Genomic DNA, 68,453 nt, shown 5'->3' on the forward strand with positions numbered 1-68,453 from the left:
ACTTTCTCCCAGCTCTGAGATAATTTCGCCGCTACAAAATTAAGTCATCCCTTTCTGTGAGGACGCTATTACGACGTTAGCCAATAAAAATAAAATTTAGCTCTTTCAACAATTTCCAAAAATTTGTTCGTTTAAAATCCGGCAAGTTCTCGTCATTATTCACAACTCGCAGAACTTTCGCTAGCGTGGCAATTCTTTGTTCATATAAAATTCATGTACTTTTCTTCTAATAGAATTTCTGTTACATTCGTCGACTCTTTGATTGCAGGTGATACAAGGTTTTTTTTTATTCGGAAATGTAAAATTGCCGATTTTCTCTCTAGCATTCTAACAAGGTCTTTTTTATGATAGATATGCCAAAACGCCTTCTCTTTGGATAATATTGCGTACACATCTTTTTTACAAATTTTAGGACTCTCTTCCTTCAAATCCTTATATATATAATAAATTCACAATGAGACGTTCACATTTATGAACAAGCTAATAAATTAAAAATCAAAATCAAAACAAGGAATGATAAGCTTAAGCATTTCTTAGATTAGATTTTTTTATTAATTGCTATATTATTTCAGAGATTATATAAAGTAATAGTTTTTGTTTGTACTTAATTACCTAGCCTTTTTTATTTTTTCTTTTTTTTGTAGGAGATAATGGTTTTATTTCCAAATCAGAACTTTTTTCCTTTGTAAACTACATCACTGCAAAACTTTCGCTAAATATAATATTGCTGCAAATAATAACATAAATTGCCAAATGTGTGAAAAATTATACGCGCGGGTCTTTTTTATTTATAGCCGCATCTGATCTCCAAGCTGTAAAATCAGTTTGGAGGCGTGGAAAAAACGAAATAGGTGGTCGCTCGGGCGGGATCTGACCGAACCAGACGAAAAGCGTGGTTATTCTTTCCATGAACACAGTATAAGATATATTATGAAAATAATAATCGATATTGTAGGTCAGATTGAAAGTGTAGGTAGGTAATTGATCGACAATACTTCGCGATCCCGCGCAATTTATGTGATCGTGTTTTGTTTTTATGTACAATTACTTGCATATTATAAAGGGATGAGATAAAGAGGGATAAAGAAGGATACCGTACACTTCACGTGCTACTGTATGATTTTTCTGAATATTGTTCGCGTGTGTTATATCATTTTTGTGACATCAAAATGAATTCTGATGCTGTTCCGTCTACAAGTGGTATAGAGAAAGAGAAGACAAAGATAAAATATTAAAGAAGGTAACAAAAGGGTAAAAAATATCAGACTTCTTGACTAGGAATTAAAAAGTTTAGGAATTTATTAACATTGCATCTGGACAATAGAAAAGCTTATTGTACCGCATGTTCAAAGTTCTCACACGCGATAAATCAGAATTATACAAACATGCAGCTGGGAACCGACATATTAAAAATATTCAGAAACGTAATAACAATTTGAAAAATTTATCTGCTTTATTACCTGCTACACATTATATTAAAAATATGGATCATATTAATAAAATTAAATCAGCCGAAAATAGATTAGCAGCATTTTTTTGCAGAACATAATATAGCTTTTTAGATAGTACAACATACGATTCCTTTAATAAAAAATATTTTTTCCAATCTGCAAATAGTAAATGATCTTACATTGTCCAGAATAAAATGCACGATAATTATAACAAATGTAATAGCTAAAAGAAAAAATAAAAAAACAATTTTAAATTAAAAATTTTAAATCTCAAAAATTCTTTATTTTGATTGACGTACGGATATCGCTAATTATAAATTACTTTGTGTTCTTATAAAATGTGTCACCTAATAATAAAAAATATATAATAAAACTATTAAAATTGATTCGATTAAGTGTTACAGATTGTTCTGCAGAAAAACTTTATTCTGCGTTTAAACATTGTTTTAGAAGTAAAGAAATACTCTTAAATAATATTATAGGAACGGCTTGTGATAATATGTTATTAATGATTGGAATCCGCGATTCTTTTCTTAGTAGATTAAAAAAAGAGATATCGTCTCTCAGTATTAAAATGTAAATGCCATTTCTCTGCATTTATCGCGAATAAAGCTTGTTCAAAATTATCAAGTTTATGTGAAAATTTGATACATAGTGTTACCACTCATATCTCTGGCAGTGCAAAAAAATCTGCTATATTGTGAATTTTAAGAATATTTTAATGTAGAGTCACGTAAAATTTTAAAATTGTCAGGTACAAGATGACGATTAATAAAGCAAATGAGACAAAATTTTCTTTTACCCGTAGCTTTGCAAGATATTTCTATAGATGTAACTAATCGCGCAACTTTTTATTTTTAAATGCAGTATATGTTGGTCCTGAATGCGAAATTATTCTTAATAAACAAGAAATTTGCACAAAAAATAAAAAATGTTTTTATTTATTGCGGAAAGTCCACGAGAATGTGTGTGTTGGATAGCATGCATGTGTCGTGCGTGATTCTGTGTGTGTGAACGAAAGTATAATTGATTTGAGCCCGTTTGAAAATCGGCGTTTCGGCAAGCGATCTCGTGCCTAACATGGCACGGGCCAATCCGCAGCGGCCGCACCGGCTGCTTCGTGCCGCGAACCTCAAGCGGAAAGCGGAAATTTTGAACGGGTAACCGCCCATACTGTTTATCACCAGAACAATAACAGTTTTGTCCTCCGAGTTTTCTAGAAGATCGCCGGGCTTTTTTGACTGAGATTCAAAATACACTAGTCACGGATCGAACCTTCTAGAAAATCGGAGAGCATAAAACTACTCGCTCGAGCCCGCTCCGCGCATTTCGCTGCTAGTCACTCGGATAATTGCACATTACGCTTGACACAGTCAGATCTTTTTTTTCTTCGGATCGCACAGTTCAGTGATAATCGATTTTCTTCCGCTGCAGCTGAATAATTGCCTGTGCCTTGCAGAAACTGTATAATTGATTGTTGTCTGCACAATATCTATAGAAAATATATGTTTTTTTGTCACGTACACTTCATGTTCACTACTTTATCTTTCACCTTCACTCTCGCTCCTAGCACCTCGCAATTGTGTATTCCTTATCGCGCAAAATTTTTATATTATAGCTGTAGATAAAATGGTAAAACGTTTATTTTTCAATGATGTTTTTTGCGGATTAAAATTTTTAGATCCTAAATTAGCTATATGATGAAGGAAGGAGCATAATTGTAGATCTTAGTAATATTGCTATTGTTACGTCCAGACCCTTAAGAGTCAGAGTCAGCGGGAGGGCGTAACCCACTTAACTCCGCTAGACAAACGCTAGACAACGAGTGTCTCGGAGTCGAACGAATTGACCTGGGCCTGTGACAGGTCAACGACCGGAAGGGTCGCTTTTACTCGGTCAGTAGGCCGTTCGTTCGATGGTCCCCTTTTCGGTAAAGGAACTAAATCCTTATTACCCGGGACGGGACCTTGTGCGATCTCGGGATATGAGAGAGGAAAAGGGATTAAGCAAAGAAAAAGAGTATTATTGTTTACATATCAAATTTTGCATTTATTGCATAATAAAAGAAAAATTAGAGCAAATAAGTGAGCAAAGAATGAGAACAAATTATTAAGTTTATCTTGTTAAACATTTAGTATATATATATATATATATATATCGCTTATTAACTATTATTTAATATTTATGTGTCTTTGTGTGTATATGTGTGTGTGTGTGTGTTACGAGATCTCCTCTAGGATACAGGGGAATTGTCTCCAGAGGACTTCTATGGGAACAGCGACAGGATAGTGAGACCCCGGGACGAACCACGGGATTACGGTGTCTGGTGGGGCCTTGGTCAGTGCAGTCAGGAATTCCTCGCGGTCCACCGGACCGGGCCCGATGCAAATGGCTCCGTCCGGAAGAGGGTCGTATATCGGGGGGAACTGGGCCAATGTCCGGAAGTAGAGGTAATCCTCAGAAAAGTTTGGCCAGTGGGATGACGGCTCTCGTTCGGACCGAGACGAGTCTTCGGTCTCTGTAGATACTATCTCTGGTTCGCTGTCAGTACCCCGTAGTTCGAGGGGGTCTTCTTGGTGAGGGGGCGATGAGGGGAAGAATAGGGGAGTCACCTAAAATAATGATCGGGGGGTGGGCGACTCCGATCTTGAATGGGTAGAGAGGGGTGGAGGAGAAGTAACGGGGGTTGGGGAGCGAGGAGTGTCGGTAGTGGCTATGTTTGTGTTGATATCAATGTTAACATTGCCTAAGGTACTAGTTTCCGCCTGAGCCCGAGCCAACCTCTTCCTAAGCCGTCTATTTCGACGGTTACGCGCACGCTTTACCGACGCACGGGAGGATCGTTTCCTATTTGCTCCTTCCACTGAAGGAGGATATAATAATAAATAAAAATAAAAAAAACGGTTTGAGGATATATATATATATATATATATATATATATATATATATACAAAAAAATAAATCCGCAATAATTCTTGGAGGTTTGCAACAAACTTGGTAGTTAATAGAAAGAGAGAGTGAGAGAGCAGAGAGTCACGGGTAGCTCCGCAAAACGCGGACGACCCAGAGTAACTGAATAGTGAGAGAGATATTATAAAAGAGTCACGGGTAGCTCCGCAAAACGCGGACGACCCTTGGTAACTAAATAATGAGAGAGAGATAATAAGAGAGTCACGGGTAGCTCCGCAAAACGCGGACGACCCAGAGTAACTGTATAAAAGAGAGTGAGAGAGGGAGAGAATCACGGGTAGCTCCGCAAAATGCGGACGACCCTTGGTGATGGATAAAGAGAGTGAGAGAGTCAGAGAGAGAAAGAGTGAGAGAATCACGGGTAGCTCCGCAAAACGCGGACGACCCTTGGTGACTGATAAAGAGAGTGAGAGAGTAAGAGAGAGAAAGAGTGAGAGAATCACGGGTAGCTCCGCAAAATGCGGACGACCCTAGGTGACTTATAAAGAGAGTGAGAAAGTAAGAGAATCACGGGTAGCTCCGCAAAACGCGGACGACCCTTAGTGATGGATAAAGAGAATGAGTGAGAGAGTAAGAGAATCACGGGTAACTCCGCAAAATGCGGACGACCCTTGGTGATGGATAAAGAGAGTGAGAGAGTCAGAGAGAGAAAGAGTGAGAGAATCACGGGTAGCTCCGCAAAACGCGGACGACCCTTGGTGACTGATAAAGAGTGAGAGAGTAAGAGAGAGAAAGAGTGAGAGAATCACGGGTAGCTCCGCAAAATGCGGACGACCCTAGGTGACTTATAAAGAGAGTGAGAAAGTAAGAGAATCACGGGTAGCTCCGCAAAACGCGGACGACCCTTAGTGATGGATAAAGAGAATGAGTGAGAGTAAGAGAATCACGGGTAGCTCCGCAAAATGCGGACGACCCTAGGTGACTTATAAAGAGAGTGAGAAAGTATGAGAATCACGGGTAGCTCCGCAAAACGCGGACGACCCTTAGTGATGGATAAAGAGAATGAGTGAGAGAGTAAGAGAATCACGGGTAGCTCCGCAAAATGCGGACGACCCTTGATGATTTATAAGGAGAATGAGTGAGAGAGTAAGAGAAAGTCAGAGAGAGAAGGAGTGAGAGAATCACGGGTAGCTCCGCAAAATGCGAACGACCCTTGGTGATTGATAAAGAATTTCGGAAGTATGGGAAGGAAATGTAATAATAATAATTTACTTTTAATAAATAATTCTAAATTGTTAATGGTCAATATAACAGGATTTTGAATAAGGTTTAGTCGGATGGTTAACCAAGAATTATTTGGATTAATTAGTTGAAGAATTTAAGCACTTACTACTTGTTGAGTGCGATGATAAAATAACGTGATCGACCCTGTAGATTTTGGCTCTCGAGCTCGTCGGGTGGAGGTTGACTGCCTCAGTGTTCACAATAAGGTTGATTGGTTCGGACAGTCTTTGTAACACTAAACGCACTATAAAATCTTAACGCGAATTTCACTGAGGGCAGGAATCGGTTCACGATAAAGTCTTGAGTGCTTAAGGTACGTCACAAAGTCTTTTTCGCGAGGACACGGCACTCTTGGCGCTATATTCTCGACCGAGTATAAGGAGACTGCCCGAAAGACTGAACTTTGGAACATTAGAGAGGGCGTCCCGTGGTCTTGTCCGACGTTTATTAAACCCTTTTGCTCCTCCTCTCCATTGGTTTGTTAATCTATTTTAACGAATAGTTGTTTCTAATCACGCCCTCCGATTTTTCCTAGGGCGTTGCTCTAGATTCTTAGATCATAGGTATTGGTTGAGTTTGACCAATGGAAAGTAGTTGCTATCGGGCGAGGGTGAGGCTTTCGTTTTACGGATTGAGTCATGCTCAGTTTGCAGTAATCACCTAAGTTGACATTTTACTTGGAATTTATGATAAACATATAACATGAGCGGGTGGTCTGGCGATCGAGCGCGCGGCGTCGAGTGTCGCGAGTCTCAACTCCGGATCATCAATGGATCATTATTTTTGTGCTCTGTTTATTATTTTTTTAGTTTAAAATTCTTAGGTCTGATATCCGAACTCGAGCTCGAGTATCTCGCTGTCTGTTTGTCATGGTTTAAAATTTCTAGTGCTTGACTATCTGTATTTTTTGTTTAAAAATTCCGAGCCTTTAGAGTGAGTTATAATGTTTAAATTTATGGATCTGTTTTTATATTTGACTTTCGACAACGAGATTACACAGTCTCGCTTTTCAGACTTCGCCTGTTTATTCTTTCTGTCGGACGTAGACCATTTCTTAGAACGTAATTTATGTCACTAACAAATCTTATGTCATTAACGAATTTTCGATGAAAGAAAACAATCATGCAGTCTCTTGGACGCAATAATTTATATATTAGTATATATAAAAAAAAAGGAACATTCGTGAAGTCTACCGGACGTAACACTATGCATTTTGAAATTTTTGATGTTATAACTTTAGCATTTGAATGGAGAGTATTACCATCTATGTTTAGTGACGCGGATAAAAACGTTTTGGCCAGTTTAGAGATAGACGAAATATGTAGGAAGATATTTGAAGTAAAAAATTTTGATAATAAACAAATGTTTCAAAATTTAGAGAAATTAGCAAATGCAATTTTCTTTCTTTCACATTCTAATGTTAAAGCTGAAAGAATATTTTGTATTGTCACGGATATGAAGAATAAGAAGAGGAATAAAATAAGTTGACAATCTGAACGCAATTTGTAAAATTTGTTCAGCTTTCAAGCTCGAAACATAAATTTGAAGTAGACTCAAGACACTGAAATTACATAATAATTCAAATTTACATGCTCCTAGTAGTAAAAATAAATAAAATTCTAATAGAATAATTTATGTAAAGTTGTTGGTTTTTTCAAAAATTTTATTATAGTTTCTAACCAAATTAAAATTTATGCATTTATTTAATTTTTTCTTTAAAATACATTTAGCATTTTTCAATTAAAATTTTTTTTTAAATATTTTTTATTAATTTGCTAGTATTGCTTTTGTTATACTTATATATTGTTCTTTCAGCACTATATATTTTTAAACAATCAATCTCTTCTTATTCAATGTCAACCTTTAATTTGATATTTCACATAATAAATTTCTTTTAAGTTAAAAGATTATAACTATAATAATATTTATTTTATTAAAAAAAATATATTTATTTTAAATTATTTATTTATATTTTTTATGTTATAAAAGTTAATTTTTTCATGCTTTTAGTAAAATTTTAAAGTGCAATATTTTGCTTTTGTAATAGTATTGTTATTTTTGTTTTTATCTGATTTAATATTTTTTAATTTTCTAATACTCTTTGTATGACAGCGTTTAAAATATCATCATGTATATCATTTTCTTTAATTTTAAAAATAATTATTTGTACTTAAATTAATTGTAAATCATTTTTTTTAATTTACATTATTTATTTTTGTTATAAAAAAATTTATATTATTTTTATGAAATTAAATTAACCTTTCCTGACGTCGCGGATTAGGATCGCCGATTCCAGGATTCGGAAGAAGGGGGAAACTCAAATTCGTTCTTTCAATATATATATATATATATATATATATATATATATATATATATATATATATATATTGAAAGAGCGAATTTGAGTTATCAATTTATTAAATACTTTTAAATAAAGCTGATACAATGAAGCCAAACGCTGTTTGCTATAAAGCTGGCGCGATGATAATGCGAGATAACGAACGTTAATAAGCGCGCACAGATAGAAAGCACCGCGAAATAGTGCAAGCTCGCTTGGTCATGCAGCGTAGCAAAATCTCACATTCTAAGTAGCGATATTATAACAGGTCAAGCGCGGTATGTACAAGAGCGGTCGGTCGGTGTAATACAATAATCCGGAGAAACACGTATTTACAAGAACCGGTAGAATAAACTAGATAAGCTCGTATTTACAAACGGTCAGTACAATAACCCGGAGAAGTACGTACTCACAAGGAGCGCGTATATTACGAAGGAATGGTCGGTCGGTATAATAGATAGACGCGGGGTACGAGATGTTATCTTATAGCTAGCGTCATCCCAGCAATTGGGAAGTTTGGCCTAACCATGGATAGCCCATGGCCTGGTTTAGCGTAAGTGCAGTGTGCGTCTGCTAGAAACCCGGAAGTCCGGTCTAACAACGGGTAACAACCGTTGTATGGTTTCACCGGAGTCGGTTTCGGATTTGGTGAGTTGTGCGAGACAGGACTCAGGATCAGGAACTGGTGCAGAAGTCGAAGCGCTTGCCGGGTTATTAAAATATGTCAGATTTAGATACAAAATAACTGACAAAATTCTTAATGAAAAAATACTTTATTATGGTGTTTTTAAAATCTCTCGAGATAAGCTACAAAATAATGCAATAAAAAATGAAGGTTTCCATTTAAGAAATTAAAGTCCTTGACTTGACCTTAACGATGCCATCTAAGGTCAAACCAATGACACCATCTTGTGATATATCTTCCCTCAAAACCATACAAAACTTTTTTCTTTAAAATACATAGTTTTTGAAAGAAAAGGAGTGTACGGGTGGTCTAGAACACCCTGTATATACAGGATGTCCGGCATCAATTGCATCACCGGTCGTGTGCAGATAGAGCAGGTAAAACTGAATACAAAAGCCCCTTACCATTTTGCTATTTTTGTAATAATTTTCGAGAAATTAATTAAAAAATATCGACTAATTCGCGTAAGTATAAGCGCGCAGTAAAAAGGCACAATCCATTGATGTGTGGTTGCTAAGACGCGAGAATCCATTGTTATGTATCGCTCGCATGTAATCGTTGTCATCTGTAGAGTGTTCCTCTCAAAATTTTGTCGCGCGCATAGCGACCACAAACTTTTGGGTTCTCTTTGGGTCGTCCTTTCTCGCCGCGCACTTATACTCACGCCAATTGGTCAATTTTTTAAAATTAATTTCTCGAAAATTATTACAAAAATAGCAAAGTGGTATAGGACTTTTCTCTTCAGTTTTACCTGCTCTACCTGCACACGACCGGTGATGCGATTGACGCTGGACACCCTGTATATATATATATATATATATATATATATATATATATATATATATATATATATATATGTATACATATATATAATACTTTGTGTAAAATTTTATATTTTACGACATATTGGTAAGGTTTTCTGTAGTTTCCCTTATTCTTGCAACAAATGTTAGTATTGAAAAATAAGTTAATGTTCATAAATATTAGTATTCATGATTGCGGCTGCGGTCGCAATAAATTAATAAATTTTTATCATTTAAATTGTATAGAAAAATGTGTATATTATTTTTTTCAACATTTCCTATACCTTTTCCGTAACGGGGTAAAACAATACAACGGGGTACAACCCTTTTTACAATATACATTATACGTTATTGAAGTTTGCTGACGTTCGCGCTACTGTACATGTGCGAAATTTTTCCCACGACAGAGCGGAGAGACTCTTTCCCACCCACATATGCACTATGTTTACATATATATATATATATATATATATATATATATATATATATATCAGCCAATTACTTTCTTTAGCACTGACAAACTTCTTTTATTTATAACTTTTTAAGAAACAATAATTGCCGATTAAGTTATAAGAAAAAGTTACTCAGGGTTATGTCCTTGACAATATATATCATGATCAAAGTCATCGAAGCTGACTTCTCTATATTAAATAATTACCATAGTTTTAAATGTAAGATATTTTTTAGGAAAATCGAAAAACCTATTTTGATTATTAATTGGAATTCTTTTACTTTTATTTTAATCATGCTGTTACGTCCAAACTCGAAGAAGGATGAGTCAATTGGAAGGACGCAATAACTGTCTTATATTATCCCGAAATGAATCACTTAGATGTTCGGAATCGGATCGAACTTGCAGGGCCGAAAACGGGTAAACAACTGGAATGTTATTATGCTTATTTGGAGGTTCGTTCGGTGCGTCCTTTTCAATATGAAAATTTACTCTCCTTTATGAGGGGATGAGACTAAGTGCGATCTTGGACTGGGAATGAATATAAATAAAAGTTAATTTAAATTAATACAAAAAAATATATTTTATTCGTATTAAAAAATTAAAAAAATTATAATATATGAGTTTTACAAACAAAATGTGTCCTGTTGAATGATCAGATATATATAAATATGTGTGAGTGTATGTATATATTTAGTTATTCGCGGATGGTATATAAATAGAGTATATAAATAGAGGACATCAATCAGAGTAAATAGGGAAGAGAATTTCTTAGCAACGATGATAGGCAGCTAACGCGGAGGGGGACCGAGGGATTCGCCGGCATAAGCGACCAACCAGATATTGTTAAAGGCACCCTCTATATCCAGAAAAGTCCCCACCGCATAGCCACCCTCCATGAGATCTCTCTCAATTTGGGAGACCAGAGAGTGGAGCGCCGTTTCGGTAGAGAAGCCCCTTCTTAAGCATGTTGGTTTCCATGTAGCAAATACCGCCCGAGAACAACATCTCACAGATAAATCTCAACCAGCTTCTCTAACGTTTTCAAAAGAAATGAGGTTAGTTTGATCGGACTGAAGTCCTTGGCAGAGGTGCAGCAGCTCCTGCCGACTTTGGGTATGAATACTACCTTCGCCAGCCTCCATGCCTTGGAGGTGTATCCCAAAGCAAGACAAGCTCTCAAAGTCCGCGTGAGCAGCCCGCTAATCTGCACGAGCCCCTCTTGTAGGAGCGTCAAAAAATTTCCATCTGGTCCAGCGGACTTGAATGGTTTGAAAGTTTTGATGATCCACTTTACCATCTCGGGTTTTACAATGCTGGCCGCCAGTTCCCAGTCACACCCGTGTGTCCTTAGTCTGGGCTCCACGGTCTAAGCGTCAGGATCGACATCAAGTTCCCTCCTGAAGCCCGAAAAATTGATCTCCAAAAGATGAACCAGACATCGTTCACCGGAAAGCACGTCCCCATCCGGGAGGCGTATCGCCTGCAGGTTTGAGTCCGGGTTTCTTGCCAGAATTCTGCAGAGCCTGGAGGCCTCCGGAACCTCCTCTATAGATTCATAGAACCTCCTCCAGCTTTTTCTCTTGGCGGCTACTACAGAGTCCCTATATGTTTTCTAGGCCCTCCGATAGAGGTCCCAGTCGAGTGTAGACAGGGAATATATATTCGCAATTTTGTGGAAAAGAGTGAATATCGGGCCAACTCAATCATTAATTATGCTCGATTTACCAGTCTTGTAATTAATATTTAATTAAGCGAGTTGCGAGGAGAACGAAATCATCGAATTTCGTGGAAAAGCGGCTGATTAGCATCGAGGCAGTAATCGGATACGAATAACAGAGTACGGACAAAGAAAACTACGCAGCAGTGTCGAATTACATCAAACCATCGGTCATCTTGCTGACGCATCACGAGCAAAAGGAAGCCGACACAGTGGCTTGGGTAATAAATTCCTTGTTCATTGATGGTCAAACGAACTGGCGATTAATTTAAGCAGGTAGGAGAACATATAACATGCATCATACGCGTCTTACCATTGCCTATCCGATCAACCTAACCTAACTTTTTACTTTGAGACTCATATTATAGTTAATTAATACTTATTTAAATAAAAATATAATTAATACTTATTTAAATATAAATATAATTATTATTTATTTGTTTCATTTTAAAGTCACATTTTATTATTCTTATATATTTTCTATTATATTATATTGCTTATTACCATAATATTCATATATTTACTTAGTGTTTGTAATTCTTTGCTGTTTGTAATTCTTTGCTTATAAATAGCTGAATTATCTACTTCCGTTCGATCTTTATATATTTTATTTTCATATTTATATTATCATATAAATATGAAAATCTTTCCACTAAACTTATTAATTATGTCTTTATTCATTATTTTAATATTTCTATAACAGACCGCTTCAAAAACGATACAATGCGCGGACAACGCAATCGAGGCCACGATCGCCGTGAAAGGTGAGACAGGATGATGATTGCAGTTCTTAATTAGTCCTTTATTTGCCTCTGCCGACAGTCAGTTTTACAGAAATGATATAATCCGCGGTGTTTGCAGAGCGCGGCGGATAGTCGTGCGCGTGAAAATAAATATAAGCGCTATGTGGTTCGTGTGCGCGAGTTGCGCTATAGCGCGGACAACGGAGCCGTGATTATAATTGAGCTCAAGAATCAATAATCAGTAAACAGCGGTGGTTTGACGTAAGATAGATTAAATGGGGGCGAGCATTCTCGCCGTACAAGAAATGTTTATAGATATAAAAGAAACAAGCAGCGGTTATTTAGCGCGTGCTGCGATAACATGAACGGCGGTGCCATATATGCAGCGGGTACAGGACATCGGTAGAAAGTGACGCGTCGCATATTTCCAGATGTTTGGTGAGAAACGTCTATGCGCGGAATTAGGACAGTCAGCGGAGTCAAGAATACTCGGTTAACTCGCTATCCCTTTGTCCAGCGGCTGGGATGATCGAATATTATGACCGTAATGCTCGAGAATTTTTTAGAAGAGCGGAGCGGCAAACTCTCCGCTTTCGTTCGATATGGCGGGATTACAAGAATTTGCAGTCAAAACGGATGTCGAGAATGTTTGACGGAGAGTCGAGCGGATGTCGAGAATGCTTGTTAACCTCCTTTTTCCTTCTTTTTTCCGTTCTATTTGAATGATAGGATCGATTCCTGTATTTATTCTCGTACGTACTGCTCGAGCGGAGTCAGATACTGTTCTGGTGCTGAGATGAAATCTATCAGCCTTTTTGTATCCAATAATTAATGGTATTCGTGTCATTTATTTTTCGGTGATGAGAGAACGGCGCGAGATTTCGGCGTGCAGCACTCGGCGCCGTTCAGATTTTGGCACGAGCTATATCGGTAATCATATAACGGCCGTAAGGTAAAAGTACCCATTGCCGGACATGTTCCTATATCCGGACATTTACATGAAAATTTATCATTATTAACTTCAAATGAATTTTTATTATAATATCAAAATTTTATCTCAAATTTTTAATTTAAAGATATTTATATAGTAAAACATTTATTAAATATTATAAAAATTGACGTCCAGTAAAAAGGTAAATTTGTTACGTAATTTGGCGAAAAACATATTTTGAGAATGTTTTTAAAATTTTTTTATGAAATTTATTTTACTTATTAAAACGATTTTTATTTTATTGTGTATTTTTATTTTATAAATAAAGTTTTATAAACATTATTTAAATTAAAAAGAGATGTAGAATAATTCTAAAAATGCTTTTAATGGATATAAACAATATTTTTTTGTAAATTTTGTGAATTTAGTTACTGGTGCAATAATTTACGTGACTGCCCAGTAACTGATTATATGCTTAGTTACCAGTACAATTCACTTCAACGATACGCAATTAGAAAGTACCAATAACTAAATCGGATTACTGAATCACTTTTAAGATTCATTCCGTGAGTACTTTTATAAATAATGTTATTTAATAGTATTATCAACATTAGTTTAATATCTATAAATATATATTTCAATAGTTAAAAAGATATATTTTAGTCGAGACAAGAATGCCATACATAACCTACCGTGTATAACCTGCATTGACATTAAATACGTAAATATTTTGTTCTTTAGAATCATAAACATGCCAAAGATAGTAAAAAAAAATATACGCAAGAAGATATAAATACTGCTTTGAAGCATATAAAAAATGGCATGTCGTTAAGAGAGGCAACAAAAATATATAATGTATCGAGAAGCACGCTCTATTGCAAAGCAAAAAATATCTATCCTGTCGAGTGTTCTAAAGGCCCACCAACTATTTTAACGAAAGAAAAAGAATTACAAATAACAGGATGGCTAATCTACTGCGAAAAATTTTCCAGTTAGTAAAAATCAATTGCTTGATAGTGTGCATTTATTAGTAGTTGAATTGGAGAGAAGAACGTTTTTCACAAATAACAGGCCTGGTAAATAAACATTGATATGAAAATTTCTGTAAACGTCATCCAGAATTATGCATCAAAGTGTCTCAAAATTTGACACGTATTCGTGATTCAGCTACAGAGAATATTTTAAGAAATTAGTTCGCTGAAGTGCATGCACATTTGCACACAAAAAAATGTTATTAACTGATTCACCCAAGGTATTTAATTGTGATGAGAATGCATTCTTTCTTTAGCCCTAAAGCTAATCAGGTTTTCAAAAAGAGGATCAAAATCAGTTTACAAAATTGTTGACGGAGACGAGAAAGAAAGTTTAACAACGCTTTTCATGAAGAATGCTAAGGGACAAATGGCACCACCAATGATTTTATATTGATACAAGCGAATACTATACAGTGTTACAAGTAAAATTATTTCTGGATAGAATGTTGGTTCAACGGAAAAAGGATGAATGACAGCAGAATCATTATGAATATATAACAAACATTTCATCTATGACTAGTAGCCAGGAAGATTCCAATGCCTGTAGTCTCATATATGGATGATCACTCATCTCACTTAACTATGCCATTAAGTGTCTTTTGTCGCAAGAATGGAATTGAACTTGTAGTATCATATCCCATATACTTTAATCTTTAAACGTATCGATATTTTACTCCCTAAAGCAATCCTGAAAGAAGGCAATAGATAAGTGAAGATTAAATAATGCTCCACATTCGCGTGTGCGAAAAGATAATTTTGCTCCATTATTAAAACAAGCAGTGGATTTTATTAACTTAACTGAAATAGTTCAAAATGATTTTAAGACTTGCGGTTTGTGGCCTTTTTCAACAGCTGTAAATTATAACATTTTTAATAAAAATAAAAAGCAAAAAGAAGTGCCTAAGCAACAAAATGAACATTCCATTAATAAGATAAACAGTTATGAAGAAGACTGCAAAAATCATTTATATTCTTTGAAAAACATATCAGCAATGATGTGTTACATAAATTCAAAAATACAGAGCTTCATGGCTCTACATTATTTATTGATATAAAAAATGAAGGATTATACGAGTATTGGAAAATGATAAAAGAGTTATCTGGTATATTTGATATCTAATTTTTTTTACATTTTTTTACATGAGTATTATAATAAAAGTTATAGAATTGTAAGTAATTAACTATAGTCAATAGATTATTTAATTATTTTTTTAAATGTTTTTTTGCGTTTGCGTTAATATAGGAGTAGAAGATAATATTCAAGAAACTAATTTAATTCTAAATATGGAAAATGATAATCAATATTCCAATCGAAATAATAGAAAATTCAGGAAATGAGAATATAGATTTTTAAATTATTGATTTGTTATAGCCCAAAATTAGCTATAACCATTATTATTTCATTAATCTTAAACATTATTAATTTAAAGTATTTTTTAATACGCTTTCCGACTAAAACGAGATATCGAAAGGCGAAAGGCGTATAATGTTATGAGCGCGAAGCGTTGACGAAGCGAGCCACGCGCTGCGAGCGCGAAGAAGATCGAACCTCCGGAAATGCAAGGAATTTCGATCGAACCATGTCTTAACTTATATTTTGGCCTAATCATTCGAGATGAGCGACAATCATATATGGTCATGTTGCTAAGGAATCCCCTCGAAAATACTAATCGAAAAGAAGGTAATAAAAGATTGTAAATAGCTACATAATGTATTTCTTGAGAGTTCGGATATATAAGAGTACATTTTAATATACACATATATGTGTTACGAGTAATTATATTAATAATTATATTATCGATGCGTCAATTGAAAGGAAAAGTATATATAAATGAAGAATCTTAAAGCAGTATTATTATAATAGAATTTTTTTCTTTTTTTTCTTTTTATAAGATAACGTATCTTTCTATAAAATTTAAAATTAATATAATATTGGTAATACAAAATATATGTACATAATATATAGGAATATATTACATAGATCTTTTTTATATATTTTTTTTTGTATGTGATTCCTATATGGTATTACCGAGTTATATGTATTTCCTATAATTTCAATATTTTCCATAAGGTAAAAATGTTACTCTATAAAAATATGTTTTTTTTTCTTTCTTATATATTTTCTTGTAATTACATAAGAAGGAATATATATATACTACTGAAATTTTAAAGCATATTAATATTATTAGTGTAACTATATTGGTATAATCTTTATAATATAATATTTCTTATATAGTTGTAAGATATCATCTTCCACATTTCCTTCTTTATCATTCTAATAAATGTTAGTAGGTAATGTAGTGGTAAAGATTAGTGGTTAATGATTATTATTTAGATTTATTAGTAACTAGCACTAGTAATTATAGTATGGTAGTATTCCGTTAAAGTATTAAGTAATTAGTTCAATATAGTTAGTAGAAGCTGTTAAATAATGATAAGCGGATGATATGCGATTAGAGCAGTGTGTTAGGGTATTGTTTCCTAAAAGTAATAATAAATCGAACGTATGAAATAAAGCATTTATCGCATCGTAAAATTGAGCGTGTATAATTATTTTACTCTCGCAATTTTGACAAAATTTATAAGTAACTACTGTATGACGTAATCCAGCTGAAATAAAATGATAAAACAAGCGAAAATAAAATAATTTATAGTAAATAGTTAATAATCGTAGTAAAATCGAGAAAGAATAGAGCTGTTATCCACCTTAAGATAACCCAGGACTTTAGCATAATAAGCAAAGCACAGATGATGATGTGCGGTTAAAGAGGAATGATGCTTTTGTCCTGAAATAATAATTCGTTGGCGATGCCAACGCATCTGTAACCAAAAATAATATTCACATTGTTTTATCCTGGCTCAACGTGAGCGAGTTTTAGTTTATTGATGTGTACAATTCGGGATTTATTCTTTATTAAAATTTTAACATTATATTGAGGTAAGATTTCTATAACTTCATGAGGGCCCTTTGATCAGAGAATTTCCCTCTTGAGGGTTCTTTTAATAAAAATACATATGATCCTACGCGAAAATTTTGCGGGTTAATTTTTCGATCATAATAATATTTATTTTTTTCTTTTGCTGCTATAAGATTTTTACGTGCTTCTTCCTGTATATCGTTAATTTTATTAAATAAATCTGTTAAATATTGTTGATAAGTTATCTCTAGATTCTCGTCTATTGGTGTGTGAGCGGAGGGTAATCGTGCTATACGACCAAAAATTAATTCAAATGGTGAAAATTTAGTACCTTCGTGAACGCTGGTATTATATGAGAACATTGTCATATTAATATAATTATCCCATTCCTTTTCTTTTTCGACTTGAGTTTTTAGATATTCAGTTAGTACGTGATGTGATCTCTCAATTGAACCGTTGGATTGTGGATGATAAGCAGTAGTTTTAAAATGTTGGATATTAAACTTTTTTGTTAAGTTACGCATTAAGGCGGAGAGGAAATTAGTTCCTTGATCAGTAAGAATAGCTTTGGGAGTGCCATAAATACAAATAAAATTTTTAGTAAGAGCATCGGCTATGGCTAAAGAAGTTGCTTCTCTTAATGGTACGGCTACTGAATATTTAGTTAATAAATCTTGCATAGTCAAAATATATTGGTTACCGGAATTTGTGATTGGAAGAGGGCCTACTATATCAAGAGAAACTTTATCAAATGCAGAACCAGGTGTGTCTGTAATCACCATGGGTTGTTTTGTTTTTATTCTTGTTAATTTCTTTAATTGACATTGACGACATCTTTGAATGAGATTTTGAATATCCTTTTTCATGTTTTTCCAGTAATAGTGAGGTCTTAATCGATTATATGTTTTAGTAATGCCTTTATGACCACCGTGAGCTGAAGAATGATTGGTCAATTATGATGATGAGGTCAATTATCTCTTCATATTGATTACTATCTTCATCTGAATTTGCAATTATTCTATCCATTTCGTCGTCATCGCTAAAATATTCTTCTATTGTTATGTTAGGTTGTTCAGATGCGGATTGATTATCTTCTAATTGTTGATTATACGGGGAAAAATCAATTGGTGAAGAGGACATTTCTCTGTCTGAGATAGGCTTTCTAGGTCTACGTTCAAAAGAGAATGTTGATTCGTTTGATGATTCGTCTACCGGATTAGCGGTAAATAAGGGTAGGATGCAGTTTATAGGTGGGTTTCGGGATAAGGCGTCTGCATTATTATTCAAACTTCCCTTCTTATATTGTATTTCATATTCGTATTCTGCTAATTTTGTTCTCCATTTCCATAATCTTGAAGAGGGGTCTTTAATTGAATGAAGCCAAACTAAAGGTTTATGGTCAGTTACAATTGTGAATTTTTTACCATACAGATAGGGTCGAAAGTGATTAATACAATAAATTATTGCTAAACATTCTTTCTCAATAGTGGAATAATTTTGTTCTGCGGTATTTAACACGCGAGATGTATAAGCGATAGGTAAATCTTTTCCGATTTGTCCCTGACTGAGTACTCCTCCAATAGCATATCCGGATGCATCAGTCGTTAAAACAAAGGGTTTAGTAAAATCAAGATATTGAAGTACCGGTTCAGAACATAATGCGTTTCTTAAAATATTAAATGCCTCTGTTTGACTTTGTTGCCAATTAAATGTATTGTTTTTCTTTAACAAATCGGTTAATGGCTTGGCAGTCTTAGAAAATTGTGGAATAAATCGTCTGTAATAACCTGCTAATCCCAAAAATTGTTTAATGGTTTTCTCATTTTTAGGTATAGGAAATTCGGATATTGATTTTATTTTATTAGGATCAGGTTTAACTCCGCCAGCTCCGATTATATGACCGAGATAGGCTACTTCATGGCGAAGAAATTCGCATTTATCCGGCTGTAGTTTTAAATTTGCTTTTCTTAATCTTTCCATTAATTTATTAAATTTAACTTCATATTCCTTTAAAGATCTAGCATAGATGACTATATCATCCATATAAACGAATAATTCGTTACCTTGCAGCCCGGAAAGGACATTATCCATTAATCGTTGAAAGGTTGCAGGAGCGTTTTTTAAACCAAATGGCATTCTTTTAAATTGATAATGACCATATGGAGTTGAAAATGCGGTTTTTGGAACGTCTTTAGATGCCATAGAAATTTGATGGAAACCAGAAGCTAAGTCGAGGACAGAAAAATATTTGGCAGATCCTAATTGATCGAGAATATCAGTTATATTTGGAAGAGGATAAGAGTCTCCTATAGTTTTTTCGTTAAGGCTGCGATAATCGATGACCATTCGCCATCGCTTATTACCTTGAGAATCATGTTTCTTTGGCACTATCCACACAGGAGAATTATAGGGAGAAGTAGAATATTTGATTAAGTCATTGAATAATAATTCATTAACTTGTTTATTAATTTCGTCTTTGTGGACAGGGGGAAATCGGTATTGTTTCGTATGGATAGGAATTTCGTCGGTTGTGAGTATAGAATGCTGCGTAGCATTAGTGGCTCCAAGACTGTCGTCTGGAAGATGAAATCTATCGGAATGATTAATAATCAACGATTTAACATTGTCTGACTCCTCGGAGTTCAAATGTTCCAATCGCAAAAGCTGCATGACAGCAGATGCGCGATCGCAAGGGGGGGCTTCCTTGTCGAGAAAATTAACAGGGGCTATATTATTATTATTTCCTTCATAATATAAAGGGTTATCAATAGAAGAGTTAAGATTATTATAGATCGCTAACGTCCCTAAGGCTGTGGCGATATAATTATTTTCAGGATTAAGTGAGTTTGTATTGATCACTGGATGCCCTAAGGTTGCAGTGATGTATTTAAAATTATTTTCCTTATTAATATCGAGAGTTGAGTTTTTGATAAGAGGATCGTTGGTCGTTTCATTCCCTCGGGCTTCAACGATACCCGGATCGTGGATCCTTCAAACGTATCCGCAAGATCAAAGTCTAGTAACTCGATAGAAGGAATTTTTATATCGTATTCACATTCAGTGGTATTAAAAATAGGTAAATAAGCTTTGCCTTTAATGTTCGTGACGATTGCTTCTCCGAAATAAACATTTTCGGCTGGTGTATAACGTGGTATATATCCATATTGTTTTTCAGGATTAGTAATATTGATATAAAATGGAGATACAGATCGTTTACCAATATGAATATAAATTGTTTCTGAAAAAGGAATACTAGAGTTATCGTAATGCAAGCATTTATTTTTATAATCTATACTAGCCATTCGTTCTTTTAGAAACATATTTCCTAAAATACCATCTTGAGGAAAACCAACTGTGTCGGGAACTACATGGAAATAAGTAGGTAGATTGAGTAAATGTATGATGACGGAACCTACAGTACAGATCGGTTCAGAAGATATGCCTTGAAGAATTAAGGTGTCATTTTTATCCAAGATTATATTTTCATTAATAAAGCGCTGTTTTATGAGATTAACTCCAGAGCCTGAGTCAATCATGAAAGAACATTTAATATTTAAATCTGGAGACGAAAGAATAACAGAGGGTAAACTACTAGACTTTATTTTATTTTCTACTCGTTCGATGCGGGTGACGGAATCAGAGTTTGGTTTTGAGGTAATGCCATAGTCACAGGCGCTTGTTGTGGAAGGGAAGGGCGCCCCGTCTGAATGTCGTTCCGGCGGACGCCGTTTATTACCGGAACGCTCTGTGCGTTTCCCGGATTATTATTATGGTTATTGGAATACGAAGAAGATGGATTATTTTCAGTAGATCGCCTATATGCGAGTTTGCGACATTCGTCTATAAGATGTCCGGGATTTTTGCAATAACGACATGTTTTTCCGACAGGATAATTAGGTCCAGGTATTCCGGGAATGAGTGGTTTTATAAAAGGAGTTGTATTATTTCGAGGATGTTGTGTTTCATTATATTGCGGTAAATTACTTGTTTGGGGAGGGCCCGATTTATTTAAGAAATCAGCACGAGGGGAAAAGTTAGGTTTAGAAAGCGGTACGGTCCGTTTACGCGCGTTTTCTGCTTCTAAAGTTTTTGAAAGTTGTATTGCCGATTCTAGAGCTCCGTCGAATGTATAAGATCCTTTTAATTTAACTCTGATTAAAAGATCGGAAGGGAGACCGTTAATAAAACTTGTAGTTACGCTACGCTCAATACTATCTTTTGTAATTTCGTCGATATATCCACCGGCATTAGTTGACCCATCAATTATAGCTGCGCGTAATTCCTTTACTCTTTCTATATAATCAAATATATTTTTGTTAGGTTTCATATAAATATTTGCTAATTCTCCGCGATATTGGTCTACGAATTTGTTAGGGCCAAAAATTTTTTTAATTTTCTTGTTAGTTCGAAAACAGTATGATATTCCGTACCTTCTATAGCAGCATAAGCATGTCCCTGTAATTTGTTAATTATTAATTGTACTAAATGATATTCATGATAACCAGGAATTAATGCGAGGGCTCGTTCACACATTTTGCTGAAATAAAAAACAGAAATTTTGTGTCCATCATATTTAGGAATAGAATCAACTACATCTTTAAGGCGAATCGGGGAGGCTGTATCTGCAGGGCTAGACCTGCGAGGAAAATTTTGAGCGGAATAGTAATCGGAATTATAATTTGGTTGTTGATTGTGAGGTGGATTAGAAAATTGATTGTCGTTAATATGTTGATTTAATTGTTCCATTTGTTCAGGCAATGAAACTAAAGCAGAGATTTGTTCATTTAGATTTTTTATTATTGACTTGTGTTGATTGTTATCGGAATTAGCATTTCTACTTTGTTCGATTTCGCGTTGTAAGTTTTTCAATTCATTCTGTTTTATTTGTAACATTTTGGCATGTTCTTTAAGCATCTTTTCTTTTTCATTTAATTTTTGATTGAGGATTTCTAAATCTGATTGTGTTAAAATTTCGTTAGTATCAGAAGGAGTGTTAGAACATTGGGATCGTGTATTAGGCATGATTAATTATTTAGGTTACTATAATGGATGTATGTATATGTTTTGATTCAAAGAATATGATTCAAGGTTTAGATTTTTTCTTACGTTGTTAAATTTATTTATTTTGGACCAAATAATTCATAAATTTTATAGATTTTCCGACGAGGATCTGTTTGTTCGATTGTTTTATAATCAGGATGTTTATATTCAAATTCAATTGGTATTAGCTTATAGTTCGTATTTTTAGTCTCGTTAAGCTTAGATTTATCTGAATTATTGTCGGAATTAGATTTATCTAAATTACCATCAGATTTAAATTTGTCTAAATTATCGTCGGGTTTAGAGTTATCTGAATTGTTAATTAAGTTTTGCAATTTCGTAAGATGAGGAAGAGGGTCTTGGGAAGAAAGAAGTGCTTCTTTAATCTGGAATTTAATCCTTTTAATTTGAACTCGATGTCCACCCTTTTTGGGCAAAATCTATACAAAGATTGAAATATGTCAGAAATTCAACACAATTCGTTGCCGCGTTTTCCGGCAGCGACAATTACAACTGTTGCCACACTCCTCGTCAGCGACAATTGTTTGTTGCTACACTTTTTTGGCAGTGATAGTACTTGTTGCCACACTCTTCGTCAGCGACAATACTATGCCTCGCTGTACAGCGACGAACCTTAGGTGAATTTCAAGTTATATAAACATTGGTCTTTAAATTAAAAAATATATATATTTGTATATAAATTATTTTCTTCTTTTTTTAGAAGAAAAGGATTAATTCCGAAATCTTTTTCTCTCGGGAAGATCCTTGTTAGATCTTTTGGCAATCCCACCGTTGCCACCAAAATTTAATGTTACGTCTCACGACGCTCTTTCTCTCTCTATACCTCAGTTAGTGAGAAAAAGATTGCTCTGTAACGTCCTGCCAATTTTAAAAACTATATTTTAGCTAGTAATTAAGTACCGCTTTTATCCCTACAAAATACCTATAGAATAATTACGTAATCCATTTGCTTTTATTTTAATTGTTAACTAATTTCATTAATCGCTTATTATTTTAGTTCCATATGGTTATTTAGCCTAAAACCTGAATATATTTTAATCCTTTTAGTAATAATAATCGATGGCGCAAGGAATTGAGAATTCCTTGGATTGACGAATCAGGAAGCATTATTTAGAACTAGCTAGTTGTACAGTAGTGACTTTCTAGAACTAACCTGCTGATTACTTTAAGAACGAACTTGCGAGCGAGTTTCATACTCGATAATATCGATACTAATATCTAACTTTTAAGATTTTAATACTTAATCATACAGACAAATATATATAATAATTACTCACTCTTAAATTGAGGAATAAATGCGCCGTACTTTATGGAATCATAAAACGTATATAATAATAATTTGTTGACTATAATTTGTTGAATATTTATAATTATTTTATCCAAAACATCACATATAAAACTTTCAATACTATATCCAATACAATTATACTTTATAAATAATTAAAATCATATTAATTAAAACAAGTTATTATATAATGCGTGAATGCTTCCATAAAGAAATGATTTTAATAAAATTAATATGCTTTATTGTAGTATCGATCAAGCGACCATAAATATAAATTTAAGAGGCTTATATTCTATGGAATCATAAATTATATATATATTACATATAATACATATAAGTTATCTAAAATATCTATATTTTTAATAAACTATAGAATGCCATAACTTTATTTAAATTGCCAACTTATTATCAGAACTGAAATAAATAGAACAAATGATTCCATAAATTAATAAGCATAAATATTAACCATATTATTAAGGATTTTATATTATAAAATATTAACTAAGCTTAAGAAGAGAATGCGCATAAGAGGCCTCATGTTAGTGAAACCTGATATTGCGAGCGATAAGTCGAACGGACATGCGACGGCTACGACCACGAGCGCCGAAACTCAATAGTCAGATAAACATATCGATCGACAATTCTCAGAAGAATTGTTGTTAAAAATCTTTCTTCTCAGAAGTCCTTCACTGAATCATTCTAAGAATCTTCCAGAGCGCGACGCGTGTGCTGCGCACGGCCCGAAGACCCTTTGTTTCGACAGTATATAAGCCGGCGATTTCGAACCTTCGGAGCAGTCAAATCGGGGCAGTAAAATCGGAGCAGTCAGTTCGATCATTCAGATCATTCAGCATTACGTTCATTGCAGTCAATTCAGAGCTCTTCAAGCATTCGAATCATTTATTCTTAGCTAACATTATTCATTATTAATTCCTTACTATTTCGTACAAGTATTCGCTCCGTATTATTCGTTCATTGTTCACGTACTATTCATTATTCCATTTCGATTAATATAATTGTCGATTCAGTGTTAAGTTGTGTAAAATTAAAGAAATAATAAAAAACTTTGTGCATACATCTGTGTACTTTTATCCGGCCTACTTCATCCACGACCGAGGTCTTAAAGGACGAGAGAAGGGCTTAACAAGGTACGACCAGAACTTGAACAGAAGAAAAGATTTTTCTGCCACATCACGGTAAGTACTTACAATTACTATAAATCCCATCTTTCCATAAATATTAGAAACCTTATTTGAATTAACTGATAACCCCTAATATCAATTAATTATCTTTTCATCCTCTAAATAATAAGAAATCCTCTGTCAAGCATTAGCATGTGGCTGACAGTTTCCAGTCAGTCAACTTTAATCTATTATCCTACTGTTATTTAAAACACACCCTAATATCAATACTAAGTAAGATTTATAAATTCCATGCAAAATATATACTACTGTTGTCATTTGAACCTGACTTAATCTTGCAACACTTTGCTCTTTTTCCCGAAAATCCATCGTTGCCGAGCGCTTATGGTGCCCCTGGCGACTTCCTCCTTTCTTCCTAAATTCTGAATATAATCCTTAAACCTCGTTGCCGAGCGCTTATGGTGCCCCTGGCGACTCCCTTTTTCCTAAATTTTGACCTCGTTGCCGAGCGCTTATGGTGCCCCTGGCGACTTCCTCCTTTCTTCTTGAATTCTTTATATAACCCTTAAACCTAGTTGCCGAGCGCTAATTACGGTGCCCTGGCGACATTCGACCTCTTTTCTAAACCTTCCCTTTCTATCAGAAATTTAGAGTCATAATATAATCAAGTATTGATATTAAATAAAAGACCTTATCCTTTAGACAATTCTCATAATAAATTAATTCGATCTAACTAACTCTCTATTATTTAGTGTCCACAATTTGTTAACTATCCTTAATTTCTATCATAATGTTCCTTTTCAAATCTTAATTCTCTAACTCTTACGGTTTCTAATTAATATATATATATATATCTTAAGTAACAAGCCCCTTGCATATGGTGAACCCGCAATACAAGCGGACTTGCCGCTAAAACGCAACCATAATCGATATCTTTCTTTTATTATAATATTAAAGGTCTATTCTTTAAACCTGATTAACCTTCGAATTACGTATACCTAGTTGCGTCCATATCCCTAAAATACCTAGTGAAACTTCCTAGTAACCAAATAGTTCCGCGCCTACATCATTCCCCTAGATCCACTAGATTAGTCCTAGCTCTCGGCGTCCCTGGGGTATAGCCGGTGGAAGCAGGTTGCCCTATAAAAGTAGAGAGCAATCTTTTTCTCACTAACTGAGGTATAGAGAGAGAAAGAGCGTCGCTGAGACGTAACACTCTCTACTTTTATAGGGCAACCTGCTTTCACCGGCTATACCCCAGGGACGCCGAGAGCTAGGACTAATCTAGTGGATCTAGGGGAATGATGTAGCGCGGAACTAGTTGGTTACTAGGAAGTTTCACTAAATATTTTAGGGATATGGACGCAATTAGGTATATATAATTCGAAGGTTAATCAGGTTTAAAGAATAGAATTTTAATGTTATAATAAAAGAAAGATATCGATTATGGTTGCGTTTTATGGCGTCCGCTGTATTGCGGGTTCACCATATGCAAGGGGCTTGTTACTTAAGATATATATATATATTAATTAGAAACCGTAAGAGTTAGAGAATTGAAATTTGAAAAGGAACATTATAATAGAAATTAAGGGTAGTTAACAAATTGTGGACACTAAATAATAGAGAGTTAGTTAGATCGAATTAATTTATTATGAGAATTGTCTAAAGAATAAGGTCTTTTATTTAATATCAATACTTGATTATATTATGACTCTAAATTTCTGATAGAAAGAGAAGGTTTAGAAAGAGGTCGAATGTCGCCAGGGCACCGTAATAAGCGCTCGGCAACGATGGAATTTTAGGGAGAATGTGTAATGTCGCCAGGGCACCGTAATTAGCGCTCGGCAACTAGGTTCAAGGATTGGGTTGTGTTCAGAAAATTAGATAATAAATTTGATTTCAATTTAATCTCCTGTTGTCATTTCTTGTGGGAGGTTTTCAAATTGATAGGAAACGCCGTCAGGGCATCTCGATCAGCGCTCGGCAACTAGGTTTAAGGGTTATATAAAGAATTCAAAAAGAAAGGGTAGGTCGCCAGGGCACCGTAAGCGCTCGGCAACGAGGTTTAAGGATTATATTCAGAATTTAGGAAGAAAGGAGGGAGTTGCCAGGGGCACCATAAGCGCTCGGCAACGAGGTCAAAATTTAGGAAAAAGGGAGGGAGTCGCCAGGGGCACCATAAGCGTTCGGCAACGATGGATTTTCGGGAAAAAGAGCAAAATGTTGCAAGATTAAGTCAGGTTCAAATGACAACAGTAATGTATATTTTGCGTGGAATTTATAAATCTTACTTAGTATTAATATTATGGGTGTGTTTTAAATAATAGTAGGATAATAGATTACAGTTGACTGACTGGAAACTGTCAGCCACTTGCTAATGCTTGACAGGGGATTTCTTATTATTTAGAGGATGAAAAGGTAATTAAATGATATTAGGAGTTGTCAGTCAATTCAAATAAAGTTTCTAATATTTATGGAAAAATGGGGATTTATAGTAATTGTAAGTACTTACCGTGATGTGGCAGGAAAATCCTTCCTTCTGTTCAAGTTCTGGTCGTACTCTGTTAGGCCCTTCTCTCGTCCTTTAAGACCTCAGTCGTGGATGAAGTAGGCCGGATAGAAGTACACAGACGTATGCACAGTTTTTTATTATTTCCTTAGTTTTACACAACTTAACACTGAATCGACAGTAATAACAATTAATATATTAATCGAAATGGTATAGTGAATAGTACGCGAACAATGAACGAATAATACGGAGCGAATACTTGTACGAAATAGTAATGAATTAGTAATGAATAATATTAACTAAGAATAAATGCTTGAAGACTTTTTCAATTGGATGTAAGAATGAATGATCTGAATGGTTGAAGACTTCTTAATTGAATGCAAGAGTGAACGATCTGAATGGTTGGAGACTTCTTAATTGAATGCCCCGAAGGTTCGAAATCGCCGGCTTATATACTGTCGAAACAAAGGGTCTTCGGGCCGTGTGCAGATCACGCGTTGCGCTCTGGAAGGTTCTTAGAATGATTCAGTGGAGGACTTCCGAGAAGAAAGATTTTTAACAACAATTCTTCTGAGAATTGCCGATCGATATGTTTATCTGCCTATTAAGTTTCGGCGCTCGTGGTCGTAGCCGTCGCGAGTCCATTCGATTTATCGCTCGCAATATCAGGTTTCACTGGCATGAGGCTTCTTATCCGCATTCTCCTCGGCTTAATTAATATTTTATAATATAAAATCCTTAATAATATGGTTAATATTTATGCTTATTAATTTATGGAATCATTTGTGCTATTTATTTCAGTTCTGATAATAAGTTGGCAATTTATATAAAGTTATGGCATTCTATAGTTTAAAAAATATAGATATTTTAGATAACTTATATGTATTATATGTAATGTATATAATTTATAATTCTATAGAATATAAGCCTCTTAAATTTATATTTAGGGTCGCTTGATCGATACTACAATAAAGCATATTAATTTTATTAAAATCATTTCTTTATGGAAGCATTCGCGCATTATGTAATAACCTATTTTAATTAATATAATTTTAGTTATTTATAAAGTATCATTTTATTGAATATAGTATTGAAAGTTTTATATGTGATGTTTTGGATAAAATAATTATAAATATTCAACAAATCATAGTCAACAAATTATTATTATATACGTTTTATGATTCCATAAAGTACGGCGCATTTACTCCTCAATTTAAGAGTGAGTAATTATTATATATATATTTGTCTGTATGATTAAATATTAAAATCTTAAAAGTTAGATATTAGTATCGATATTATCGAGTGTGAAACTCGCTCGCAAGTCCGTTCTTAAAGCAATCAGCAGGTTAGTTCTAGAAAGTCACTGCTGTACAACTAGCCTTTTCTAAATAATGCTGCCTGATTCGTCGATCTAAGGAATTCTCAATTCCTTGCGCCATCGATTATTATTACTAAAAGGATTAAAATATATTCGGTTTTTAGGCTAAATAACCATATGGAACTAGAATGATAAGCGATTAATGAAATTAGTTAACAATTAAAATAAAAGCAAATGGATTACATAATTATTCTATAGGTATTTTGCAGGGAAAAAGAGGTACTTAATTACTAGCTAAAATATAGTTTTTAAAATTGGCGGGACGTTACACCTAGCTCTCGGCGTCCCTGGGGTATAGCCGGTGGAAGCAGGTTGCCCTAAAAGTAGAGAGCAATCTTTTTCTCACTAACTGAAGTATAGAGAGAATAAAAGCGTTCAACTCACCATGTTATTAGTCACACAAAACAGCAAGAAACTGGAACCTATCTTTTTGAAATCCTGCGCAATGATCTTCTGCGCAGCGTAGACGCTCGATGTTTGATGCTCGATACTGCCATTTATTAAAGGCACCTTTAGTATAAGCTCTATGGCCTAGTTTACACCGATATACTTTAATACGTATTAAATACCATATCGACCAATCACAATCATTCTATTCTTTAGAAGAATGACTATGATTGGTCAGTGTATACTTAATCATATTAAAGTTTATCGGTATAAACTAGGCCTATGTATATAACTCATGGAGATTTTCCAAACGTGCCCTTATAATGTATCGCTTCATGGATTGATAAATACCGTGATATCGCTCTCATTCACATTTGCAAATGATTATTCATGTCACGAGTAAGTTCTGGGATTGTATCGCTTGTCGTTTTGTATTAAAAGTTGAATTCCGCGCAAACCTATTATATCTCGATTTGATATATAGCTTTGAAGGTTATATTATATTCATTCGCTACATGCTTGTATATACATACACACAATATACACTAATAGGAATGCATAGTGATTATTACTAATCATATACATGTGTATTAGATGTCTGGTATTTACAAGTGTTGTAGCATATCTTTTTTATTTTTTAATGTTTTCTTAAATCTTATGGATATATGTCTCGAAAAAAAATCGATGGACGGCTGATTTTATTTTTTCTGTATATTTTGCATCGAGAAGCTGCCTTGAAAGAACAAAAGATTGTATGTATGTATGCATGTGTGTGTGTGTGTGTGTGTGTGTGTGTGTGTGTGTGTGTGTGTGTGTGTGTGTGTGTGCTATCAAATATTTATTAAATATTTATATACGTAAGATATTTTGATACTCGCTTTCGAATTTTATGTCAGCAATCTTTTTCTTGATAATATTAATAGTATATTCAAAAATGTATTATTTAACTAAGTATCCATGGAAAATAATAATATATAATCTCTATACAATCCATGGAATAGATATCACAACTTCAGTCAAGCATTTGTTTCAATGTTACTGCTTTAAATAATAGATACATTTTTGCGTGTGATATTAAGAAAAAGATTGACAAAATTCGAGAGTGAGTAACAAAAGTATCTTATGATGTATGAAAATGTATTACACACACACACACACACTGAAAAAAATTCATTTCTAGAAATATATATTTATAAAAATTCTCTTTAATACACTGTGGAAGCAACCAGAATAATTGAGCAGAAGAATGTTTATTATAAAATAACAAAATATTATCATAATGGACCATCACTATAATTGTAATATCCATGGAGTTGAATGTTTTCTTAAAATTTACGCATATATATGTCTCGAAAAAGATCGATGCTCGGCTGTTGACTTTATTTTTTCCATATATTTTGTATCAAGATGCTATCTTGAAAGAAGAGATTGTGTATTTATACATACATATGCATATATATATATATATATAAAATAAGTAAATACACAATCTCTTGTTCTTTCAAGATAACATCTTGATACAAAATATATAGAAAAAATAAAGTCAACAGCCGCGCATCGATCTTTTTCGAGACATATATATGCGTAAGCTTTAAGAAAACATTCAACTCCATGGGTATTACAATTATAGTGATGGTCCATTATAATATTTTATTTTATAATAAACATTCTTCTGCTCAATTGTTCTGGTTGCTTCCACAGTGTATTAAAGAGAATTTTTATAAATATATATTTCTAGAAATGAAATTTTTTTCAATTTTATGAATCGGAAGGAGCATCACGTCTGAATCGTTTCGGAAAGTGGGCAATGTGGTTCAGTAATAGTGATCGTTGGAACTTTTCCATGGATCGATTATTCTTCGAGCTTATGGACGAATGTAAATATCTGGCACCAGGAGCGCAATTGACTTATGCTGTGAGAAATCGTTTAGAGAAATACAAGAGAGAAGAACGAAAAATAATTGTATCTCACATGAAAGATGGCTGTGCTCCATTGTTTATTGCTTGCAAGAGGGGACATGTGGAGATTGTCGAATATCTTTTAAAGAAATGCGACGCCGACATCGAACAAAGAGGAAAGTATGAAGTACCCGACGATGGATCAGTTCACTGTGTCACGCCATTATGGTGCGCTGCGGTATCTGGGAATTTGGAAGTTATAAAATGCCTTATATCCCATGGAGCTGATGTGAATGCAGTCTCTGATTCTGGATCCACTCCTGTTAGATCTGCATGCTTCATGACACATATGGGTAAAAAATTATATATTAATTATATAATATATCACATTTCTTTCAAGAAACATTATATACTTTTTTGTATCATTATTTGAATTAAGTTCTTGTAAATAATTCGATTATATTTCATATTAAAAAGATAAAAGTATGTTATAGCAGAAAGTAATAGCAGAAAGATGTGTATTGAAAAAAGGTGATATTAGATAAAAACAGTGCAATAATATAATTTTTTTTATATATAATTTTTCAATTAAAATATTGTAAAAAATAATTGAATATTTCAGAATTGAATGAATGTTTATCAAATTGAAACAAAAATATAATCTAAATATAATCTAAAATAATATACAGATCTAGGTCAAATCTAAATGTGCTAAGATTTAATTGCGTTATCATTTATTCTTTATAATGTTTAGTTGTCAATACATCTTGTTTTGCTTGTACTTCTTTTTTGAATTCGGAATAAAATAATATATGAAAGAGAGAGAAAGCTCACAAAAAATATATAAGAAGTTTAAACAAAATGTAAGATTTAATGTTTAATATTTATCATTCAATGTTATAAAAATGTGTATAGATCACGTATTTAATTTTCAGCGAAACGAATCGTTTATTGATCCTTGTTTTTGCTTTCACATGCATTTAGCACAAAGTATTTATCTAGGTGAGAAGTGCCTTATTCGTTTCGATATCGCGGTACAATAATTAATTTTTAATTAATAAGATTTTTTTTTCTTTTTCTCTTTCTTTAAATTTATTTTAATCTTTAGTAACAAAAATTAATCAAGTAAAAGGGCAATATAAGCCACATGCAGTAATTGGAGCGCAACTATAATTTATTAGAATATGTATAATATAAAGTATAAAACATATGTTTCAGTCCCTTTCTTCAGGCCATCTTCAGCGCAGTTTTTTTAACAATATAAATCGCACATTGCTAATTTTACATGATAGGTAGTTCATACAAATAAAATAAAATCATAATCAAATGAGATCAGACAAAAAAATATGCAAATAAGTACACTTAATCTTTAGATTTAATGGTTGTTTTGTCTATAGGTGCAAGTTATCTGAATTAACAAGAATGGTCTTGAATGTAAATCATAAATATTTTTCAGACATTGTTTCGTATTTAGTGGAAAATGGCGCCGATATACTAAAAGCAAATTACAATGGCGGAACATGTTTGATAAATTCTATACAAAGTATGGAGTTGTGCACTTTTCTTTTGGAACACGGCGCGGATGTGAATGCCACGGATATTCAGAACAAAACTGCCTTGCATTACGCCATTCAGGAACACAGATTTCGAACTACTAAACTGCTCTTAGAACATAATGCAGACCCTCATATCAGATCTCGATATAATGATGATGCTCTTCAAACTGCTTGTCTTAAAGGAGCTATTCAGATATTCGAATACTTAGGTAAGAAGTTGAGTCAATATAATATTGTAAAGTTAGTGTTTCTTTCCGATGATAAAAGATAAAAGATATAGGTTTATATTGATTACAATTAACAATGTATGGCATTCATGATTTAGTGGAAAACGTATCATATTCCGCGGAAAGATTAGCAGATGCAAACGAACTAATGGGATCCACGTTCTTCGATGATCATAGCGATACGCATATGGCGTTACAATATTGGAGGGCCGCGATAGTCCTCAGAATAGTCAACTCGAATGATGGAGTGCCTTTGCCAAAAAAACCTGTATTACCAAAACGCGAAACTTATAGAAATGCCGTGGAATTTTCAACCTTGGAAGAGTTAAACGCCATTTCGTTTGATTTAGATGCAATAAGAATACAAAGTTTATTGATATGTGAAAGGATATTAGGTCCACATCACAAAGATACTCTCTTTCGACTGATGTTTAGAGGTGCATCGTATGCAGACTCTTTAAGGTATTTAATTATTCGTCCAGTTTTTCTGAAAAAGACTTAATTGCATATATAATAACATATAATAGCATATAATAACATATATTCCTTCTTTTTAGATATCAACAATGTATAGATTTGTGGCATCGAGTGTTAGAAATTAGAATTGAAAAAGATTCAGTATGTAAAATATATATAAATGTGTGATGTATACATATATAATTTTTTTATTTGTATGTGAAAAATAAATTAAATTCTATCGATGTCTTTTAGATTTTATATGCAGATACCTGCTTCACTGCACAAGCTCTTGTAAGGCTTATGGTGGATCTAAATGAAAAAACATTGGAAGTAATAGATCGTAATCGAGAAAGACAAGAACCGAAATTTTGTGATGTAGTAGCGATATTTAAATTACTCTCTAGCCAGCTGACGGAAGCTAGAGAATTATTGGAAGTATATATAATTTGCGCATATTATACAATTTATAAGTAATAACATATGCTGTTGAGATATATTGTTGGATGCATATGTTAATTATACTATACTGTTATATTATAGAAACGCCCTGTTCATAAGAGACAGAAAGACAATTATGAACGTATTCTGAAATGCGTGACGCATCTTATTTACCTTTTAGTAGAGAAAGCAAAATCTGATGAGCAGAAAGCTTTAATGCACCAGATAGTCCATGGTTTAGTGAAACAAAACCCCAGATCTGTTTATATAGAGGATACGCTTCTTCATCTTTGTGTTTCTAGTACAAATACAATCAACTCTAGTTACTTTACTTCTGCCGATGATATACATGTAAGTATGAACTTTTGCTCATGTGTGTCAAAAGATTGAAAACTTTACAGTAGATCATCTTTTTGGAATTTTTTTTATTTTCAATATTAATTATTTTTATAAATAAGTATAAAAGCAACTTCTCTATTATATTTATAAACTTAAAATTTGATAATTTTTCTTACAATTAAATGAAGAATAAAGTAAAATTCTATTTGCATCTTTAAAATTTAATACCTAAAAAGTTCTTTATTCTCAATCGTAAAAACTACAGCTTCGCAAATATATTTTATTAGCCGAAAATTCGATTACATCATTAAATAATAAATGAAATATATACGCAATATTTTGATGAATATTTCCAGACGATTTTTCCACGTTTGGATGTTGTTAAGTTGCTCTTAGATTGTGGAGCATATGTCGATGCTAGAAATACATTTCGGTCGACCCCTTTACATATAGCAAGCAATGCGTACAACTTCCACAATGCTGTAAGTATATTTTATATATTTTCTAGAGTTTTACAAGTTAAACATTAAGGCTCACATTAAGAATTTGTTTAAAACAGCTAATAAAATTGTTGTTGGATTATGGCGCACACTTAGATACGCCAAATAGAACGGGAGATACACCATTACGACTGATATCCTCTAATCCACAAAATAACGTGAATCTCCTTAATTATACTAGTCTTCAATGTCAGGCCGCGCAGGCTGTTTGTAAATATGGAATCTGCAGTAAAGAATTACCTATTACATTACGTCATTTCCTAGAACTTCACAGAGAATAAACCTGATAATTTATAGTAAGAATAATTTTTTCAAATTATATTATACTTATTGAGAGATATTTTGTCATAATTCCAAAATATATGACAATATCAAAGAATTCATATATAATGATGGAACACAATGATATATTAATTTATATAATTCATATTCTAATTATAAGCAAATTAGAAAAAGAGATAAACATATATAATGTAAAATAGTGAAATATATATACCAATCGAAACTTTAAGTATGAAGAAAGTACTATTTTTAGAGTGCTAACTATACTGTTAACATCTTGTTATCGAAAAATGTATCAGTAATGATATATCATGCAAAATGTTAACTATGATATAAATGTAAATACATAGCATGTGCGGTTTTTAAAGCATTAAAAGACTGAAAGAAAAGAAAATATTTCTATAAAAGCTGATTATCCCAATTAGATATTTTGCATAAAACATTGTTTTTTAATACATCTGTATAGCGATTCATATAATTTAATTAAGTATTGAAAGTTCTTGCTACACAGCTTTTTGAGCTATTACAAATGTTTGAGAGAAATTTGTATTCAAATATTGTCACACATACTATACTGTCTACAAAGTAAAAGAGATGGCACCAATATGATGTTTTATCATAGAAATATTGGAGTTTTTCTAATTTTTCCAGAGTTATCAGGTTTTTCATTCTGAAATATCACAAATAATAAGAGTTTGCTAGAAAAAAGCACATCAGCTACAATTTATTCTATTCTAATTTAATTTAATTTATTAATTAACTCATCTACCTAAGAGAATATATTAAAAATAATCGAAAATATTGACTATTATTGCATGTGATACTATTTTATAAATACACACTTGTTTAAAATGGAAAAAGACTTTATTAAATGAATTTTCAGTGGAATATCCTATGGTTCCATTCCTGTAATTATGGATATAAAAACTGTAATATAAAGTGCTCTTATATTTTATATTAATGTTAACTAATGTTTTTCATGTTCGGATATTAATGAATGGTCTATTGATATTGTATCAGAAAGTTGAATATCATAAAAATAGCTATGTTTTGCAGCACTATAATACAGTATATTAGAGTGCTACAGACTATTACTGAATATTTTATCCCCAATGTATTATAATATACTACTGGACAAGAAAATTTTTCTTGTAACTAGTTTTGCTTTATAATATGAAATTTTAAATGGAAAAATTGTTAATGCTAAAATTATTATACTGCTTAATTTTTATGTCTAGTATATGGATTCTGAAATTTTGTTCTATTTCTGAGCACAAATAATATGATAGATAGGTACCATTCAGGGTTACTTATCAACATCTGAATTCTAATTATTGACATTTATTTTAGTTTTGCTTACAAATTTATCTTTTTTTGGGAATATATTTTATTTTATGCATGCTTTGTAGTTTAAATTTATTTGTTATTATTATTTGCAATACGAAGATCATAAATATTTGAAAATAATACTGAATTAAATTAAATAATATTGAACTTGGAAAGTGCATAATTAAAATTATTATACAACTGAAAAATTAAACACAAAAGAACAGTGTAACATATAATATTTGGAATTAATCTTTTTGCAAATTTGATCTGAATTATAACTTAAGAGGGCATACTCGTTTGAACTCTCGAAAAATGCGTACATTTTTTAGATTTTTTTGCAGCGCAACAACTTGTTAAAAACTTTTTATTTTTTTACAATATTAATCCAATATTATTAAATACTTAAAATTTAAGCTTAAAAAGTTTTTTTTTAATTATACGAATATATATATAGCGTCAGTGAGACGCTGTAAGCAGCTGAGCGTCCACGCACACATGCTAGGCGCGTGGCTCATTGACTTGCGTCCAGCTAAAAGTCGGCGTTGAATTGCCAGACTTCACTCAATAATAACTCTTTTATTAAGCGTTATCGAAAAAAATGGTACAGAACTTTTTTACTCAGTTTTGCCTGCTCTACCTGCACACAACGGGTGATGCGATTGACACCGGACACACTGTATATATATAGGGTGTTTCACTAAAAGTAGCCCCCTTTTATCTTTTATTGTTAAACTAAAAGAGATAGACCATAATAACAAATGTTTCTAATATGAACATTAAGCCGACAATGCTTCGAAATGCATATGGTAGAAGCGTTACGGCCACAGTTTTACTGCAAATTGGTTTCTGCTTCACGACAATGCGTTTGCTCATTCCGTGACTATTGTGCGACAATTGAGTCAGCTAGGCATTATTATTTTGGATCATTCTCCGTATATATATGTATTTATATATATATATATATATATATATATATATATATATATATATTAATTTATTTATTTAAAATACTACAAAAGCCACTTGGGACTAGTGGTTATAGGTAATATGCAGTGCTAATAAACGCCAAAAAAGGACGCTCAAGATTGCTGTCTTGATGTACTTTCACCCATGGTGTAAATAATAAGGTGTGCTATCAGAGTCTGTTCTGAGCAGTGGCAGAGTGTACATGTATCAGTCAATCAGTAACGTTTTCTAAATTTCTATATTTCTATACTCCGATTGCGATCTTTGAACTCCGATGATGTACGATCCATTGAGTTGAGCATCCAGCTATGTCATTTGGAAACCTCAATAATTATCAGCCTTCCGACGTGCCATAGCGTGGAATTTAGAGCCGACCACAGGCGATTCTGGCTGGATGACGACGCCATTTGATATGTATGATATAACATCTCGCCTACTCCGACCTATGAATTTGAACGGACACGCCATAAGAAGCAGAATTGAGCGGATCACTATTACTGTACGGAGACATCCTCCATTGCGACGCGTAGCTGACGTCTACGGTTCGAATTGATCACGATTTACGATTCGGCACCATTGCACGCAAGTAACACTACATTACTCTCATGTCTCGCATGATCGTTAATGATGATATGGATTATTGTACCGAGAAGGACGCGGAACGTAGCGCACCTCGCCTTGGTTCCGCTAAGATGTTCAAGTCCGATCTCACAAAATCCTTTGCTCCAGAAAATAGGAAAATAAACAAGAGAAGAGCAGTTGATGGGCTCTCTTCTCTCCTCTCCCCCTCTCCATTCACAGAAACGTCCTCTCTTGAATAAACATGACTCGCGTATTTGTAACAGTACGAGCCGAAGTCGAAGTCTCCCTATATAATTCACTTAGAAAAAATCTAATTTGTTCCGACCTTAGAGAACGACGACCATAATAATAACCCCATCTTCCTCTGTACCTTGGCGCAGAATTTGGACATGACATTAAATAACACTTCAATTGCAGAAAATATACTAAATACACTAACGGTAATTCATCTTTTTCTACTCCTCGTATCGGAGTCAGTTTGCGTTCGGCAAACGGATTGTGGGACGTGTTAAGAGCTTCTCATCGGCCTTTGATCTTCGTTCCTTGGGAAGAGATAAATTCTGCGCGACCTTTCCTGATTGGCAGCCCGCCAATAAGTTTACTAAGGACTTCAACCACAAGAGGAACAGGTTTGTTCGGAAGAAAGCCTTGGCTGGCCTTTGTTCCTAATTTCAAGGTAATTAAGCAATTCATAATTAGAGGTATCGATGATGATGATTCTAAGGAGGAGGCAATTCATTCGTCCTCTTCCGGAGTGGGGCGCATTTTGGATTCCCCCGTTTGAAATCCTTCGTCTTAGGGCTAATTTCACCACCTTTGGTTAGATTAACTGACGGCAGGGTCGCAACTGAAATGATAAGAATGCTTGGTTTTCATTCACCTCTATTTTCTGTTGCCACCCTGCTGATTTTAACCATCGGTTAACTTAACTGAAGATGGTGAAATTGACCCTTAAACGAAGAGTGACTAGAACCGACGTAGTCCTTGTCGATTTAGACTCTAGCAATAATAATAGTGACGGAATTAATAACGTCACTTAACGCAAATTCGTCACATTGCTTACGTCACTTAACACAAATTCTTATATAGCAAAATTCAGATCTACCGATGTTTCCTCCTCGCTTATTTACACGGGGAAAAGAATTTACTTGGAGTCCTTTATTCAGAGAGTCAGGCGATGTTAGTTCTGCCAAATATTTGGCCACTTGGCTAAGATTTACAAGGCTTCAGCGAATCGCCCCTCCACCCCCCTTCACCTGTGTGAGGTGCGGGTCTGACAAGCCCGACCATGACGTGGCAACTTGCAAGAAAAATCACAGATGCATTAATTGCATAAGAGCAAAAATTCCAAATATAGATGCAATGCATGAGGCCTCCAGCCCTGACTGTCCTGTTTTCCTTCACCAGAAAAATATTAAATGGCTTTTTACGACCTGTTTTCGCGGAAGGCTGAGAAGCTTCTGAATGGGGATGTCATTCCTTCTGATGGATGGTCGCGTCTGCCCGCGGGTGTTTCTCTGCCATCCTTTTGAGAGTTCTTTCCTCTATCAACCAATTTTGACCCACGGACGAAACACAAAACTGCTTTAACCAAGTCAAATAGTAATTTTACAAGACTCAAAACAAAAATAAGTAATAATCTGAAAAGCATAAATAGCTCTGCAGAAGAACTCGACAATTCTTCTACTTTGTTCCCCGCTAAAAGTCGCTCTCCTTGGCCTTCGTGACCCTCTTCTTCTTCATACACCTCTTCCCCCGTAGACAGTAGCTCCCGCTCTTCTTTCTCCTTCCTTCCTTCTCCATCCCCTTTTCGCCTACCCTCTTATACTCAAAGATCTTCTTCAATCGTGGCTATAGAAAAAAATGCAGACTTACCCATAGTCTCCCCGCTACATAACAATATAGTCAAATTATGGGCACAAGAAAACTCAAATAAGCATTCAGTTCTCCTCCATGATATACTAATCGAAATCGCTAACGACCTTTTAAGACGGGCTCTCAACCCTTACGTTCCCCTTTAATCATGCATATTAACAATAACAAAACAAAAATTAACATAGTCCAATGGAATTGCCGCTCCTTAGTGAGGCGGATGACCTTTATTACATCCTGGACGAATTCCAAATCCATGTTGCTATACTGTGAGACACATATCGATGCAATACTCACCTCTCCTTCTTCTATAACGTCCTCTCTTTTTTTGACCGTAACAGACAAGGCGGAGATGTAGCCGTTACTCATCGGTAAAAAATTCAAATACACAATCATTCATAATGATTCACTAGCTAGAATAGTTATAAAATAGCAGGGCCTTTTGCCATTGAACATATTTTAGCTAAAATTTGGATTGGCAAAAATTCATATATACATATTGGCGCAATATACAAACCTCCCGGAGCCCACTCCTCTTCCTCTAGTAACGCATGGACCGAGTTCCTCTCCATCTGCGAGAAATATAATTCTATTCTCCTAGGCGGTGACTTTAATAATAGAAGTCCTTTGTGGGACTTTGGTGTCATCTGTCCCAATCGTGAAGGACAAAGAATAGAGGAGGCTATTGCAGCCTCCGGACTTGTGTGCTTCAACTCCGGTCCTCCCACCTGGTCCTCGCGGGATATGTCCTCTTTCTCCGCTATTGACCTTACTCTTTCCTCCGCCCCTCTGGCCAGCCGATGTTTCTGGTCGATCCATGAATATAAATTCGGTAGCGATCATTTTCCTATCTTTATCAACATCGACGATATGTCATCGATATCGTTCCCCTGTAGATCTTCCTTCTCCACCTCTCGGGTGGACTGGTCTGTTTTTGAGCGTGAGTGCCGCACTTCCACCAATCAATTGAAACTGAACTCTATTACTTTGGATAATACTTATAATCTATTCATTAGTCATATACATAACTATTATCAGCCGATGCAAGGAAACACGACCACACGAAAAATATTCGCAAGCCTCCTACCGCTTGGTGGGACGAGAAATGTTACAAATTGATAAAAAATAAAAGCACACTTTTCAAGAATTTTAAAGTCCTTCGATAAATAACTACGATAAATATAGCACAGCATTTAAAGCTGTTTCAAAAAATTTTAAAAATAAGAAAAGAGATCAGTTCAGAATTCAGTTTCAAATTCTGTTCCGCTTTATCCCCTTTCTACTCCAATCAAAAAAATTTGACAAACAACCCACATAGCAAAAGTAGATCCGAGATATGTCTATCGGATATATCTGGAGGGATTTTCATATATCCAAGGTTTATTTGTATAAAACCTAAGGATATACTTAGGATATATTGAGAATGCCTATATATTTGCTTATAAGATATCTATGCTTATAAGATATCTATTTAAGTATATCCTAAAATGGATATACTTAGGATATTCAACTACATAACAAAATTCTATCCCAATAATATTCACTGGATGTTTGTAAATGTCTTTTGCTATCTTAGGTTGATCGAAATAATTAAATGATTATATGAAATAATTAAATATACAGGATAATTCATTTTAAATGCCGATATTTAAAATATTTTGAAAAAAATGCATAATATTAAAAAATAATATTTTGAACCAAGTTGTTTTATTTTAAGAGAATAATGAATCAGTTTGCATTATCAAGATCAATGTTATTAAGATTTTTTTAAATAAATGCTCCTATTTTTTACTGAATATTTTATTGTAGCTGATATCGAGACGTAAAAACATTAGATACATGTCTCTCAAGTGATATACATAAGACGATCCGTGCATGCCGGAATATTATACCCATACAGCACAGAAAGGTTGCAGACATTGCAAAATAATTTTATTGAAACTTTGTAATATTGCAAATTGGTTGCAAAACATTGCTACACCATTCCTATACAATTGCGGCAACATTAAGATGTCCGCTTTTTGTAACATTGCAGTAATATTACAATGTAACAATACATTTACTGTGCAATTATATTTATAATAATATGGTATATATAGATGGTTTTTATTTTTACATTTACATACGTTTTCTAAACTGTCTTACATTTTTACAATTATTACTATATACGTATTATACATATTATACAACAAAAACACTTTGACATATTTAAACGTAATAACCATATTATTATAACATAATTAAGTAAACAATAAAATAATTAAATGTAAATAATTTAATTTGAGAAACTTAAAATCTTATTTATATAAATATTAAACTCTATTTTTTATCTTAACACTATGATGTCCGGTGGCTCCACGTTGGTGCCATGCAAAAACTATCGGCAAATACTAAGTATCCAACAAAATAAATATATAAATAAATAGATAAACATATAATACAAAAAAATCCTGTACTTATTTACATATGTATATCCTCACAATTTCGAGAAAATAGAGGGACAGGATTGAGACATGGGAACTGACGATAAGATTAGTAAACAAGAACCTCGAAAAACCGCCGGCGATAAGCGAAATGATGTAAGTCAGTTCTACCGGCGCGACACGAAAAAATCTAGATTAGACGTGCGGACGGCACAGTGTTAAGTAGATAATGAACAAACAATTTTAATTATTTTAAACATTTATCTACCCGATTTCTGAACAATCAATCAAATATCTGAAATCCCTGTGTTAGGATCGTCAGACAAATTATACTGTCAAAAATAGTTATTATACTTTAATCTTATTAGCCGCTCTTTACAACTTTTATATAATCATCGTGACTAAAAATTAAATGCGAGATAGATAGTGCAACACATGCCGCATATCGGTAAACAAATAAACTTACGATTACCAAATATTGATTTTTGTAATGTTTTTGGAAAGTTGCCGTAATTTATCATTCAATATTACAATTACACGTTTCAATAATGTTTAAAAAATATTACATTGCAATTTGCAAGATTGTAACATTACTGCAATGTAACTGCAATGTTTTGTGTTATATGGGTAGTTTTAAATATGAATATATTTTTATAATACTAATTTATTTAACTTATAATTTGAGATATATTTGATGTGTGCTTAATTTTTGTCTTATCTTGTTATCTTATCCTGTCACGTCCGTTCACTCACTTTTTTTTTCTTTTAATCGGCCGCAGTGTCAAAATGATGCCGGATTATTCGAATAGTATTCCGATTTTTGATTATAAGGATCGGTGGATCGATAACTATACACGCATGCATGCGCAAAAGCACGCATGTGAGTACAGCGTGTGCGCAATTAATATATAGATACAATAAAAAACAAAAATTTTTTTTTACTTTTCAATGTAGATAAAATAAAATTGACAAATACTTTAACAAAAAAAAAGAAGTAAAAGAAGTATATATACAATAATTAGAAATATCCTCAGGTAATCTTATGGACCCAGTCAAGTCTGTTCAAACAGATTTTGTCAAACGTCTGCTACAAATTTTTGTCAGCAGTAAGACTGCAGACTGTATACAAAATTTATTTTATCAAATAATGATAGCAGAACATCAGCAGAAATATTACAAAACTTGCTGACATAATTTGACAATAGACCAGTAACAGAAACCAAGCAAAACTTGTATAGAATTATTATAACAGATTGGCAGCAGAAATTGAGCAGGATCTGCGCAATGCAATTTGATGTCAGATTGGCAGCAAAAACCAAGCAAGTCTACACGTACGCATTTTGATGACATATTGTAACAGAAATTAAGCAGGGTCTACTAACATGACATAATATCAGATTAGCATAAAAAACCGAGCAAGATCTGCGCACGCGCAAGACAGCAAATTAGCATCAGAAATCGAGCAGAATCTGCAATAATTTATTGAAACAGTAGTTTATTTGCTTAAAGCTATGCGACGTAATATTCACTTTCTATATCTCGTATTAAAATTCTTGTCATGAGCGTATATGAAGCCTGCAAAATGCGGCTAATAACGTATACAGTTATTTCTATCGGTTCAATTTTTGGATGATTACCATACAGGGAATTCAGATATTGAATTGATTTTTGAAAAATCGGACAAATAAATGTCCGATTTCACTTATTCGGATAATTTTTGTCCGAATAAGCAAAATTATTTAGTTATTATTTATGATATAAAATAGAAATCTAAGATATAAATTGATTTAAAATAGAAATTCCATTAAATAAAATCTTTAATTGTATAAATTAAATTATTTAAATTTTCCTATATTTATTACATTAATATTATATATTTATATATTATTAATACAATATATTATTAATACATAAAACAGAAAATGACATCCCGTGAATGTGATATATCGACTATTGACATCATTTTTGGGTTTCGTGAGATTTAATTTAGGATGTCTAATTATTTATGTTATTTTGTGACCAAAATTTATTATCATTTTGTTACTTGGAATTTTTTTAATGTTTAAATTCATTTAAATGTCCATTTTATATAAATGTCTAGAAGCTGCAGAATCTGCTTGATTTTTGCTGTCAATCTATCAGCAGATTATATTAGCAAACTCTGTTCGGTTTCTGTCGCCAATCTGCCGCCTAGTTATGTCAACAAAGTTTGTTCAAATTTTACCGCCAATCTGTCGACTTATTATATTAGCAGATTCTGCTGGCAAAACATTAGCTGAATGCAAACGCAGTTGATGTCAGTTTTAACAGATTTTGATTAAATCTGCTACCAATCTGCCATCATACTGCTAACATTTTGCTTAAGGGAGATGACTCATTTAATCTGAGTTTGGGATAATGTCGACCAAATTAGGATTCTATGGATATCTTATGCTATAATAGATTAGATGTCCAAGATCGGACATCCTGTGGACGTCCTAATATTGCCTATTGACGGATATCTTAAATCGGATATACGATGGATATTCATTTTATATCCATGGATATACGGACATAAAATTGACATAAAATGAATGTACATAGGACATACTGTGCTATGTGGGAATGCGTTTCTTTTATAACCCATTTAAATCAGCATGAGGTGAATCCTCTAACAATTACATTTCTCTCGATCACTTCAAACAAGCGTTTGATACCATAATCCCTCCGAACTTGATGAACCGAATTTCTAACTCTAATCAGAATTATGCCGGTATCCTTTCTTTCCTAAATGATATATCGATTCTTCACACTAACATAGATCCCTCTTTCATGATACTTTTTTGTCTCTGCTCTGAGTTCCCTTAAACTACGCTTTGCCTCGGAGCGGACTTAATTTTCAATCGAATACTAAGACGTTTTCCTTCTGAAATGCATACTTTTATTCTAAAAATGTTCAATCTCATATTCCATAAATGTTTATTCCCAACGGACTGGAAAAAATATTTTGTAATATTTATCCCCAAACACAATAAAAAAAATGCCTTACGTCCCATCTCTTTATCCAATAACATATTGAAACTGTTCGAAAAATTAGTTTACAAGAGAATGGAATGGTGGGCAGAGAATAACAACATCCTTCCCTCCTTTCAATTTGGCTTCAGGAAAGGGCTCTCGTGCACTGATAGTATTGTTCTTTTAGTTTCTATAGAATCCCTGTAACAGAGTCTGGCCACGTAATAGCAATTTTTGATTGGTCCGCCATTTTTTGACAACTGATCCCGCTGATATTTGAATGGAAATAAAAAATACCATGCTTAATAAATGGAGGTATGATAGCAAATCTATGGCTATGCATAATATTTTTTCTTAATGTGCCTTTATCTTGTTTTTTCAATAATTTATTAAATTTTAAAAAATGTTTTATTTATCATTACATGTTCTATATTTCTATTATTACATAGTTTATTATGTATTTTAATGCAATAACAGTAAATTGTCACAATTGAAATTAAAAATAAACATAGCAAAAACAATATATACATAAGAATTTCTATTGTACAGGAAACATGTGAAGAGACAGTTTGAGTAAAAAAATAAAAAGAGATAAAAAAAAATAAAGAATAAAAATATTATAATAGTAATTTATTGTATTAAAATATTTATATTTAAAAACATTGTAAAATACATAATAAACTATGTAATAATAGAAATATAGAACATGTAATGATAAACAAAACATTTTTTAAAATTTAATAAATTATTGAAAAAACAAGATAAAGGCACATTAAGAAAAAATATTATGCATAGCCATAGATTTGCTATCATATCTCCATTTATTAAGCATGGTATTTTTCTTTTTATAAAAACGCAAAACAATAAATCTTCTGATTTTGGAATATAATTTATGACAATTTAAAATGTGATCAGCAGGAACATCGTTAAATTCAGATATGAGAAATGATTTAAAATTTATATTATCTATATCTAAAAAATATTTAGAATGATGTCGGAATTATTGAAAAAAGATGCAGCACACCCACCCATTTTGCAGAATTATTCTTCATATACTTCTGATCACAATTCAGCACTTTCCATATGTAGCCATATGTAGCAACACTGTCATGCGCATGCGTTCGTTTAGAGTAAGATGACGTATATTTCTATCTCTCTCGCAGAATTTTGCCAAAACTGCCGTGTTGGCCAGACTCTGTTACAGGGACTCTATGTTTCTAAAATTAGAATTTCCTCATTCCGACTTCAGTTTACTGGCGTTTTGTTCCTGGACCTGATTGGAGCGTTCGATCATGTCATACCAGAAACGCTAATACTCCTATTTAAAAAATATTGATTCCCTTTCAAAATCACTTCTTTTATTAAAACGGTGTTAAGGGAAAGTCACCTGGCTGGGTTTGTCTCAGGCGTTCATATGCAAGACCGCACAATCGCGGTCTGCCGCAGAGGTCCATTTTTAGTCTGTTGCTCTTTAACATAGCCTTGTTACGTCTCAGCGACGCTCTTTTTCTCTCTATACCTCAGTTAATGAGAAAAAGATTGCTTTCTATTTTTATAGGGCAACCTGCTTTCACCGGCTATACCCCAGGGACGCCGAGAGCTAGGACTAATCTAGTGGATCTAGGGGAATGATGTAGGCGCGGAACTAGTTGGTTACTAGGAAGTTTCACTAGGTATTTAGGGATATGGACGCAACTAGGTATATATAATTCAAAGGTTAATCAAGTTTAAAGAATAGAATTTTAATATTATAATAAAAGAAAGATATCGATTATGGTTGCGTTTTATAGCAAGTCCGCTTGTATTGCGGGTTCACCATATGCAAGGGGCTTGTTACTTAAGATATATATATATATATATATATATATATATATATATATATATATATATATATATATTAATTAGAAACCGTAAGAGTTAGAGAATTAGGATTTGAAAAGGAACATTATGATAGAAATTAAGGGTAGTTAACAAATTGTGGACACTAAATAATAGAGAGTTAGTTAGATCGAATTAATTTATTATGAGAATTGTCTAAGGAATAAGGTCTTTTATTTAATATCAATACTTGATTATATTATGATTCTAAATTTCTGATAGAAAGAGAAGGTTTAGAAAAGAGGTCGAATGTCGCCAGGGCACCGTAATTAGCGCTCGGCAACTAGGTTCAAGGATTAGGTTGTGTTCAGAAAATTAGATAATAAATTTGATTTCAATTTAATCTCTTGTTGTCATTTCTTGTGGGAGGTTTTTTCAAATTGATAGGAAACGCCGCCAGGGCATCTCGATCAGCGCTCGGCAACTAGGTTTAAGGGTTATATAAAGAATTCATGAAGAAAGGAGGGAGTCGCCAGGGGCACCATAAGCGCTCGGCAACGAGGTTTAAGGATTATATTCAGAATTTAGAAAGAAAGGAGGGAGTCGCCAGGGGCACCATAAGCGCTCGGCAACGATGGATTTTCGGGAAAAAGACCAAAATGTTACAAGATTAAGTCAGGTTTAAACAGTAGTGTATATTTTGCATGGAATTTATAAATCTTACTTAGTATTGATATTATGGTTGTGTTTTAAATAATAGTAGGATAATAGATTAAAGTTGACTGACTAGAAACTGTCAGCCACTTGCTAATGCTTGACAGGGGATTTCTTATTATTTAGAGGATGAAAAGGTAATTAAATGATATTAGGGGTTGTCAGTCAATTCAAATAAAGTTTCTAATATTTATGGAAAGACGGGGTTTATAGTAATTGCAAGTACTTACTGTGATGTGGCAGGAAAATCCTTCCTTCTGTTCAAGTTCTGGTCGTACTCTGTTAGGCCCTTCTCGTCCTTTCTCGTCCTTTAAGACCTCGGTCGTGGATGAAGTAGGCCGGATAAAAGTACACAGACGTATGCATAAAGTTTTTTATTATTTCCTTAGTTTTACACAACTTAACACTGAATCGACAGTAATAATAATTAATATATTAATCGAAATGGTATGGTGAATAGTACGCGAACAATGAACGAATAATACGGAGCGAATAGTAATGAATGTACGAAATAGTAATGAATTAGTAATGAATAATGTTAAATAAGAATAAATGATTCGAATGGTTGAAGACTTCTTAATTGAGTGCAAGAGTGAATGATCTGAATGGTTGAAGACTTTTTAATTGACTGCCGCTTAATTGACTGCCGAACTGAATGCCGAACTGAATGCCCCGAAGGTTCGAAATCGCCGGCTTATATACTGTCGAAACAAAGGGTCTTCGGGCCGTGTGCAGATCACGCGTTGCGCTCTGGAAGGTTTTTAGAATGATTTTGTGGAGGACTTCCGAGAAGGAAGATTTTTAACAACAATTCTTCTGAGAATTGTCGATCGATATGTTTATCTGACTATTAAGTTTCGGCGCTCGTGGTTGTAGCCGTCGCGAGTCCGTTCGACTTATCGCTCGCAATATCAGGTTTCACTGATATGAGGCCTCTTATGCGCATTCTCTTCAGCTTAATTAACATTTTATAATATAAAATCCTTAATAATATGGTTAATATTTATGCTTATTAATTTATGGAATCATTTGTTCTATTTATTTCAGTTCTGATAATAAGTTGGCAATTTATATAAAGTTATGGCATTCTATAGTTTAAAAAATAGATCTTTTAGATAACTTATATGTATTATATGTAATGTATATAATTTATGATTCCATAGAATATAAGTCTCTTAAATTTATATTTATGGTCGCTTGATCGATACTACAATAAAGCATATTAATTTTGTTAAAATCATTTCTTTATGAAAGCATTCGCGCATTATATAATAACCTGTTTTAATTAATATGATTTTAATTATTTATAAAGCATAATTGTATTGAATATAGTATTGAAAGTTTTATATGTGATGTTTTGGATAAAATAATTATAAATATTGTCAACAAATTATTATTATATACGTTTTATGATTCCATAAAGTACGGCGCATTTATTCCTCAATTTAAGAGTGAGTAATTATTATATATATATTTGTCTGTGTGATTAAATATTAAAATCTTAAAAGTTAGATATTAGTATCGATATTATCGAGTGTGAAACTCGCTCGCGAGTTCGTTCTTAAAGTAATCAGCAGGTTAGTTCTAGAAAGTCATTGCTGTACAGCTAGCCTTTTCTAAATAATGCTTCCTGATTCGTCGATCTAAGGAATTCTCAATTCCTTGCGCCATCGATTATTATTACTAACAGGATTAAAATATATTTGGTTTTAGGCTAAATAACCATATGGAACTAGAATGATAAGCGATTAATGAAATTAGTTAACAATTAAAATAAAAGCAAATGGATTACATAATTATTCCATAGGTATTTTGCAGGGATAAAAGCGGTACTTAATTACTAGCTAAAATATAGTTTTTAAAATTGGCAGGACGTTACACCTTGATCGAAAAATGTCTTCCCCTCCCCGTCCAGATATTTATGCACTCAGATGATTTGACAATATACTGTTCTCATCAATAGTATATATCAAGAATCAATTGAATCTGGTTCTAGGTAATTTTTCTCTGTTTCTGAAAGACTAATCTTTCTATCTCCCTCTTCAAATCTTCTTTTACAATTTTCTCGAATATGAATTCCAGGAATTTAAACACTTTGATGCAAACTATCAATATTTACGTACACCTGTACGGAATCTTTTTTTCGAGGACTTCTCGCTTTCTGGGTATTCAGCTGGAGGCTAATTTATCATGGAGACTTCACATCAACATAACGAAAAGGAAAATTTTGCCTAGGTTTAACTTATTGAGAGCTATGACGGGAATAAGATAAGGAGTACATCTCTCAACAATTATGATCTAAAGGGACATTATCCGGTCCGTTCTTAATTGGGGCTGCCAGGTTTTTCATCCTCTGGACAACAAGAAATACACAATCATGTGCAGGCTCGAGTACGCTTCGTACAGCGCTGGATTTAATGCGCACAATGCCAACTAACGTCGTCCTGAATCTTTACAGTGAATATCTCTTCGAGGCCAAGTGGCGATATCTCCAAAACAAATACTTTTGCAAGGTTATTTCTCGCGAATCACAATCCTTCGCCCGCTTCTCATTTCATTGAATGACTCCTCAATGGTCCTGCATTATGTCAGGTCAAGCTATGTGGCTTGGTTTTGATCTGTTCAAACGGATAGAATCGGCTTGGCCTGTCTGATCCTTTTGATGTGAATTATCATCTAAACTTAGAAATAAACACAACTATCGGTTTCACGATCAGAGATAGTGCGAGAGTCATGAGATCTTTTAAATCTTTGGTAAGGCGCTTTGGAGAATACGTCTTATTATTCACGCGCGGATCCAGGGCAGAGATGGAAGGTGCGGTTAAAATCGGGCGGTGGTTATTCCTCATCCCCAATTAACAATTAAAACTCGTCTGAGTGATTATTCATCAATTTACGATGCGGAACTTTTGGCCCTGGAATGTGCCCTACAACAGATCATAAAGCTTGATCTCCCCAGGGCCATCATTTTTCTGAGTGTCTTGAATAGTCTCTCCTCCGCGGACTATAAGGGCAATTTACACCCGGCGGTGTACAGAATTAAATCCATATTTTTTTCTTTTAACAAATCAGGCCGACGGGTTGGCCTTTACTGGATCCCGGCATAAGGGCAATCCGGGTAACGAGATGTTACTGCGAAGGAAGCCTTGCTTTTCCCAGATTCTCTCATAATAGCCAAATGCCATTACACCAACCTTTACTCCCGCTTCAAAAAAGATGCGAAAGCTGACGCAACTAACATTAAAACTGAGAGTAAGGGGGGCAGATACTTCAACAAAATCGAAAAAATATTGGGGCTCCTCCATGGTATGAGGCTTCGGGGGAACCAGACCGGTGATCGTTTTCATGTCCAGACTCAGATCGTTTCATGTCTGCGTCAATATATGGATAAAACATCATTTCCGACGCGGCCTATGCATGTGGACGGGAAACAGACTATAAATCATATATTTTTTGATTGTTCGCTTCTAGTGGAGCATTGGATCCTTAATTTCTGATCTTTACCGTGCTGACTCATTGGTGGACTTGGACATCCCGTCTATAGTGTTTTCTAAAAATACTAAATTATTTTTGACACTACATAAATTCGTCACTAAGGCTAGGCTCAACATATAAATCACTTACATCCAATAAAACAAATAACTAAAAGTTATATATTACATCGCCCTTCTAGGAACCCATTAACTGCCGTAAAAAAATGCGATACACTCTCATCGAAATTCCACGGATGTCAGGCAGCTCGAGCACCAACTGGCGTGTGGGCGGATTCCTAGAGTACCTCTAAGTGCCACACAGAAGAAAGAAAGAAAGAAAAAGGTGTGTTATCTTCTCGAATTTTCGTCACATTCTGCGCACCAAATTTTCGGCAACTTGCAAAATCACCGCGCGAAATAGCAACGTGACGATAAATGTAAACGAAATAGTGGCTTAGTTTACATCGTGCATTTGATACGCGTATCAGGTACTATATTCGTATTAAATTCGTATTAAATAATTTAATATGCACGATGTAAGCACAGCCGGATCAACTTGATACAAACGAACTAAGCAAGAGTATGGTACTAAACTGATACGTGTATCAAATGATGCAAATGACGATGTAAACGCATAAAACAGCTTGGAGTTTTGAAGGGAATGTAGCATGAAACATAACTTCTATAATAATTGATATTATATGCTAAACTTAACTAGAAAGCAATCGACATGAATTATATTAATGTTATTTTTTCTACTTTAGTCTTTTCGATCATGTTCAATGTAAACGCACCCGTATTAAAGCATTAGTGCGTATTAAACTTAATACGCATACCAACGATTTCACGATGTAAATTAGGCCAGTGTTATGATACATAGGTTAAAGCGGGGAGCACACACTTTTGCATAAGCGCATAACAATAAACATAAAGAAATTGATTGGTCCACAAATGTATGCATAAGAAAATGAACCAATCAATTTCCTTATGCTTATTGTTATGCGCTTATGCAAAAGTGTGTGCTCCCCGCTTAAGCGAGGAGCACACACTTTTGCATAAGCGCATAACAATAAACATAAAGAAATTGATTGGTCCACAAATATATGCATAAGGAAATGAACCAATCAATTTCCTTATGCTTATAGTTATGCGCTTATGCAAAAGTGTGTGCTTCCCGCTTTAGGCATAGTTTGTAGTAGTTTCGTGAACGTAATATCGTAAAAAAATACTTTTCATAATGCCGTCGTGTTTGTTTAAAAAGTACGTAAAAAAATACGTCACAAAAAACAAAAATGTAAAATATTTTTCATTTCCAAAAAATCAAGAAATGATTGCGAAATGGAAAATATTTTGTAAAGAAAACGTCAACGAAATTATTAAGCCAACTAGAAAATTTAGAAAAAGTTGTGGACATCATAGAAAAAGAAGGCCTAAAATATATCGCGGGTTATGCCGCTTTTAAATTTGTAAATAAATATAAAAATTTAAGCAATCCTACTGAGATGTTAGTTAATTCAGAAAATGACTGGATTAATTACATCTCTAGAAGAAAAATTATAAGTCCTGCAGATTTATAAAGTAGCAAAAATAATGGATGAAGAATTTCAAGGTTACCATGGATCCTTCATACGGAAGAATCCATGGATATTTAAAACAGTAGCAGATAGTTAAAAAAAAATAAAAAATATAATAATTCCGCGCGAGATTCTATTATGTTTAATTAGAACAAGAACATACATAAGAGTTCGATTAATTAACAAAAAAATTTCAGCAGGAAATAATAGAGTAAAATATAAAAAAATGACAAAATTTACAAATAAAAAATAATTTAATTTTTATCATAGCTTATATATGTTTATTCTTATACGTGTTACATTGTTATGCGTGTTATATTTGTTTAATTATATTTATATGTTTATATAAATTTATATGATTGTTTTATTATTTCTTAAAAATATATTCACTATAATTGTCATTACACATGAACGATCTTTCATTAAAACTCTTTCTTGCCCGAATATTTGTTTTCATATTCGTTTAAATTAAACAAGATGGCGGAATTTTGGCACGCTTTTTTATTTCTATTTCTTTTTTATTCTTATCTCTCAACGTGCGAAGCAGCATCTGAATTATGTAAAATATATGTAAAATATATGTAAAAGAGTACTATACTGAATACTTGTTTTATATATTTTTTATTAATATAATTAAAAGACAATTATTATTAATAGACAAATCTATATGAGGGGGAACAATTTTCTTATGTAATTTAATCTAAATGTATTTATTTATATTAATTATTAAAAAAAATAATTATATTATATGATAAAAACAAAGTCTTTTTGATTTTTATTTGATTCTATTCTTCGATATGATTTGTGTTTGTCTGAATAGAATGTTTGTCTAGGGTTGTCTAGTATTTATATAATTGTCACTTTTATTCACAAAATTATACTGTTGGCATAATATCATAATTTATCTTCCAGTTTTGTAATGTGTGAAGGATAAATATGCATCTGCTCCATGCAATACTCCCACAATACCACTTAAGATCTGCAATATAAATTGTTTACTTTTAATATTTCTTCGAATAAAATACTACATAATATGATCAAATGTTTTTCTTTCATAGAATCAACATTATATTCTTTTATAATGTAATTTTATTAATGTAATTTTGGTTTAATGTTCAGCGCAGACATATGTTACATTTAGGCTTATTTAACAAAAATTATACTATTCTTCTTGTATTATAATGTATGAAAACAAAAATAATGACGCATATCAGTGAAAGCATTGAATGATTTGTTAATGCAATAATCAACTTACATAAACAGCTGTCATAGCAGGATAAACGTCGAAACCGGGTCTCACATAATACTCAGGCATTAGGTATAATTTTGTAGCAAATGCTAAATAGGATGCTGAGCTTAAATACAGGAAGCAGGCTAAAGAGTTGAACATTATCTCCTAATATTTTAATAAAAAAAAATATGTATAAAAATATGTACAAAAAATATACATAATTTTTAGCAAATTAAAGGATTAATAAAATTAATTCATCATTTATATTTATTATAATGTTTTCTCCATAAACATGAGTGATATGCATATACACAAGAGAATAGATATAAAGAGATTAAAATATTTAAAATATTGCAAGTGTAATCTTTTTTTTTTGTTATAATATTTTGTCACTTATATATACTATATATATTATATATATTTGAAATAGATAAATATGTATATATACATACAAACAATGATGATCGAATTAATCTGTAAGTCTTTTCAGAAATTGTGTAACAAGCAAGTAATAAAGCAGAAGTTAGGAAGCAAGCAGATGCCGCGGTCAATGATCCCTCAAAAGCTGAACCAATAGATGAACTATATTTTAAACCATAATTGATGAGCAAGCTTTGTATTAATCCACTGATCATCTAAAATTAAATTGGATTATTAAATTAAATTAAATTAAATTAAAAAATTAAATTATATATATTCTAGCAAACACAGTTTTATAATTAAGTTATAACGGTTACATAACTCAGTGTAACCAAATATAACCAATAATACTACAGGATTACAATATACTCGTTCCTTTTAATTTTTCACTTAAGAAAGCAATAATGTTATGTAGCAATTATATATTTAATTGTAACAATTATATAATGTAATATCATTGATATATTAAGAACATAACTATAATAAAATTAAAATTTAACACATTGATTTAATATTTATATAGTTCTGTTAGGTTGTGAATATTACATCATAAAGTTACATTATAATTTTTAAATGTTTTTGACTATACATATAACCCATACAGCACAAAAAGGTGCAGGAACATTACCTACATATGTATTTATAATAATAATAATGTATATAGATGTTTTTAATTTTAACATGATCTCACCAAAAGTGGCCACCTTCTTTCATCTTTTAAACTAAAAGAAATAGACCATATCAAATATATATCAAATTAAATAGTTGAAACTTAACACTATTGAGCATAGTGGTTACTTCCAAAAGTGGTTATCTATTAATGAACGGGGAGATATGCATAATTTTATTATAATAATGTGAATATTTTGATATGACAAAAGTTAGCACTGTTTGAAACGAATACAACAATAATGTAAATGTTATACATATTATACGAGTTTTATTGATTTGAAATATCACGAGCAATGTCTACTTTTTCATTTTCAGCCTTGCGATATAGTTTAACTTCAAATTGAATATTATGATAAAATGACAACATGATATAAATCAATCTCTGATGCACGAGTTAGAAATTAGTCGTATCGCAGGGCAGAAAATGAAAAAGTAGACATTGCACGTGATATTTCAAATCGATAAAACTCGTATAATATGTAAGATATTTATACAATGATACATTATATCGAATTTTGGAGACTTTTGGGGAAATTTTTTTCATATTCAAAATCAAATTTTATGTAAAAACACAATTCCGTCGTATAGAAGGATGTGTCAAAGTTATTATGTAATTTTCTCAAATCAAAAATTCAAATAGCTTCATTGCAGCAAGCATTTAATAGTGGCAGCTGAAACAACCCCACCGTTACGTAATTCTGCTGAAGTGTGCACGTTAAGGATTAATCGAACAATAGGGCACAAATAACTTTTGAAAGCAACCACTATACTCACAATAGAATTCAATTTGAATCATTTATAATTTGATATATATATTTATTATAATCTATCTCTTTTAGTTTAAAAGATAAAAGGAGATGGCAACTTTTGGTGGGACATTCTATAGATATGGGTATATACACATATACATATATGCGCGTGTGCGCATGCGTGCGTGCGTGTACGTGTGTATGTGCGTGTGTATAATATACCTATACTTATATATATATATATATATATATATATATATATATATATATATATATATATATACAGGGTGGCTCACGTAAAGTGTTATAAGGCAATATCTCAGAAAATATTTGTCAGATCGAAAAATTGTTCATGACAAAGTTTCATGAATTCAAGAGGTCTTTCTAACTATATAAACATCAAGTTGCCCCCTTTTAAGGGGGGCGGGTGGTAAATTCATAATTTCAAATGGTTACATATTTGGATTCTACAGAAAAAAACAAACAACTTTTATCTGAAACATTTTTCTGAAAAATGTTTCTATCAAACGTTATGAACGTTTAAACTTTAAAATAGAAGGTACTCAAATTAATGAATAAAATCATAAATTAATTAAGACTTCGTAGTTTTTCATTTTTTTAAATTTATTAAATGTTCGAACTGTTATTCGTTTTTATCTATGCATTTATTAATTCTTTCTACAAAATTTTGTCTAACTCTAAACAACATATCTACGGTTACGCTAGCGCAAACATAATGTATTCTTTGTTTTAAGTTTTCTATCATCGTAGATGGTTGAGACATAACTTTTTCTTTGACATATCTCTATAAAAAATAGTCTAAAGGTGTAAGATCAGGTGAACGAGGCGGCCATTGAACAGGACCTCCTCGACCTATCCATCTATTACCAAATATTTGGTTTAAAAGAATACGTGTTAGATAAAATTTTGTAGAAAAAATTAATAAATGCATAGATGAAAATGGACAACAGTTTGAACATTTAATAAATTAAAAAAAAATAAAAAACTGTGAAGTCTTTCATTTAATTTATGATTTTATTCATTAATTTGAGTACCCTTTATTTTAAAGTTTAAACGTTCATAACTTTTAATAAAAGCATTTTTCAGAAAAATGTTTCAGATAAAAGTTGCTTGTTTTTTCCTATAGAATCCAAATATATAATCATTTATAAGGGATTCCATTTGAAATTATGAATTTATTACCCGTCCCTCTTAAAAGGGGAGCGGGAATAACTTGATGTTTATATAGTTAGAAAGATCCCTTGAATCCATAAAATTTGTCATGAACAATTTTTTGATCCGACAAATATTTTCAGAGATATTGTCTTGTAACACTTACGTGGGCCACTCTTATGGAACGTTCCAGCCAGACTTTGAGATCTTATAGGAAATTTAATTTTGAACAAAAAATTTCCTATAAACATGGGTCGAAAAATTTCTTTCTTAAGAAGTTATCGCTCAAAAACCTCTGAAATCGTGATTATTTTACACATTTTTCCAAATATCATGGAACTTCTTTAAACAAAAAGTACCGAAACGTTGTAGAAAATTAAATTATCTTTCAAATGAGATCAAAATGATTGTTGTACGTTCCATAGATTTTGATAGAACCAGTTTCAAATGTACAAAAAGTGCTTTTGTTACTTATTATATAGATGCGCATTATATTATATTTGTTACATATTATATAGATGCGCATATGTAATACGGTACGTTAATTACAATTTTGAGAACAGTTAGTTTTTTTCACGTCTTTATTCATTTTCTATTATTACGTGCTACTTTAGTTTAAAAACATTATTTTATTTTCATAAAAGAAAAAGATTTTTATTTTTATTGTTTTTCAAGAAATTTATTAAGTTTCATTTTCTTTTTATTTCATTTTCTTTTCACTTTTTGCTCTTCCTTTTAAGTTTCATTTTCTTTTTATTTTATTTTCTTTTCACCTTTTGTTCTTCCTTTATTAGAGGTTTTTGAGCGATAACTTCTTAAGGAAGCATTTTTCGATCCATGTTTATACGAAAGTTTTTGCTCAGAATTAAATTTCCTAGAAGATCTCAAAGTCTGGCTGGAACGTTTGGAACCACCCTGTATATACAGAGTGTGTCAAAAGTCTGGATATACTCAAATATCTCGTAAACGTTACATTTTAGAGAAAAATATTTCAAACAAAAGTTGTAAGGCTTAAAAAGACGCATTTAATGACAATATTAATTTGAGCATAGGTGGCAAAAGTCAAGTCAAGGTCACCTTATAATTTTTAAATGGAAACCCCCATTTTTTATTGCCCCATTATATTCTTGTAACATATTCTTAAGAACTTTTCAAAACACTATAATAAAGTATTTTTTCATTAAGAATTTTTTGAGTTATTTTGTATTTTAATCTGACATATTTTATTAATATAAAGTATAAAATATCTTGAAAATTATTTAGTGTTCGATAATTATATCGTAATACTATTATGTACAGAATAATAAGATGAATCAAATGGTGTACAGAAAATAATTGTTTTTAAAAAAAGTATGCAATTATTTGCAATATATTTTTTTATAACAATTATTTATTTTTTCTTTACATCATTTGATTCATCTTATTATTCTGTACATAAAAGTATGACGATATAATTATCGAATACTAAATATAATAATTTTCGAGATATTTTATATTTTATACCAAAATATATCAGATTAAGATACAAAATAACTCAAAAAATTCTTAATGAAAAAATACTTTATTATAGTGTTTTGGAAAGCTCTCAAGAATATGCTACAAGAATATGCAATAAAAAATGGAGGCTTTCATTTAAAAATTTTAAATTGCCCTTGACCTGACTTTGGCAATGCCACTTATGGTCAAATTAATACTGTTATTAAATGCGTCTTTTTAAGCCTTACAATTTTTGTCTGAAATTTTTTATCGAAACTGTAACGTTTACGAGATATTTGAGTGTATCCAGACTTTTGACACATCCTGTATATGTATATATATATATATATATATATATATATATATATATATATATAATATTTATATTTACGTAGGTCGATCAAATATGAACGAGACTTTTTGAGCAGGAGCAAGATATTTTAATACTCGTTGCTGTAACAAAAGTGGGCTATTGATAGACACATGTCTAGACGCGCTCTAAGGTGCGCATTTGTATCTATAATCGTTTGTTTAATAATAAGCCCGATGAATAAACAAAAGGTGCCTGTCTCAATTACGCAACGCATAATTATTAAGTATTTATCGCATGAACATGTTAAACTAGCTTGTAATTTTGTGCAGATTACATGTATAGTTTGATAAGAATATATTATCGAAATCTTAAGTATGTAAATAGCATAAATTTTTTGTGAAGGTTGAGAAAAAATTACAAATTTGATATACTTGAAAATATTCAACAAATTCGCGATTTTATTTGAAAACGACCGACGAATAATTTATGAAATTAGTAAAAGGATTGGCATACTTATGGAAGTGTGCAATGATCACAGAATGAAGTACGATTTCGAAAAATCACTACATGATATCGGGCTAAATATTTTTACATGAATAGAGTATCGTTAAAGAAATAGAGTATTGTTAAAGTATAGTTGATATTGAATTTGATGAGAATTAGTGAAAGTTCATCTTTCGAAATTTTGGATTTTTCCAAAAAAGGGTGATACGATTGCTCTAACTTTCGCAAATTTCGAGATATCGGGCTAAATATTTTTACATGAATAAAGTATTATTAAACGATGCTTGGTGTTGAATTTGGACATATTTGTAATTACGATTACTGATATTATGGAGGAAAGAAAATCAAATTATGAGGAAGCAATGTGCAACTTTCTAATTTGCACAATGTTTTACTTGTTTTTCTCATATTTCATTAGATAATGTATGCCATTATAATTACTTACCGTTTCCATAATTTTTACAATTCCTGGTAAGGATTTAAAAAATTCTATATGTATGCACGTGCAACATCTGAAACAGCAGCAACTGACACCACCCGCACCGTGCGTACCAGAAGACATTCTGAGAGGAGAGATAACCGATCTATTATTTATACCCATGATTCTACAATATATTGCAAACAATTATTTTAATGCACGTGTTGTTTATATAAATCGGTATTTTTTATTAAACCTTTTACTCATTGTCAATATTTATATGTTCTCTCTCTCTCTCTCTCTCTCTCTCTCTCTCTCTCTCTCTCTCTCTCTCTCTATCTATCAATCTATAAAAAATGATTTATCATTAGAATGTTAAAATTGTTTACTTTTATTTATAAAATAAAATAATTTTTTTAGATAATTTTATTATTGTAAATATTAAAGCATATTTTACACAATAAATTTGATACATAATAAATTATATTTTTTTATTAAATTAAAAAAGACATTTTTAAAAATTGAATATAAGATTAAATCAAATTTAAAAATGTAAAAAGCTGATTAATGGAAAATTTGCGACGTATTAAAAAGTAATTTTAAAATAATATTATACGTACTTACAGATTCAAATAAAAAATTTAAAATTTAATTGTGGATTTTTGTGTTCTCCCTGAGAGAAATTTTTAGAAAAACACGGCGGACACGACTATGATCGACGATAGTTTTAAACAGACTGAGGATGTAGGCATCTACACAGTTTGAATGTGTTGCAACTCCCCCGTATAGTATTCGACGCAAGGGAAATTACTGTCTATTTCTGGCACGTGCTACAAATTCAGAACGTTTTGTCAAGTGACTCTGTAGCAAGAGGAAACAAAGAATTAAAAAAAAAAGATATCTCTCATACTTGTTTTAAGGTTTTATAATTTTATTTTATTTTATTGCTTCTATCTTACAACACGAGTGAATATAAAAGTGATTGAATTTAACAAAATTTTACATATATTTACATGTTTATAATGTTTGTTTTCATAATCTCTTTATTGTAAATTTCAGGAAAATAATTAACATTTTAGTGTATTTTAGATATCCAAATTAAAATAAACTAATGTAATATAAATCGAGTATGGTAAAGTTTAATATAATTATCATTATACAAAGAAAAGACACTAATTTGTGTGTACATAACGTCCCAAAATTACTAAATATTCTTTTAATAGCAAATTTTCTAACCAATTTTGAATTAATTTTTTTTTAGCAAAAATATCGAGAAAGATTTAAATCATCATAGAAAGATTTTCATTTTATGTATATACCTTTTGTAACTAATGATAAATTAAATTTTTATTAAAGTAAATTTTATCCAAAATTTACTATATGTATATAAAACATTTACTATATGTATAAAAAATATAAATTTATCAACATTTTAGCGCTCCATAAAATTTAATTTGTGAAAATCCTTTTTTTTAATTGTTTATAACTTGAAAACTATTGAAATGCTCCGAAAAAATCATACAATTATTAAATTTATTTGATATTTGAAATGAACAATCGAGCTGAGAAGAAAAGTAAGAATAATAATTGTTTAAAAATTGACATTGATACAAATGAATAAAATTATTGGTAATATTATGTCTATTCTCTCAAGAGAATCTATAAATATCTTTAACACACAAATAGAATTTATAAAGTTATTTATTATAATTCTAAATATTTACGGACAATTATAAAAATATTTTAAAGGCTTTTAGAATAATGAGCATGTTTTATCAAATAGCAATGTTATATTTCAAAATATGTTTTATTTTTCATTATACATAAAATGTACGGAAAAACCTAATACGTAATTTGGAAAACTTATTATCTATGAGGAAAAGAATTTTGTATTGTCACTTTGATAATGTTTCCAATAACATACAGAGAAGAAATAAAAATAACATAATGATTTATAATTTAAATCTATATATACATATATATGTATATATATATATATATATATATATATATATGTATAATTGATTGATCAATTTATGATTTATCAACTATGTCAAATTTGTTCGATTCTGTTTAAATCCTAGTGAAAATTAAATCATACATATTTAATTATCCATTTATCAAACATAAATATTATATAAATATTATATAAATATTATATACACGCATAAAATAAATATATCTACATTAAGTATGTATTCCATAAAAGTATTAGTAAAAATCACAATCAAGCATTGAAATATATAAAGTGAGTTATATAAATCAAGAATGTAATAAATGCGCATTTCGATATAAAACATATACAATAAGAAATTCAGACAAATTGAAATTTTAAATAATGTAAAGAGAAATCGTATACTTTTCGCTATTTATATTATGAGAAAAAGAAAAACAATTTTCTAAATGTATAAATCTTTTATATACGTAAATTAAAATAAATAACTAGATGACATTTTAACGAGCATTAAAGTTTTGTAATTTTGTCTACAGATCAATGATTATCAATAAAAATGAAAAGAATAAGAATACTGTCTCGAAGATTTATGAAATATATAAAACGGAAAAATATTTTTCACTCTTTTATGCAACATATTAGACAGAATCAAAATTTATTATATTATATGTGCAGCTTATATACACATGTGCATATACATATATTAATTTAATTAAATAAAATTCTTATACAAATTCTTATACAAATTTGGCTTGTAAAAATCAAATATGATAAAAGCCATTTTTTTAAAATCGCTGTCGTATAATTGAATAGCTTAAAATCCTCTATAAGTACGAAGGGCAAGAATCGTGCTGAAGAGATAGAAACCGGTATTTACTAGACCGCAAATCTAAATAAAAATCAATATATAAATCAATAAATTATTCTCATACAATATAATCTAGTATATGTTATATATAAATATAAATTTATTATTACATATATCTCGAAACTGGTAGTATAAGCGGGAAGAAAGTGATTCTATATGAAAAAAAAAGTCGAAAATGTAGAATAATATTTTTTTTATACAAGGCTTCGTTTTTGAGAAAAAGGTTTTGGTCAGATATGTGTGTTATATCTGGTTTCAACCAAGTTCATTATAAAATAAGTTTAGCTTTCGAATTCTTAAAAACATAAAATAAGGTGGAATTCGTACAAATTTAATACGAAAGGCATAATATGTATACGGCAAAACAGACAACACTTTCAACAATTTTTAAATTAATAAAACAAAATTTTTAAAAAGTAAACACATCTTGACTAATTATGTATCTCTGAAATATCCTTTAATATTAACATTGTTTGTAAATACAAATGTGTGCAAGGGTAATGTATAAGCTTAGTTAAAACCAGACATAGCTCGCATATCTGACGAATATTTAAAGTCGTTTTTCTTAAAAAACAGCTTTATATAAAAGCTTTGTATAAAAAAAATGTTACCTTATATTTTCGACTTTTTTTTTATATAAAATCACCTCTTTTCCGCTTATATCATCAGTTCCGAGACATCCTATATATGTAAATATAAAATTTATATTTATATCATTTCTTAAATTTATATTAAATATAAATTTTAACTTATATAATTAATACATAGAGCGTACGCGAATTTAATGACTCATCTTTCATGATTTCACAATTAAAAATTTACATTGAAAGTTAACTGTTAGTTAACTGTTAGTTAACTCTAATTGCAACAATTTGTAATGTAGAAATTGATGATTTAAATAAAATATTATTATATATAATATTATTAATATTGCTCTATATTAATATTGCTTTATAATTGTATTATAATTTTAATTTTTTGTATGAACTAAGAATGCTATTTTTTATGAATATAAAATTGTACTTACAGATGCGCCTAATAACAATTCGTAGTTATAACGCCTATTATTATTGATGTGCACCATTAGCGTCAATGAAGCCGCAAGTAATAATCCAAATGCAATGGAATGATAAAGGAGTTCCTGAAAGTTTCAAATCTTTAATGTCAATAAACATAAAATTGTAATAAATTTAGATCAAAACAATTATTTTCTTAAATTTTATGGTTTGATTTATTTGAACAAATTTTAATGCAGTTTAACAATCATTTCTTGTTAATGATTGTTCCTCACTTATTGAGCAATGTACAAATAATCTATAAATTAAATAAGTTATATGTATGTAATGCATTTATATAAATGCGTATATGTATATGGGAAATATACATACAGGACGTAAGATGTATTATAAATCGTAGTACAAGCAAAATGGAGGTGATTTTTCATGTAATTTTGTAGTATAAAATATTATAATTATTGTACATATGTATATGTATGTTTAAAAGTACTTACGTAGATCGTTTTAGATATGATAGATGCAGTAGAAAGAGACATCAAACAACTGAGAAGAAGAATGAAAGTGTTAATCATAAAAGTAATCGTTATGACAAGAAAGAAACACTCTGGCGTAGTCCGAGAAGGATAAGTATTAAATTCGTTACCAATAATCCCTACGCAAACTATGCCCAGCGCCTGTTGGTAAAAAATGGAAATTATATATACATATAATATTTATTTCTATAAAAATTTTCATAATTATATATTAATTATATATACTAATGTAATAATTATAATTGTACTAATTGTATTCTAATAAGACTAACAAAATATATTATTAATATAAGTATAATGAAATATTTTAGAATTCACATTACTGATACCATGATCATAATAAATATGTGCAAATAAAGCCGAAAGCAATATTCAAGAGAGCGCGCGCGAATACCATCTAAAGATTACCTGAATCTTTCGTAAATTATGTACACTTAGCTAACAGTATATCGATTTCTTTATTTAAATATTCAATTTAATTAAATATGCACAGGATAAAAATTGTCAAACTTTGAAATTATTTGTGTTCAGAATTATATGTTATTAATTATGAATTATATTGTTCTAGTTGAGTTAAAAAAAATTAGTCATTTCTAATTAATTAAAGCAAATATTTTATTTTAAAATGTATTAAGAGATACTTTACTTTATCATAATGAAAATAATAATCGAAGAGATAATAAATGAAAGTAATAAGAAGGGCACATACCAATTGTAAAAACTTTAAAATACCGCCCCAACTTTTTAAATAGCCTGTGTTGATGACAATCGTTGATGAACTAGCCGTCACCGTTTGTGTTCTAATTGTCACGGAATGAGACATTGTTGCCTTATTTTTTCAATTCTGAAAAAATAAAAAATAATTTTTATATATTATATTTTTATTTTTATATATTTACCGAGATCCTATTCAGCACGCGCGCGTGTGCTGAACAGAATCTCGGTAAATCTCGGAAAGAAAGAATCTCGGAAAGAAAGTGATAGGAGGGGGAAGAGAAAGAAAGAGAGAGAGAGAAAAAATGTGTGCGTATGTGTGCGCACACATGCGCACACATTTTTTCTCTCTCTCTTTCTTTCAAAAAATATTATCTATTTATTTTTAATAATATTATTCATATTATCTACATTAATTATTTATCTTTTATACATATTAAATTTCGTATGGCTCATCAAAAGAAAAGCGATATATAAAACTTTCAAAATATAAATGCGGAATTTGGGAAAGAAAGTGATAGGAGGGGGAAGAGAAAGAAAGAGAGAGAGAAAAATGTGTGCGTATGTGTATGCGTTTTATATTTCCCAAATTCCCAAAATCCCAAATTCCGCATTTATATTTTGAAAGTTTTATATATCGCTTTTCTTTTGATGAACCATACAAAATTTAATATGTATAAAAGATAAATAATTAATGTAGATAATATGAATAATATTATTAAAAATAAATAGATAATATTTTTTGAAAGAATTCCAATCTCTCAATAAGCAGTTATTGAAAGAGAGATTGAAATTTTTTCAAAAATATTATTATTGTATAAGCATTTATGCAATATTTAATTGTGCGTTTTTTCAAATCCACAAATATCACAAATAAACAACAGCATTCTATTATAAAGTATCCTTCAATGAAACATGTTGACACACCCTGTAAGTTTGTTCGGCGATCGATAGTGCGTAAAGATCGTTGAATTTACTTTCTTTCATTGAAAAAGTCATGAAACCAATCAGAAGTTATTTTAATTCTGCAATTTCTTATCAATTTCTCTTTATTAAATTTTATTAATGTAACATTTAACTCCCATTTTATTGAATTTAAATTCAATTATGGTTAAATATAGGATAAAATCAGCACTTATAAGATCATTAATGATCTTATAAATTCTATTAAATTTTCTATCCATAATAACTATAATGATGTTATATCTAAAAATTTCTTAATTGAAATAAAAAAAATAATTAAATATAATTTTACGATTATATTATAATTATAATAAAAAAGATTTTAGTCAATGTGTTTGTGTGTGTCGAATTAATACTTGCTGTGAAGAAAAAATTAAAGGATTAATGTTTTTGTGATAAAAACTTTACCAGACATAAAAAATATATAAAACACTTTGCACATTGTTTCAATTACATGTGCATTTTGAAAAAAATTTAAAATTTTCATAAAAATAAAACAGAGATAGAGAGATAAATATACATCATACATAAAAAATAATAATTACGCTATTGAGAAATATTAAAATTAATGATAATCAACGAAAATTTGGCATTACAAAAATATAACGAAACATCGACAAAGAAAGCGGTGCTACGAATAAATAAGCGTCACTGTAGTCACAGGTTATTTTTAAATATCCAGAACACAAAAGAATTACGTATAAGGTACGAGTAAAAAATTTATTAAAACGATTTCGGTTAAGATTGAGTCGTATCTATCACCTCGATAACTCCTTGTTTAATGTTCACTCGCTCACACAAAGACGAGACAAATTATCTTCTATACAATCGTCGTCGATTATATTTTATCATATTAACGCACACACGCAATATTTTGTGCTCATATATAACCTTCCATTTTATAATTGTATATTTATACTTTTACATTTTTATCGTATTACATTATATAAATTATCAACTCTCCTATGTTTCTTAAATTATTCAATTTGTTATAACTTGTAGAAGTAAGTTTAAACTAGTTTTTGCCTTTTTTATTATATATATAATTTTACAGAGTTGAGAGAAATATTAAATAAAATAAAATTAATAGAGTATGTGTATGCGACAATATATCTAATATATTTTAATAAACAAGTGTAATATAATTTATATTTTATACACATATCGTATATTAATTATAATCTCAATAAATCTGATTATATCTATATGTGATTTTTTTTACAATCAAAAGTTATAAAAAAAAATTATTATAATAACTGACAATAATAAGCTTTTTGACAATATAAAGATCATTTAAAAATATTATTATAATATTAATGTTTCAATATATTTGTAAGAGTTTAATGCAATTATCGGTTAATAATAATTATAACTTTTAAATAGTAATCCTTAATACAAGAAATGATACGTTACGAAAAATTATTATAAAAAAAATAAGATTTTCTTTTTTCAAAACAAATAGATAACCAAAATGCATGTTTATATATATATATATATATATATATATATATATATATATATATGAAATTATTATAAATGATTATTATAAAAATGATACACACATGTGAAATAACACAATGCACTACTCTAAAGAAGATACGTTGTTGTACATTGGCCGTCAACGATTGACTGAAGCACTGTTTCATCAAGACTAAAAATGACGTCACCGGTGATATCATACATCCAGAGATGCCAATTTTGAGACGCGCCACATAGCAAATCGTAGTGAAAGGGATACATACACAAGCATAATTGTGTACATGTGATGCACAGCCATTCTGGACATCACATGTACACAGTTATGCTTGTGTATGTATCCCTTCCACTGCGATTTGCCGTGTGGCGCGTCTAAAAATTGGCATCTGTGCATGAATCCATACACATTTTTAGATGTTACATATATATACAGGGTGTCCGGAGTCAATCGCATCACCCGTCGTGTGCAAGTAGAGCAAGTAAAACTGAGGAGAAAAGTCTTGTAGCATTTTCTATAACATTTAATAAAAGAGTTATTATTGAGTGAAGTCTGATCATCCTATCATGGCCTATCTTTAGTTGGACGCACGTCAGTGAGCCGCACGCCTGGTATGTTGCGCCACTGTACAACTAAGCGCTCACGCACACTACTAGGCGTGCGAATCACCGACGTGCGCTCGGCTAAAGATTGGCGATGATAGGCCAGAATTCACTCAATCATAACTTTTTTATTAAGCGTTATAAAAAAAATGGTACAGGACTTTTCTTTTCAGATTTACCTGTTCTACCTGCACACGACGGGTGTGACGCGATTGATTCCGGACACTCTGTATATATGTATTACAATCGATATAAATATGTTATAGTTTTCATTCGTGCAATGCAAATAAACATATATTAAAGATAGTATTAGCAATGGAAAGTATATAATGAAATAAGAAATGTGAAAATATGAAATCAACTTATTAAACATTATCTTTACAACAAAATATAATAAAGGGAAAACTAACAAATATAAGAGCCAAAAGATGCGAATATTGGTGCACAAACTTATTATTTTTAAATATTTATAATAAATGTGTTAAATTGTTTTAAAATAGTGGTTCGTTATGTTTACATAATCACTATATTATAAATTATCAATATACATATGGCGATGGCGTTTAAAGCTTGGACGAAGGAAATATCTGGACAGAGTGTTTCGCCGCGGTATTGAAAACAAAGGGGTAAGAGGATTAAAATTCTAGTGTGACGGATATAAACAATCAAGATGGCAGAATAGCTAATAACATACGGATTTAGGTCTATAGTAACCTCTTAATTAGTAGTTAAAATCACGTAAAATATACAACAAAATGGCCACATCGAGATTTTCCCTTTCTCCTTGTCTGTATACCCCTCGACGAAAATGTACCTTGTGCTCCGTCCAGATATTTTCTTTGTCCATGATTTAAACTTTGACTACTATTTTGTACAGATCCTATGCGGGTTCTAGTGA

The 68,453-nt window shown here is 31.7% G+C and overlaps 3 protein-coding genes and 3 long non-coding RNA genes across 10 annotated transcripts; 3 read left to right on the plus strand and 3 right to left on the minus strand.

The window, feature by feature from the left end:
• Positions 1-10,650: 10,650 nt before the first annotated feature.
• On the plus strand, positions 10,651-13,508 carry LOC126854689 (uncharacterized). The gene is made up of 3 exons (XR_007688140.1): positions 10,651-11,918; positions 12,346-12,406; positions 12,504-13,508. It is a non-coding gene; the product is annotated as an uncharacterized LOC126854689 (long non-coding RNA).
• Positions 13,509-13,682: 174 nt separating this feature from the next.
• On the plus strand, positions 13,683-14,616 carry LOC126854693 (uncharacterized). Its single transcript, XR_007688141.1, has 2 exons — positions 13,683-13,882; positions 14,058-14,616. It is a non-coding gene; the product is annotated as an uncharacterized LOC126854693 (long non-coding RNA).
• Positions 14,617-29,304: 14,688 nt separating this feature from the next.
• Positions 29,305-35,590, plus strand: LOC126854500 (protein fem-1 homolog A). Of its 4 annotated transcripts, none has more exons than XM_050601328.1 (9): positions 29,305-29,429; positions 30,803-31,282; positions 32,386-32,694; positions 32,811-33,174; positions 33,270-33,330; positions 33,424-33,606; positions 33,712-33,960; positions 34,305-34,430; positions 34,508-35,590. In XM_050601328.1, exons 1-9 carry the CDS (start codon positions 29,411-29,413, stop codon positions 34,727-34,729), a joined length of 2,013 nt encoding a protein of 670 aa, XP_050457285.1. In that variant the 5' UTR covers positions 29,305-29,410; the 3' UTR covers positions 34,730-35,590. The 4 variants fall into 4 exon arrangements, with proteins under 4 accessions (XP_050457285.1, XP_050457313.1, XP_050457294.1 ...); XM_050601356.1 differs by lacking the exon at positions 29,305-29,429 and adding an exon at positions 29,507-29,522; XM_050601337.1 differs by lacking the exon at positions 29,305-29,429 and adding an exon at positions 29,574-29,782.
• An 8,265-nt stretch (positions 35,591-43,855) lies between these two features.
• Positions 43,856-46,372, minus strand: LOC126854711 (uncharacterized). Its single transcript, XR_007688146.1, has 3 exons — positions 46,284-46,372; positions 45,925-46,214; positions 43,856-45,097 (listed from the first exon to the last, which is right to left on the minus strand). It is a non-coding gene; the product is annotated as an uncharacterized LOC126854711 (long non-coding RNA).
• A 6,951-nt stretch (positions 46,373-53,323) lies between these two features.
• LOC126854604 (protein singles bar) lies at positions 53,324-60,174 on the minus strand. 2 transcript variants are annotated; one of them, XM_050601537.1, is made up of 6 exons: positions 60,056-60,174; positions 59,688-59,778; positions 59,459-59,576; positions 54,159-54,341; positions 53,731-53,871; positions 53,324-53,454 (listed from the first exon to the last, which is right to left on the minus strand). In XM_050601537.1, the coding sequence occupies exons 2-6, from the start codon at positions 59,696-59,698 to the stop codon at positions 53,377-53,379; spliced, it is 531 nt and encodes a 176-aa protein (XP_050457494.1). In that variant the 5' UTR covers positions 59,699-59,778; positions 60,056-60,174; the 3' UTR covers positions 53,324-53,376. The 2 variants fall into 2 exon arrangements, with proteins under 2 accessions (XP_050457494.1, XP_050457486.1); XM_050601529.1 differs by having other exon boundaries at positions 59,459-59,618.
• Positions 60,175-62,021: 1,847 nt separating this feature from the next.
• On the minus strand, positions 62,022-67,134 carry LOC126854645 (uncharacterized). Its single transcript, XM_050601580.1, has 5 exons — positions 67,042-67,134; positions 64,512-64,646; positions 63,764-63,943; positions 63,281-63,394; positions 62,022-62,274 (listed from the first exon to the last, which is right to left on the minus strand). Exons 2-5 carry the CDS (start codon positions 64,623-64,625, stop codon positions 62,200-62,202), a joined length of 483 nt encoding a protein of 160 aa, XP_050457537.1. The 5' UTR covers positions 64,626-64,646; positions 67,042-67,134; the 3' UTR covers positions 62,022-62,199.
• Between the last annotated feature and the right edge of the window lie 1,319 nt (positions 67,135-68,453).

This window comes from Cataglyphis hispanica, chromosome 1 (assembly GCF_021464435.1).
Source record: "Cataglyphis hispanica isolate Lineage 1 chromosome 1, ULB_Chis1_1.0, whole genome shotgun sequence".
In the NCBI taxonomy this organism is placed as follows: Eukaryota; Metazoa; Arthropoda; class Insecta; order Hymenoptera; family Formicidae; genus Cataglyphis; species Cataglyphis hispanica.

Bases quoted from the DNA above. Each gene is read 5' to 3' on its own strand.
- LOC126854500 (XM_050601328.1), top strand. The intron at 31,283-32,385 runs GTAAAAAATTAT...AATATTTTTCAG, and splicing joins ATGCTTCATGACACATATGG to ACATTGTTTCGTATTTAGTG. The intron at 33,607-33,711 runs GTATATATAATT...GTTATATTATAG, and splicing joins AAGCTAGAGAATTATTGGAA to AAACGCCCTGTTCATAAGAG.
- LOC126854645 (XM_050601580.1), bottom strand. From the start codon at position 64,625: ATGTCTCATTCCGTGACAATTAGAACACAAACGGTGACGGCTAGTTCA. The intron at 63,395-63,763 runs GTAAGTACTTTT...TGAAACTTTCAG, and splicing joins TCATATCTAAAACGATCTAC to GAACTCCTTTATCATTCCAT. The intron at 62,275-63,280 runs GTAAGTACAATT...ATTTTTATTTAG, and splicing joins AATTGTTATTAGGCGCATCT to ATTTGCGGTCTAGTAAATAC.
- LOC126854604 (XM_050601529.1), bottom strand. The intron at 54,342-59,458 runs GTAAGTAATTAT...ATTTAATTTTAG, and splicing joins TTGTAAAAATTATGGAAACG to ATGATCAGTGGATTAATACA. The intron at 53,455-53,730 runs GTAAGTTGATTA...TTTATATTGCAG, and splicing joins CTGCTATGACAGCTGTTTAT to ATCTTAAGTGGTATTGTGGG.